This window comes from Crinia signifera, chromosome 11, assembly GCF_055691185.1.
Source record: "Crinia signifera chromosome 11, ASM5569118v1, whole genome shotgun sequence".
Lineage (NCBI taxonomy): Eukaryota > Metazoa > Chordata > Amphibia > Anura > Myobatrachidae > Crinia > Crinia signifera.
Window position 1 is genome coordinate 98,430,501 of NC_139227.1, and position 60,948 is coordinate 98,491,448.

The 60,948-nt window shown below is 48.4% G+C and overlaps 1 protein-coding gene across 2 annotated transcripts; it reads right to left on the reverse strand.

Annotated features, from left to right (window-relative positions):
• Positions 1–13,455: 13,455 nt before the first annotated feature.
• On the reverse strand, positions 13,456–60,077 carry PRR5L (proline rich 5 like). 2 transcript variants are annotated; one of them, XM_083163859.1, is made up of 9 exons: positions 59,930–60,077; positions 38,393–38,652; positions 36,873–36,953; positions 35,061–35,109; positions 32,090–32,147; positions 30,433–30,524; positions 27,355–27,495; positions 26,610–26,721; positions 13,456–14,982 (listed from the first exon to the last, which is right to left on the reverse strand). In XM_083163859.1, exons 2-9 carry the CDS (start codon positions 38,614–38,616, stop codon positions 14,609–14,611), a joined length of 1,131 nt encoding a protein of 376 aa, XP_083019985.1. In that variant the 5' UTR covers positions 38,617–38,652; positions 59,930–60,077; the 3' UTR covers positions 13,456–14,608. The 2 variants fall into 2 exon arrangements, with proteins under 2 accessions (XP_083019985.1, XP_083019984.1); XM_083163858.1 differs by having other exon boundaries at positions 26,589–26,721.
• Between the last annotated feature and the right edge of the window lie 871 nt (positions 60,078–60,948).

Below are 60,948 nucleotides of genomic sequence, written 5' to 3' on the forward strand. Positions count from 1 at the left end.
GGATCACATTCAGGACACCTGTAACATAATACTATCCCGCCATCACTGCTGTAGTACAATCCTCCTGCGTGAGGATACAATAGAATCACCCAGGGAGAGATTATCAGATAACTACACTACTGGGGAACTCTCAGAACAGTAAATAATGAAGATCATTAGTTGTGCTCATTACAGAGCGAGATCTATTGTGTCTGCTGCACGTTCCCCACAGCTTCATTCTGCAAGGGTTAGCGCTTCAAAGACGCCTCTTATGTTGCCCTATGCTGGGGCACCCCGGTGTGCAATACGGTGCAAAATGCTAATGGGACTCTATAGCAAGCCAACCATGGCCGGTGCTTTGTCGCTGCAAATAATGGAACGAAAAAAGAGCCTATATGGAGACGGCACTTATCTCAGCGACATGAAGGCTACAGATGCACTGACAAGTATCTGGGATGTAAATGTCCACACCTGAGCATGTGGAATCCCAGTTAGTGTACCGCGTTCCCTCGCCATGCTTCGGGCCAGAATAAAATTCATGTACACCTTTTGTCTGTCGACCATTTGGGGGGACAACTCTTTATACCTCAGACTCCTCACAGTGCAGGTTTTGCAGGTCTCCCGACAGAATCACGGGTGGAATAATTGGCTCCACCTGTGGATCTTTTAAAATGTGTAGATAAATAATGAATACACCTGTGCACCTGGAAAACATGAACTGTGTGGGGGTCATGGGGACCCTGGTTTATACAGTACCATAACCTTCAGCACACCGCATTCCATGGTACGGGTATTGATATGCCTGCAGGAAATACCGACAGCTGATATCCGTAATACACACTTGGAGATTTTGAGCTGAAAGCCGCTCCCTTTAACCCAGTGTGTGCAGCCCAGCGGTGGGCGGTCTGCTGGTATTAACAGCAGATGAGTGACGGGGTGGATGTCTTACCATAGCGTCCTACTATGGAAAGCCTTCCACCCTGGGGTACATTGCTTGGCTTGTCGAAAATCGCCATTGTGTATGAACCTTTACCCTAGAACTTTTGAGGTCATTTTCTGTGTGTCTGCATTCTCAGCACCTGGATGCCAACCCCCCAGTAACGCAGATAATAAATCCAGTGACCACATTGGTTGCAGGACGTGCACCACCGAACCCCAATGTACTAAACTCTGAAATCTTATATTGTGGAACCCAAGCGGCGCATTGTATCACGCAGTGTATTGTTATTGGGACTTTGCTTACAATTGTTGTTGAAGAATATATAAATGTTTTTGCTTTTGAACTGTACAAACCTGTAGTCACAGGTGTAGACGCAGACGTGTATTACCAGGATGCGTCATTAGGTCGACAGCATGTTGGTCAACAGTCAATAGGTTGACATACTGAAAGGTCAATATGGGTCTAGGTTGACAGGTTATTAGGTCAACATTGTCTAGGTTGACATGAGGTTTTTCACTGATTTTTTTTTTTTTTTTTTTTTTTAGCCAACAGGCAGCATTTCATGCCCTACATCCACTAGGGCCTTGATGGCTAACCTTGACACTCCAGCTGTTGTTGAACTATACATCCCAGTATGCTCTGCATCAGATTTAGCATGGCCAAATAGCAAAACTGAAGCAGAGCATGCTGGGATGTGTAGTTAAAGTATAGCCATCAAGGCTCTAGGGCGTGGTGGGAGAATAGTGTGCCGAATGTAGCGAGCCACGCGGTGCACTTCATCCTGTGTCCATGTCAACTGTGTCAACATTCGTGTCAAAACACAGTGAAAAACCCCATGTCGAACTTTTGACTGTTGACCTATTGCTTGTGTCGACCTAATGACCTGTCAGCTTTGTCCCATGTTGACCTTTTAGCATGTTGACCGAATAACTGTCGACCAATTTATGGTCAACCATATGACCCAGGGTGTATTGTGATGTGCAATTGTTTATACAATCTAGCCATCTTCATGATGAGTGCTATACATGCAGGTGACCTGCAGGTGGCAGCAGAGCCTAGCGCCTAGCCTGAGCTGAATATTAACAAATACCAATCTGGCTGTAAGCTTTATTACAATATTTATATTGCAGCACTCTATTCTGCAGCGCTGTTTATTTGGCGGATTACTGTAATGAAGCTCGACGTGACACCGATCACTTACTGCTTGTAATTCCAAAGTGCATAAATCCCCCACATCTTTTATATTAATTTATTAATAAGTTTTAAGTAAAATACTTCAAGAACTTTTAATTTCTCACATAGCTCTTACCTCTGCTTTCCCTGTCAATGGGGTTTATATATGAAGTATTAATTTTGCCTCATCGGCTCTCCCCCCTGTGTGATTCCCAATCTCATCCTCACTCCTGTGTGTCTGTCTTATCGTTATATGCTGGGTTGCTGAACTCAGGTTATTTAATTTGGGGGCAGATGTGAAGAGAGAATTAGATTTGGGTGAGTTATTTTGTTTCTGTGCAGGGTAAATACTGGCTGCTTTATTTTTACACTGCAATATAGCTATCAGTTTGAAGTACAAACCCCACCCAAAGCTAACTCTCTCTGCACATTACATCAGCCCCACCTGCAGAGCAGCATGGTGTTGTCCATTAGAGAGTGCTTGTGCCTTTCCGAGTGAACCAGAATAACCCCCTAGGCCTCTACTGACTGACAGGTTACTTTAAACTGAGTTGTGTTGGGTTTACAAAAGGGTCTTCTCCAAATGAATAGGCTCATCCCCCTTCTAGACCTAATCACAGGCAATAAATACATTTTATTTCAATTTTATTTTGCAGGAACTAATCAGCAGATGTCTCCTGCGCCCTTTTCCACAAAGAAACAGGTAAGTTCAGTCAACATATAGTTTCACAACAATCCTGTGTAATAAAAGACTATACTGCTTCTCACCTCTATGGGGGGGGGGGGGGTATTAAAGTGTTTTGTGTTTAGGTAACGCTTGATGCAGAAAGTCAAGTATTGCTCCGGTCAAGTGCACAGCCGTTACAATATACTTTAAGCGTTTGTTTCATAGTTGCCTACTTCTGAAAACTAGTTTCAGGGAGATTATAGTTGGTAGTAGAATTTTGCAAAGAGGGGGCGCGTCATGCTCCACCCAAAGTGCGTGTCTAGTTCCATATATGGAGAGGTTGTGAAAAGAGATTGTGTACGTTGCACCTAGAAGCGTGGGTGTGTACTGCTACATCTGAGAGGAATCTAGTAAAATGACTTATTTCCAAATGTAGATGATCCCCAAAGCAGTAAGTAAAATATACTATACTTTGTAAAGTGCTGGGAAATGCTGATGATGATTCAGTGTAAATGTATCTGTGTCTAATTCCTTTTTTCCCAAAAAAATGTAAGTGTAATGTGGGCTGGGTGACATGAGGGAGATTGCTAGACTAATGAGGGAGAGAGGGAGATTTCTGTTATTTCAGGGAGTCCCCTGCAGAATGCAGGAGGGGAGGTAACTATGATGTAACAGTGTAATGTGGGCTAGGTGACATGAGGGAGATTGCTATACTAATGAGAGAGAGAGGGAGATAGCTGCTATGTCAGGGAGTCCCCTGCAGAATGCAGGAGGGGAGGTAACTATGGTTTGTTTGCGTCGCTCTGGGAGAGTACCAACACTCATTAAGATGCTGTCCTGCCCCTGGAGACTTCAAAACATGTTACAGGGAAGCTGGGGGGGTGCCGGACGGGTTCCCGACAGTCGGGATCCCGACAGTCGTTTACCCGACGTCGGGATCCCGACTGTCAAAACGCCGACAGCCGGGTGCCCGATGGCCACCCGCTATTTTCCCTCGTGGGGGTCCACGACCCCCATAGAGGGAGAATAGAATAGGTGGCTCGCGTAGCGAGCCACCGTGCCCGCAGCGTGGCGAGCGCAGCGAGCCCACAAGGGGCTTTTTTGCACTCGCCATGCTGTCTGACTCCGGGCAGTCGGGATTCCGATGTCGGGATAATGACTGTCGGAGTCCCGCACCACACCCAGCTGGGGGGCATACTGGTCTTCCAATGTATTGTCTCCTTACCATTGCCAGTTTAAATCCCTGAACCAATGGTCCTGTAGTCTAGATCTAGGGATGATCACAAGATCCTCATCAAATAGTGGCAGCGATCCGATGGGGCCTTTGATCACTATCCCCTGCAGTTTATATTCTCAATCCTCAGTATGGCAGCTTTAGTACACATCACTGTGCTACCGTGCTGTCTTTGCACAAGCCGATATCTACACAAAGGATTGAATATAATATCGAGTGCGCTATCTGGCACTCTCCTGGAAGACTCTGTGCTGTGGCCTCCTATGGACACTTACCTGACCCCTGTCGGCATTCCCTGATGCAGGTGATGTTCTGACTGCTGGTCATCCGTATGTATCCTTTGGATAAAGCAGCCTATGGTATTATTATGTGAATGGAGACGTTCTGCCATAGGGATCTGACTGAGCCATATGTCAGGCGTTCGCTGCGCACGGAACGCTCTCACGCGCTATGCCGATGAACATTTTATTTTCGATAGCTTAAAAAAATGAATTGAGCAAACGTGACTTGCGTTCTACTCCTGTAATTAGTAACACTGTGCAGAGGCATCAGTCGGTGTATATGCGGAACGCCAAAGCCAAGGTACTTACAGCAAGGATTATGTTATTGCACCTGTAAATCTATTTAGGTTGTGCCAGATCCTCATGTTTCAGTGCACAATTACCATGAATCGGTGAGATGACGACAATCACAACGCGATATATCCCCCCCCAAGTACATTCAGATATTCCAGGACATGTGTAATTATTTGGCCAATCGCAGGGCTGCAAAATTGCAGTGGGCAGAGGTGGGTGCGAGCCTACCCCTGCTGCCCAGTATTTGTGCGCTATATAAAAAGCAGCATTTTCCTGACTTGCAAACATTAGGTCCTGACCGCACGGCTGCACATTCGCAGGCCGGGCGATTACCATACGCTGCGCATTGCGCGGGGCTTGTAGTGCGCATGTGCGAGGCTGTTGTGTGATCAAGTCCAGCTTCTTTTTATATCGCTGACCATACGAACACCTGGCTCTGCTAATTAGCAGCCCTGCTATCTTGTCTGAATAATCCCCATTGTTTGTCCCGGTGCAAATCTGCAAACGTAATAACTATGAACCCCTAACTCTAAGACGGGGTATTCGAATGTGGAATACCGAGTGTCGGCGTCCCGGGCCGTTTTTGGTCAGCTCGCCTGCAACTCGACAGGCGGAATTTAATGTTCTGCCTGTCGAGTGGCGAAAAGTGGACTTGGCGGGAAAATCGCCACGGATTATTTATTTATTTACAGTGTTTTATATAGCGCAGCATATTCCGTTGCGCTTTACAATTGGAAACAACAGTGATAAACAAACTGGGTAAATACAAACCGACATGGAGGAAGGAGGGCCCTGCTCGCAGGTTTACAATCTATAGGGATAATAGGAGGGATACATAAGGATATAATTCCATAGCATTGCAGTCCCACCAGATTTAGTAAATGATAATTGCACAGATGAAGAACGTTTTATGTTAGGTGATGCCACCAGGGGGAGCTATTGCTCTCTTCTGCTTCCTACCTGCTACAGTCATTTTGATATGTATAAGAGAAGGAAGCATTGGCAGATACTGTAAGTCCAGAAAGTGATTACGTTTCCCTTTTGTGCCCATATTCTTGTACCCGAGTCAGTGGGTGCAAAATTTAGTTATCCTGGTAGCTACTGCTCTGGAAAGGTAATTGCGATTAACGATTATTCAAGTAAATTGAATCTCTTATGCTTATGTCAGGATGGGTACAAAATGTCAATAATCAGTATGGTGATTTGGTGGACGAGTGGTGGCTTACATTCCCCGGATGGCTGTACTGGCTCCAGCGGCATCTTCCAGGTCCTGGTGGGCCTGTAACCGTCACTACCAAGACCTCCAACCCTATGGCTTTCCAGTAAGTATTTTTCCACTATGCCTAATTCCTATGCACATTAACCTGCCCCCCCCCCACACACACACACACCGACTAGCCCTAACCTGCTACACTGCACAGCCTAACGCTAACCTGCCCCCACCACATTCACACACACACACCAACTAGCCCTAACCTGCTACACTGCACATCCTAACACTAACCTGCCCCCACCACATGCACACACTGACTAGTCCTAACCTGCTACACTGCGCAGCCTAACGCTGACCTGCCCCCCCACACCGACTAGCCCTAACCTGCTACACTGCACAGCCTAACGCTAACCTGCCCCCAACACACACACACCGATGAGCAATAACCTGCTACAATGCACAGCCTAATGCTAACCTGCCCCCACTACATGCACACACACCGACTAGCCCTAACCTGCTACACTGCGCAGCCTAACGCTAACCTTCCCCCACCACATGCGCACACACACCGACTAGCCCTAACCTGCTACACTGCACAGCCTAACGCTAACCTGTCACCACCACACGCGCGCGCACACACACACGACTAGCCCTAACCTCCTACACTGCGCAGCCTAACGCTAACCTGCCACCGCCACACACGCGCACACACACACACCGACTAGTCCTAACCTGCTACACTGTGCAGCCTAACGCTAACCTGTCCCCACCACACGCGCACACACACACACCGACTATCCCTAACCTGCTACACTGCGCAGCCTAACACTAACCGGCCACCACCACACGCGCACACACACACACACAGACTAGCCCTAACCTGCTACACTGCACAGCCTAACGCTAACCTGCCCCCACCACATTCACACACACCAAATAGTCCTAACCTGCTACACTGCACAGCCTAACACTAACCTGCCCCCACCACACGCACACACTGACTAGTCCTAACCTGCTACACTGCACAGCCTAACCCTAACCTGCCCCTACCACACGCACACACTGACTAGTCCTAACCTGCTACACTGCACAGCCTAACGCTGACCTGCCCCCCCCCCCACACCGACTAGCCCTAACCTGCTACACTGCACAGCCTAACGCTAACCTGCCCCCAACACACACACACCGATGAGCCCTAACCTGCTACAACGCACAGCCTAATGCTAACCTGCCCCCACCACATGCACACACACCGACTAGCCCTAACCTGCTACACTGCGCAGCCTAATGCTAACCTGCCCCCACCACATGCGCACACACACCGACTAGCCCTAACCTGCTACACTGCGCAGCCTAACGCTAACCTGCCACCACCACACGCGCGCACACACACACAGACTAGCCCTAACCTGCTACACTGCGCAGCCTAACGCTAACCTGCCACCACCACACGCGCGCACACACACCGACTAGTCCTAACCTGCTACACTGCACAGCCTAACGCTAACCTGTCCCCACCACACGCGCACACACCCACACGACTAGTCCTAACCTGCTACACTGTGCAGCCTAACGCTAACCTGTCCCCACCACACGCGCGCACACACACACCGACTATCCCTAACCTGCTACACTGCGCAGCCTATCACTAACCTGCCACCACCACACGCGCGCACACACACACCGACTAGCCCTAACCTGCTACACTGCACAGCCTAATGCTAACCTGCCCCCACCACATGCACACACACCGACTAGCCCTAACCTGCTACACTGCGCAGCCTGACGCTAACCTGCCCCCACCACATGCACACACACACGACTATCCCTAACCTGCTACACTGCGCAGCCTAACGCTAACCTGCCACCACCACACGCACACACTGACTAGTCCTAACTTGCTACACTGCACAGCCTAACACTAACCTGCCCCCACCACACTCACACACTCACTGTGTAGTGGTCTAGTATTGCCGTTGCAACCTCAGTAGTGGTCCAGTATTGCCGGTGCAGCCTCTGTAGTGGTCCAGTGTTGCCAGCGGGCCCCTGTAGTGGTTCAGTATTGTCGGTGCAGACTGTGTAGTGGTCCAGTGTTGCCAGCGCGGCCTCTGTAGTGGTCCAGTATTGCCGGTGCAGACTGTGTAGTGGTCCAGTGTTGCCAGCGGCGGGGCCTCTGTAGTGGGGCACTGTTGTCGGTGCAGACTGTGTAGTGGTCCAGTATTGCCGGTGCGGCCTCTGTAGTGGTCCAGTATTGCCGGTGCAGACTGTGTAGTGGTCCAGTGTTGCCAGCGGGCCCCTGTAGTGGTTCAGTATTGCCGGTGTGGACTGTGTAGTGGTCCAGTGTTGCCTGTGCAGCTTCTGTTGTGGGTCAATGTTGGCAGTATAACTTGTGCCACATTTGTAATTTTGTACTGTTTGTGCCATCACTTTTTGCGCTTATATAACCCGTAACAAATCGCTATGGACATAATGGGTTAAGCTCTCTGCATTTCTCAAGCCACGATTTATGTTTTTTTACAGCCTTTTAAAAGCACTTTAGGGTTTTGCATCTCTAATCTCTTGCTGTGCAGATTATAGCTATCCTGTGCACGCGCCAGATTTCCCAGCCGCGCCAGGTTACAGCCAAACCGCTTTATTCTAGACACAAAGGTGCTGCACAGTACACCTGCCTGCAAGGTCTATAGATGTCAGTGCTTGTAAAGGCAGCGGTGTCCTCTACCATTCACGAGCGGAGGCTAATTATTATAAAACAGGACTCTATTCATATTATAATAAGCTGAAGAGCGCAAAAAGTATGAAATGATGACATCACTTTGGCATTTAATGACCGTTGGTCTGAGAGTTCCTCTGAGCTTAAACTTCTCCCGCCTGCAGCGTTTCGACCTCTACACTCTCCCAGCGCTTCTGTTATTTTTCATACTTACTACCAGTTAGACCAGGGGTCAGGGAACTTTTTTACCTTTTACCCCAAAATATATTCTGATGTTACCCAATTGATTTGAAAAGAAGGAAATCATATAATTGTAATAGTACCCCCAGAAATTGATGATCTATCCTGCTAGTACAGTGCACAGCCTGGCATCCATTGATGATGATGAGGATTATCATTTATGGCTGTACCACACACAGCCGTACATGGTAATCCTCATCATCAATGGCTGCCAGGCTGTGTGTGGTATAGCCATTGATAATGTGGCATCCAGGTAACTATTAGTGTCAGTATTACAAGATGATATAGTGACAGTCTGTGCAATGTTTGTCCCTAGACTAGAGATGGCCATACTGGCTAATAACTAGTCCACGCCCATTGGCCGTTCCGTTCACACCCCTCTCTGGGAGCATGTTTAAATGGTAAACTCTCAGCGCTGAGCGTGACCGCAGCAGCAGCTTTCAACATATTTTTTAAAACATAGAGCTCTATGTACTAAGCCTTGCAGAGAGATACGTGGAGAGAGGTAAAGTAGCAACCATTAAGCTCCTGTCATCAGCCAGGAGCTGATTTGGCTGGTATTTAGGGGACTAGAAAGAAAGAAACTACCAACCAACTGACATTTTCGAACATAGGCTTTAGCATGCCAGGAGCTGATTGGTCAGAAATGTATCTCTCTCCAAGGCTAATGGTGTGTCCACACGGTCAGATATGCCATGCTATGCAAGTCCCAATGCAATCCTATCGGGACTCGCATCTCACGGCATGCATGGAGTGGCACAATTTAGACTATATAGTGCAGATCTGCACTTTATAGTCTTGGCTGCCCTCTCTATTTGGCTGTCGATTTTCGCGCGCATCGGCAGCGCATCGGGCTCGCAAGCCCTAAAACAGTATACAATCGCAATGCGATATGGCTTCCGATGTTCACTATATCGGCAACATTAGAAGCCATATCGCCCCGTGTGTACACACTATTAGTAATTACATCTGCGCTGCTTCGTCTCTCCGTGGGCATAAGGCATATGTTATTTTCCAATTCGATGTTATCTTACTATAAATCCCAATCTTTGAAGTGCGTTGGATCAGTCGGCATTTGCTGTAAGATCAAACAGGTTTTATGGTAAATGAGCCCAGATCATCGGGTTCACAAATATCCACCTACACTTCACGTTTCCTTTATCTCTGTGTCCATTCTCTTCTACGCTCGCAGCCTCCGTGCTGTGTGATATAATCCCTGTCTTTAATTGTTGGTTCTCTTATTTTTTTTCCTCTTGTGGATGAAAAGAACGCCCAGCCTACAAGCCTGGATGGTATTGTGCTGGGGCCGATCTCCGCAGACTGAGGCACTTACAGAAAGGCCTCGTCCCTCATCGGTAGGGTAACAATAACATGTCAATCACCTAAATCCTTCCATTAGGAGCGAAGAAATCCATTTACATGGCAGAATGCAGGCCGTGTAACAGGTTTGTCCTGTTTGAGCGCACTCGCTGCTTCCTATGTAGATGTGTAACAGCTTGTCCCAGATACGTCTGAGTGCGTCACCACAGACTATAAACAGAGAGGGAATCCTGGGATCGCAGCTCGCCGGAACGTGCAATCACGGTGTAACCTACAATACAGGTGCGGCAGAGCCCAGGGCCAGATTAAGACTTCGGGGGGCCCAGGTCACTTTAGACAGGGGGGCCCCCTCCCACTTGTCATTACTGCCCGCAAAACTGCACGGGAGAATATTACACTGTCAAAACACAAGTAAAGGCAGTATAAACCTGGTCAATGGGTAACTGCAGAGGGGGATTAATAAATATAAATAAATAAATATGTATATATATTACCACATGGAAAGCCTGTGTTTTTCCCTCTGTACCTTACACTGTAGGAGCCCTGACAGGCTCAGATCTGCCTCTGATTAAAAACCCTCCCATGACGAGGCCACTGCTGCGGCTGTCCTCCATGGTCCTAAGAAGCATATGATGAGCTCCACCAAGCAGAGCTCAGCACAAACCTCTCAGCTTCTGACCTCTTGTGCAAAGTCACATGGGACTTAGTCAACTCTCATACACAAAACCTTTAGCTGAAAAAAAAATATATATTTTTCAAAATACATGGCAACCACAGGGGGCCCCTAGATAGAGGGGGCGCAGGGGTATTGACCCCCTGAGCCCCCTTAATCCGGCCCTGGCAGAGCTGGTGAGAGGATTCTCAGCACCCTAGGCAAAATATATATTTTTCAAAATACATGGCAACCACAGGGGGCCCCTAGATAGAGGGGGCGCAGGGGTATTGACCCCCTGAGCCCCCTTAATCCGGCCCTGGCAGAGCTGGTGAGAGGATTCTCAGCACCCTAGGCAAAATGTCAATCTACTGCCCCAAACCCCCCCCCCCCCCCCCACTGCTGCCACCAATAACCAGTCTTCAGCCCCTCAAGTGACACGGATGTCTTCCTTATCCTTCATTTTGTGCCCCCCCCCCCCCCCCCCCCCCAGATTCTGACACCCTAGGCAGCTGCCTATTTGCCATGGACTGCCTTTGAATATACATTAAGGAGGGGCAATAGCCCTTATTGTCAATAGCGTGGGATCATTGGATAGACATACGTTAGGTCTCCAAGTATAAGATCGACCACTGAAGGTCGACATGACTGATGGTTGACATGGGTTAGGTCGACAGGTCATTAGGTTGACACAAGCATTAGATGGACATGGGGAAGGTCAATAGTCCAAAAGGTCAACATGTTTTGCAGTTTTTTGTCCCAAATGTCGACACAGTCGACAAATACAAAACAAAAGTATACCACATCCCCTGCTTCGGGCACAGTGCCTCGCTATGCTTGGCACACTATTTTATTCTCCCATCAAGCCCTTGTAGATGGTAGGGCATGAAATACCGCCTGTTGGCATCACGTCGGCTCCAAAAAAGTGAAAAACCCCATGTTGACCATTTGACTGTCGACCTTCCCCATGTCAACCTAATGTGTGTATCGACCTAATGACCTGTCAACTTAACCCATGTCGACCTTCATGCATGTAGACCTTCAGTCATGTCAACCTTCAGTGCATGACCTAATGCTTGGTGACCTAGTGACTGTATCCCTTGTCATTGGAAATGATGAAACCGATGATCCAGTAATCGACAAAGATGGAATAACTTCTGGATTTGCATAATTCCATTCAAACTTGGAAACAATGTATAGGTGGCAGAAAATGTATCTTACCTCGGATGCAGCGATGCACCAGCCACTGTGATTGGATGAGGAGGTTTTGGGGGAGGGGCTCTAACATCTGGAGCAGTGTGAAAAAAATGTTCCCTTTCGCTAACAGAAAATAACAATTTCACCCCAAATGTAATTTTCAGTTTTGGGGCGAAAATTTGGCAATCATTTGGATTTGTCTAGACTAGGGCTGGGCAACATACGGCCCATGGGCTGGATGCGGCCTGCAAACCGATTCTGTCTTGCCCGCTGCCCCCCACCAGTGCGCAATGACAAGTGGCCCGGCTGCCTGAGCTGCGTGTCATTGTCCTGTGTGATGTCAGACACTTGATGGCGTGTGGGTGGAGCCACATCGCAAACCAGTAACGTTCTGTCCCCAAAATGTGCAGTATGAAAGCGGTAGTTCAAGACATGTCCTCACTCCTGAGCACTTAATTATACCTCTTTCACACCAGAAAATGCAGGGACTTACCCGGGTTGGCCCCTTTCACACCGGCCTAGTCCCTGCATTTTCTGGTGTGAGGGGGTGGTGGGGTCCTGGCAGCGGGTGGCAGGCTCCAGACTGCGGATGATCCGGGCAGCGGCGGCTGGGTGCTTGTAGCGTTATTTGACGGGCAGCGGGTTGGGAGAATTTGAAAACATTTTGAAAAGACTGGCCGGACGCCGATTGGCTGAGAGTGTCCGGCCAGTCTTTTCAAATCCAGCAGCGCTTCCTTTTATATCTCAAAGTTACCATTCTGTGCCAGCTGGAGGCAAGCAGGGTGTGCTGAGACTTGTAGTGTTACAGCAGAGAAGACGCACTCACCACTGGTGAGCCAGGCGAGCAGGTTTGATTAGATACCAGTTTACATGCAGTCCTCCTATGCATCCATGCTGTGATCACTATATGCCAGGGGAAAGAGGACTGAGGGGAACTGGCATCTGTGCTCAGGGAGAGGAGCTGCCAAAATGATTGATAACCGCATGATACTGGATTGTTTGTTTTCAGCATAGTTTTATGTTACTTGATTATACAACGTGAATTTTGGCTCCTACTGTGTGGCGTAATGTGAATCTTGGCTCATACTGTGTGGCATAATGTGAATATTGGCTCATTCTGTGTGGCATAATGTGAATTTTGGCTCAATCTGGGTGGCAAATTGTGAATTTTGGCTCAATCTGGGTGGCATAACATGAATTTTGACTCATTACTTGTGGCATGATGTGAATTTTGGCTCAATCCGTGTGGCATAATGAGTATATGGTGTGGAACACTACACTCAAGGCCCCCCCCCCCCCCCCTCCTTTTGAGTGGCAACACCCCCTTTCCCTGAGTACGACCCTCAAATTGTACTGGAAGTGTCCCCACAGCTGAAATAATTGCCCACCCTGCCTTTGTGATCTCTGTAACAGGAACTCTATTCTAGATGTAACGCCATAGAGATAAAGTACCAGCCAGTCAGCTCCTAACTGCCATCTCGCAGGCTTGGTTTGAAAAAAATGACAGGAACTGATATAAGAAACTGTAAATAATTGTCTGGTAATTTATCTCCATTCAATTATCTCTCTCCAAAGCTTAGTAAATAGACCCATATTATCCTAATAATTTCATTCAGGTTACACAATTGTCTTGTACATTCCTTGATAAATACGGGATCTGGATGATAGGTGGACACCATATTGTCGACATAGATATAAGGTTTATACAAGCAAAAGGCAATATTACAATGGTCGACGCATTAAAACGTTGACATTCATTTTTCATGTTTTTTTTTTTACTTTTTCATATTCTACCATTCACGTGGCCCGAAGAATGGGAGTAACATGGTACACTAACTGAAGCCACGTGCGCAGGTATTGACATTCCCACCCCAAAAAAAAACGTGTTGACCTTATCGGTTCACCCTTTGACAGCATCATCCTTGTGCATGTCGATATTTTGGATTAATTTATTGACTTTAGACCTTATGATCCATTCCCGATAAATGCATTCTATATCTCACGCATTTCTACATTTAGAGAATTCTGTGTGTTCCATTCCCCCTCAATCAGGCCCAACATGTATTAGTGTGAGAAGGCTGACCGCAAGGATCGTAAGTGATCCTTAGGCAAACAGTGCAACTGTATCACCATTACCTCCGCTATCTACTGGGGGAGTTTTGCCTGGGCGCCTCACAGCAGCCATATTGAAATACGGAATTCAAAGTGCACAAAAAATAATCTATGTTTATATTTTAAAATAAATATCATTAATAATAAAGTCTGTCATCTTCACGTTCTCCGCTGCGCCGTCCCGGGCACACAACACGATATTAACCATAAAAAAGATATTTTCAAGTTTTGCATAGGAAGCAGCAGTAATTTCTGTATGAAAGGGGTACATGTGTAATGTGCCAGCCCATACCCTAGTGTTGTGACTGTGTGCCAGCTATGTCCAGTCACATGTCTACTGGAACCAGGCGTGGAGTGAGAAGGAGGGAGGGGTACCGGTTGAGTAATGTCTTTTAAAAAAATAAACCTCATTTGAACCCAGCAAAGTTCAGTACCGCTTCTGTAAGATCCTTATGTTCAATGGTTACATTTTGTCCATTGAGACAAGCTGCTGCTAAGTATCCACCGACGGCCTCTCCTGTCCTGTGCGTGGGATCTACAGTACATCTATGTTATTGCTCAGATAGTTATGTCAGTTCTCCCAGTGGGGCTGTCGGTCAGCTTGGTGATGGGCAGTTGTGTTCCAAGCTCTCAGCGGGAGAACCAGTGAGCAGTTCCGTAGGGCTATCTGCAATGTTCGGCTCACTGCTGAACTGTCGCTGGGTGAAGCTGGGCTGCAGTAGTAGGCACTGGTCCGAAAGCTCGGCCTCCTCGGATCTGGGGTGCATGATGGAGGTCATGGCCAGATACTGGATGTCCGTCTGTACGTTGGCCACCGTGTGTCTCCTGATGCTGCCACACCTTTCCAGGTAAGCCTCCCCTTCTTGTTCCGTCAGTGGTGACAAGGAGCGCTCAATGGCAAGCGAGCCTCCTCCGTGTGACGTGTAGGGGAGCGAGTCCGATCTTAAATGGCATTTCGGGAACCGATGTTCTAGAGAGACACAGGAGAGTAAGGAAAAATAAAGCAGACAGTATTTACCCTGCACTGAAACAAAATAACTCACCCAAATCTAAATATATCTGCACATTTTACATCTGCCCCCCCCCCCCCTGCAGTGCACATGGTTTTGTCCATCTAAGACAGATTTTGTCAGAGTGAACTAGAATAAGGCCCCATGTCACCAGTGTCTATCTGGCGATCATCATACGGTCATGATGATGGGCCTATTTATATGTTGAGGCCTGGAGCTGCAGCTCCCTCCACCCCATTGTTAATCTGGCCCTGCTGACACCCGTTGGAAATGCATCTTTTAAAAACTGTAAGGAAAGGGACTGTAGTACCTCTGACGGCCTATAGGTGACACTGTTGGGAAGGTTTTTTTTTTTCATTTAAAGCAGGGGTGGGGAACCTTTTTTCTACCGAGGGCCATTAGGAAAATTTGAAAACCCGTCGGGGGCCACATAAAAATTATCAACTTAAAAATACATGTGGGCATTATACACAGGGCAGCGGCATATACACGTGGGCATTACACAGGGCAGCGGCATATACATGTGGGCATTATACACATGGGCAGCAGCATATACATGTGGGCATTATACACACGGGAAGCAGTATATAAATGTGGGCATTATACACACGGGCAGCGACATATACATGTGGGCATTATACACACGGGCAGCAGTATATGAATGTGGGCATTATACACATGGGCAGCGACATATACATGTGGGCATTATACACACGGGCAGCGACATATACATGTGGGCATTATACACACGGGCAGCAGTATATAAATGTGGGCATTATACACACGGGCAGCGACATATACATGTGGGCATTATACACACGGGCAGCGACATATACATGTGGGCATTATACACACGGGCAGCGGTATATAAATGTGGGCATTATACACACGGGCAGCGACATATAAATGTGGGCATTATACACACGGGCAGCGACATATACCTGTGGGCATTATACATACGGGCAGCGACATATACATGTGGGCATTATACACACGGGCAGCGGTATATAAATGTGGGCATTATACACACGGGCAGCGACATATAAATGTGGGCATTATACACACGGGCAGCGACATATACCTGTGGGCATTATACACACGGGCAGCGACATATACATGTGGGCATTATACACACGGGCAGCGGTATATACATGTGGGCATTATACACACGGGCAGCGGTATATAAATGTGGGCATTATACACACGGGCAGCGACATATACATGTGGGCATTATACACACGGGCAGCGGTATATAAATGTGGGCATTATACACACGGGCAGCGACATATACATGTGGGCAGAGACACCAGGGCTGGCTAATTAATGTCCAGCATTGTGAGGGTGAAATGGATGACTTACAGATCCAGGGGTTGTCATTTATTCATATAAAGTGACAGTGTGGAGGAAGGGGGGAGGGGGGTCACCCCCAAACAGGTTAATGTGATTATGTCTGATTATGATAATCAGACATAATCACATAAACCTGTTTGGGGGTGAATCCAGGGGTAAATGACAACCCCTGGATCTGTCAGTCACTGGGTAAGGGAGGGTGAGAGGAGCGGTATTTACCTTTTCAAGTTTATACTGATTTAGCTGTGGCAGCACAGCGTGATGGCTGCTGCTGCGGCCGCTGTACAGTCTCTGACAGACTTTGAACTCCGATGCTCCCGCCCATGCAGTGCATGGCGGGCGCATCCCAAACCTCATGAGTCCCCCTCCCTACAGCCCGCATCACGCCTCCCCGGCGGCAGCAGCAGCAGCCGTCCAGATTATCCGTGCGGGCGGCTGGTATGTGATTATAGGCGGGCGGGCGGCTGATAAATTAGTGCGGGTGGCTGTACTTTACAGTAATATAGATGGGCGGGCGGGCCCGACATACTGGGTGCGGGGGCCGTATCCGGCCCGCGGTCCGGAGGTTCCCCACCCCTGATTTAAAGCTACATGTTACTTTTAATGGGACATCCCCAAGGGGAACAAAATGATGATATTTGTTCATCATTGTTCATCGTTGTCTATTTGATAATAAATGGTTAGAGTCTTAGTAAACCTAAGGTAAATGGATTTAATTTTTAGCCTTACTGAACCTCAATTGTGCAATGATGAATGAATGAGAGGCCGGTCTGGCCGCTGGCTAGGCTGTATTACTGCTCCCCGGGTCTCTGTCTCCCATATTAGTGCTAATACATCTCCACTCCTAAGTCATGTGGATCTTTTCCTCCAAGATCGCTTTATATAAATTATTGGTACTTGTTTCCTAGAATGGCCACAATCGTTAGTAATCGTGTACCTTAAGTTAAGGTACACGACTAACGCGATGGACCCGATCTCCTTTGAAATCAGGTCCATTTTGCCGGCAAAGGCAAAATCGCGTCGGTCGCGTGCACTAACATGGCACGCGACGCGACCGACGCGATTTTGTAATAGGGTTCAATGTTAAAATATTTTTTACATTGTAATCGCGTTGATCGCGTCGGTCTTCTGCCATTATAATGGTACAAGATGCGATGGACGCGATTAACCACATTTTACATAGCAAACAATGGGAAATGGCCCAATATGGGCCATTTCTCATTGTATATGCCCCCATCATGGCTATTAATTAATGCCCCCTCATTGTGAACGGCACCCTACGATTAACGCCAACCCAAAGCGTAGCGAGGCCGCGAGGGGCGGCGGTACGCGTCCTCTGACCTTTTCATACCCCTACTATCCACATCGGCGTGGAGTTGAGAATATAAAAGGTCGGAGGACGTGTACCGCCGCCCCTCGCGGGCTCGGCACGCTTCGGATTGGCATCAGTCGTGGGGTGCCGTTCACAATGGGGCATTTGAGCCATCAGGGGGGTTAAAATTGGGGTCTGGGGACAATTTTACATTGAATCAATGTAAAAATCGGGTCCATCGCATCGGTCGCATCGCATGCGATTTGGTTGCATGCGATGCGATCGACGCGATTTTTCCGACCCGATCAAAATTGGTGTGGCCGTTCTAGGAAACAAGTACCAAATTATTTTCTATCCCAATGGACATCGAGTCCCTCGTGCATTGACAGCTGAAGTAGGAAAACCAAAAGTGAACATGAATAAAAGATTGTAACAAACTAATGCCTTTCCAATACCTGTCACAGGTGCCCGATGGTGGAGGTGTGCCACCTGTAGGGTTGTGGTGGGAGATGTACAGTATTAAGCTGGACATGAAGAATTTGCCTATAGCAACCAATCCACGTCTACTGTGACTGTCCTTTATCTAGCACAGACTATGACATGGCAGAAGCTGATTGGTACTGGTGTTGATGAAAGGTCACCCATGATCCTCGTTGGTGACTGCCGGTCATGCAATGTGCATAGCATAACCATTGATGGTTAATTACCAGCAGCTGGTGCATCGCTAACCACATAGTGCAGGTGGGAATTCCCTCTGTTAGTTACCGATGGTGGAAACCTATTGATCCTCAATGGTAGAGAACAGACTCACTGGTGTAGTGTATGGACAGCTATCACAGAGCTATGACATTGGAGATGAGATGAGCTTAGACTCACTGGTGTAGTGTATGGACAGCTATCACAGAGCTACGTGAGACATGACATTGAGGATGAGATAAGCACAGACTCACTGGTGTAGTGTATGGACGGCTATCACAGAGCTATGCTAGACATGACATTGGGGATGAGATGAGCACAGACTCACTGGTGTAGTGTATGGACGGTATCACAGAGCTACGCCACACATGACATTGAGGATGAGATGAGCACAGACTCACTGGTGTAGTGTATGGACGGCTATCGCAGAGCTATGCTAGAAATGACATTGGGGATGAGATGAGCACAGACTCACTGGTGCAGTGTATGGATGGCTATCACAGAGCTATGACATTGGAGATGAGATGAGCACAGACTCACTGGTGTAGTGTATGGACAGCTATCACAGAGCTATGACATTGGAGATGAGATGATCTCAGACTCACTGGTGTAGTGTATGGATGGCTATTACAGAGCTACGTGAGACATGACATTGAGGATGAGATGAGCACAGACTCACTGGTGTAGTGTATGGACGGCTATCACAGAGCTATGCTAGACATGACATTGGGGATGAGATGAGCACAGACTCACTGGTGTAGTGTATGGACGGTATCACAGAGCTACACCAGACATGACATTGGGGATAGGATGAGCACAGACTCACTGGTGTAGTGTATGGACTGCTATCACAGAGCTATGCTAGACATGACATTGGGGATGAGATGAGCACAGACTCACTGGTGTAGTGTATGGAGGACGATATCACAGAGCTATGCAAGACATGACATTGGGGATGAGATGAGCACAGACTCACTGGTGTAGTGTATGGACGGTATCACAGAGCTACGCCAGACATGACATTGGGGATGAGATGAGCACAGACTCACTGGTGTAGTGTATGGATGGTATCACAGAGCTATGCAAGACATGACATTGGGAATGAGATGAGCACAGACTCACTGGTGTAGTGTATGGAGGACGAAATCACAGAGCTATGCAAGACATGACATTGGGGATGAGATGAGCACAGACTCACTGGTGTAGTGTATGGATGGTATCACAGAGCTATGCAAGACATGACATTGGGGATGAGATGAGCACAGACTCACTGGTGTAGTGTATGGAGGACGATATCACAGAGCTATGCAAGACATGACATTGGGGATGAGATGAGCACAGACTCACTGGTGTAGTGTATGGATGGTATCACAGAGCTATGCAAGACATGACATTGGGGATGAGATGAGCACAGACTCACTGGTGTAGTGTATGGAGGACGATATCACAGAGCTATGCAAGACATGACATTGGGGATGAGATGAGCACAGACTCACTGGTGTAGTGTATGGAGGACGATAGAACAGAGCTATGCAAGACATGACATTGGGGATGAGATGAGCACAGACTCCCTGGTGTAGTGTATGGACGGTATCACAGAGCTACGCCAGACATGACATTGGGGATGAGATGAGCACAGACTCACTGGTGTAGTGTATGGAGGACGATATCACAGAGCTATGCAAGACATGACATTGGGGATGAGATGAGTACAGACTCACTGGTGTAGTGTATGGATGGTATCACAGAGCTATGCAAGACATGACATTGGGGATGAGATGAGCACAGACTCACTGGTGTAGTGTATGGAGGACGATATCACAGAGCTATGCAAGACATGACATTGGGGATGAGATGGGCACAGACTTGCTGTGACACCAAACACTAACTCTGAAATGTTGAACTTTTCAACCCAGCATTTAGCCTGTGGGATATATGTCAAGGTGCTGAAACATCAGATGACATTCCTGGGTAATGCCTCCTGACGCTAAGAGTTTTCATACACTCTTCAATCTTGCACAGGAGTGAACGAGGGGAGAGGGTGACTTCGGAGGAGCGACAGACTCATAGACCTGTCTCTCTGGATTTCTGTAGCCATCCTGGTTCTCTGAAGATCTTCACATCACATCTTCTTCTGCAGACAGCCAGGAGATGATCTGCGTCTCTTACTTCACATCGGAATGTCAGGATTCCTCTGCATTCTTAGTAGCGAGGCTGTCGCCTCATTCTCTGAGACTATTAGGGGTATCTCGTAGGACTTGGGCACTCACATTGCTTATCATGGCTGCTGCTTTCTCTACCTTTGCTTACTCCACTCTCTGCTTATTGTATAGACTTTAATAAGCACTTCTTTCGTTCCTAAAGCACCTTATTTTAAAAACTTCTGTAGAGTAGGCCAATCACTTCTATTCATAGATGGTGAATAAAAATTGCTGATCAATGGCTTTGCTTGCAATGATAAAGGTCCGATGGCGATGCTGCAGTCTGCTCTGTCCTGCTTCTCTGATTGTCCCACAGCTATAATGTGTCCCCATTGGTGGTGCCCGTGGACAGCTCAAGCCATCAATGGGTTCATGTCATCGATGAAAAGTAACACTGGTGCCATCCATGGAGACAAATGATAGTGAATTGAATTGCCATCCGTAATCAATCCCTATTTTGGGCTAAATATGTCGGGACTTGGTTCAGAACCCCCTAATGACAGCAGTCAACAGAGGTTTTGGTTTTATGTGGGTGATAGCATGCCCTCCAACATGACCCATTGCATTCGGTACACAATGCTCTGCTCCTGGACGTCCCTGGTAATGTATGATTGTCATCACCTGTGTTGAAACACGCTTCTCGTCAATTACCTAGTTCCACACAGGTGCTGGCAATCCTACATTACCAGGGAAGTCCAGGAGCAGAGCATTGTGTACCGAATGCAATGGGTCATGTTGGAGGGTATGTGATAGTGCTCATACAGGGGGCATCTAATTATCATATGCCACGGGTGGCCAAACCGGTCCTCGAGATCTACCAACAGTTCAAGTTGTTCAGACCCCCAAGCTGGTGCACAGGTGTAGTCATTACTAACTCACATTTCCCAGACCAGCTAGCTGGTGCACAGGTGTAGTCATTACTGACGGTCACATTCCCCAGACCCCCTAGCTGGTGCACAGGTGTAGTCATTACTGACGGTCACATTTCCCAGATTACCTAGCTGGTGCACAGGTGTAGTCATTACTTACTGTCACATTTCCCCTAGCTGGTGCACAGGTGTAATCATTACTAACTGTCACATTTCCCAGACCCCTTAGCTGGTGCACCGGTGTAGTCATTACTAACTGTCACATTACCAAACATGTGCTGCATTCATTCCTAACCGGCTCGTTCTACAGATCCAAAACGAGAAAACTGTGAGTAGATCTCGATGACCGTTTTGGCCACCCCCTTAATGACTAAATACTGTAGGCCCTTTTTTGAAGTTTTTAACTATTTTTGATTAGCCAAAAATGAGATGTCCGTATTGGGGTGACAGTGATGGAAATGGGAGTGCAAGATATGCTTTATCAGTGGGAAACATATTTTTAGGATTGCAGGTGGGCATATGTTGTTTTTGAAAGTGCCTTTATTTGACCCAAATATGTACTTACACCCATGTTCATGTACCCCAAATTTTATGAGAGCATTCATTTTTCAGAGAAAAGCTTTTATCTTTTTTTCAGTGTTAAAAAAAGCATAATATACTTCTATACTGTTATCTTATGTTACTAGGCTATTTTGTGGGGTACAGCTGATCTTCTTTTAAATTCTCGCTGGTCCATACAACGCAGGTCACCTGATTTCAAATAGGAACGCCGGGAAACAGGAGCACGCATATCTGCGACAAGCGGCTTTTTTGTCTGATAAGTGCAATAACTTTACCCATGATCTAGGGATGGACATCGCAATGCGATGTTTCCAAACCATCGATGCTTTTTAACCGATGGTAGTGTTTTTTTACCCTTTGATAGCGACATTCTGATGTTTACCACCATCCAATGGTGACTATGCTCCGGGGTTTTGCGCATGTTGAAAATGTTTTTTTGTTTTTTTTTGTACAAATCAAGTAAATGTTTTCTTTTATCAAATTATTTTGATGCGATGGTCACTTTCCATCGAATCGAAAGCTTTGATGGCAAAAGCCCAGCCATCATTTGATCATTGGTCGAGTTCTTGCTCCTAATTGGGTATTCACCATGGAGTGCACCATGTTTTGCATCTGTATAGGATTCCGGCAATGGTCTTAGCGATGGAATTCACAGCCAACATTCTAATTTCATTAGCCTCATTTAATCTTCAGGCCACAAAGTGGCAGCTGCACAGTACGCGCCTCATCCTCTTCCAAATGACAGAGGAATGAGTTTACAAAGAGAAAAAGAAATCCAATAAAACAACCCAGAATCAGTGACTGTTCTCTTTCCCCTGTATGGTGATGATGGCATCGGATTGGCATGAGGCTGGTGCCCTGCGTATCCACAACTGGGGGGGTTTGAGGTTTCAATGTTCACTCTGAGGATTCTGGGAATACTGCAGAATCTGGGCCGAGTCCCCAAACAGCTGAGGGCACACAATAGCTCTCTGGCACCCCCCTTCCCCCGCCACTCATCCCCTCCTTCCCAACAGGAACACTAGAGTGCTGTGACCAGAGTCACTCATTAATGGTACAGCTGCTTGGAACTGAATGTGCTTAGTTACTGTGGCTGTCAGTGCCGCACACACTTCCCGGGGCAGAGTGGGCAGTCAGCCCAGGGGGACGTTCTATTATTCTAAGTGTTTGTTAGGCTGAAATATATGCCGAGCAACATGCAAACTCCGGGGTCTCCAAAACAAGACGGAGACACTAGTATGAGTCTTACAGTGTGCACCTGGCACCTGCATACACGCCATGAGGCTCCACCTGCATGCACGCCATGAGGCACCGGTGAGGCTCCACCTGCATGCACGCCATGAGGCACCGGTGAGGCTCCACCTGCATGCACGTCATGAGGCATCGACGAGGCACCACCCGCATGCACGTCACGAGGCACCAACGAGGCACCACCTGCATGCGCGTCATGAGGCATCGACGAGGCACCACATGCATGCATGCAATGAGGCACCACCCGCATGCACGCAATGAGGCACCACCCGCATGCACGCAATGAGGCACCACCCACATGCACGTCACGAGGCACCACCTGCATGCGCGTCATGAGGTACCACCTGCATGCACGCCATGAGGCACCACCACGCCGTGACGCACCACCTGCATGCACGTCATGAGGCACCGACGAGGCACCACCTGCATGCATGCCATGAGGCACCATCTGCAGTTACTGCCAGGTTCCCAGCCATGTGCATGGTTATCATGCCAGACACGAGCCCTCCTGGGTAGACATGGCACACTTGGCAGAATCCTGACCTGCCGCAGCAATCTTCATTATCCGGGCAGACATGGGGTCCCTCTGTAACCCAGAAAAGGTGTATCCTGCATTATTGGCTAACATAGGAGACTGCAGCTGATATAACATATTCAGGTTTGGGTGCAAATAGCCTATAGCACCTGACGGGAAGCGGTCATCTATTAGAATGAACTTATGTCTACAGTCATTAGGTCGACCCCACTAGGTCGACTGGCAGGAAGGTCGGCCTGACTTAAGGTCGACATGGGCCAAGGTTGACATGACTTAAGGTCGAATTTGCATAAAGGTCGACATGAGGAAGGTCGACTGGTCATAAGGTCGACATGGGGTTTTTCACAGTTTTTTGAGCCGACATGTGCCCTACCATCCACTAGGGCGTGGAGGAGGTTATTAAAGCTGTGGCGAGCGAAGCGAGCCACCGTGCCCGATGCATTGCGAGCGAAGCGAGGGTCCGATTCTCATTGCCAACTGTGTCCATGTCGACTGTGTCGACATTCAGATAAAAAAACCAGTGAAAAACCCATGTCGACCTTATGACTAGTCGACCTTCCTCATGTCGACCTTTATGCAAATTCGACCTTGTCATGTCGACCTTGGCCCATGTCGACCTTAAATCAGGTCGACCTTCCAGCCAGTCGACCTAATGGGGTCGACCTAATGACTGTAGACCTAAGTTCATTCTGACAGATGTACCGATTCCCACCTGACACACCAGCAATATCCAGCTGACAGAGCAACGAGTCGGAGAATTAATATTTGACTAAGATTCCAGTCTTTAAGGGGTTGGATTAGCAATTATAGCCCAATATAAACAGAGCAAACGGGGTTAATTACCTGCACAGAAATAACAGCGGCTGCAGAATTCCCACACGGCGGAGTGTGGGAACCACCAGGTGTCATGCCGTTATACTGCCCCAACCATAAAGGCTGACATATTAATGGTCACGCAGAGCCCGCCGTGTGCTGGGTAGCGCACAATACGTGGTGTATGTAATACAGAAGCTCTGCACTTGCATTCCATTGTACAAGGCCTATGTCCCAATTACGCCTGTCCTTCTATTCTCACCCAGGTAAAGGCTGGGTAAAAACTTAGGGCCTTATTCTGCTTAGGTCGGTGAAACGTACGTACGGTCCGTCTCACCGTACATTTTCCGTACGCTCGCGGTGAGCCAAAGTCCGCCCACAGAACAGCCGCACACGGATGGTCACAAACACCGACAATGGGGAGTGGCATACACTTGAGCGTACGCCACCGCGTATGGACGGATCTCCCTCTTAGCCACCGATACCTGGCGTACATCAGAGCAGACGCCAAAGTGCACGGACGGATCTCGTCCGTTTTCCCACCAACACCTTCCGTATATCTGAGCATACGCCACAGTGCAAGTAGAAATTGAGTCCCAAAACATCATTGATGCTCTTAGATGTGGTTTATGTGTCTTTTTCCATATAAAAAACTGTTATGTTTGTGTTACAGTGAAAAAGTTGACACATGTCGACTTCTGTGAATTGAGTGTCCTGCTTTTTAAAGTAGAAAAAAAACACTTTCTGAATGGGTATAGATGGTTATAAAATAACTACCTGGACATATATAAGCAGGTCTTAGAATGATTCTTACCTAAAATGAAACCAACCTTTACATGTTGAGAAGTGTAGAAAGATAAGCTTCCAATGTGTTTGAGGGCTGTGTGTGGCTTGCAGGTAGTGAAATAATGGTTTTCACTTAATAGCCAGCAGCATTGCTTATTACATTCAGGTGTATGTGTTTGAGCAGTAATCAGCGTTAATTTGCAGACCCAGGCGTCCGCTCTCATGCGGTATCTCTAGGGGTGGTCTGGAGCTATCTGTTTTGGTCCAAAATGCACGGTGGGTTCGCCGATCGAGGCGGTTGTGGCACCGTGCATTTTATGTGCACACCCCCGTGTACGCCCATGATTACGCCCAGTTTTCCTCATTATTCCGGCCACTCCCATAAAACGCCCACATGCCGCCCACAATTACCGTGCTCTAGCGGAAAGGTTTTTTCGCACGGAGAGAGCCGTCCGTGAGCGGTGTGAGGTCGCCGCACCTGCGCATTGCGAAGGCTACGCATGCGCAGATGAAAAAAAAAACCTGATCCGCCCATTTACGCTCCCACCGTACCAAACAGAATAAACAGTGTAGGTCTTGTTCAGTGAGCAGATGAATTGGGGTTTAGTGCATTGATTAAAAGAGAAGACTTTGTACACCAGGCGTATTCAACAAGCAGCCTTTCACCCTGCTGTGGAACTACACATCCCAGCATGCCCTGCCACAGTTTTGCTAATAGGGCCTGCTAAATCTGTGTCAGGACATGCTGGGAAGTGTAGTTCCACAGCAGCATGTTGAATATCCTTGTGTTACACCTAAGGAATGCTGAAAAACCTCCTTTGTGTGCTAAAAAGATGTTATAACAGAAAATTAAAGCAATTTTTGCAGGGACACTGATCTGTTTCAAATTTTGCTGGATATGGACGGAGGGAGCTGTGAAGAAAGAGATTGGAGATAGGGACTGGGGGTGGGGTGGAGAGTTTGGGGGCTAAAAACTGTCACAGCTGAAAATGAAAATAAAAACCATCACAGCTCAAAGTGTAAGTACATTGCAGAAGCCAGCATTGTGACAGGCTTTTAACTAGTATAATATAATTGCTCCTTATAAGTCTCCCTCCCGAAGATGAGGCAGTTTTGAATAGCGCTGCTTAATAAATGTACCCCTATGCATTGAACTGCTGCCAATCTCACTGATTGAATACAGATATCTTACCAAATAGACAGGATGCCATACCGTAGCTGTAGGTTCTGTCTCCGTATGTGGCCAGGTACGGTGTCACCACCATTTTCACCAACACCTCCAGCTTCAGATAACCTTCGCTGGGGCCCGAAGGCTCATGAATACCCTGCAAATAAATCAATGCATCACCATTATGTCTACATGATAACACCTCTCTCCCATACTCCCAGGTCTTCTCTCGTGCTGCACCTATTCTCTGGAACTCTCCTCATTGATAACAAATTTCCAAACCTTAAACTTGTCCCAAGGATGATTTACCTTTGTCAAACCTACAAGCCCACTGCATAGCTTAATTCACCAACCTTACACAGAACCCGTCCTCTTTCCTGCTTCACATAGGGCCCCACAGTGCTGCAGGACACATTGGTTCTAAATAAATCATATTTCAATACAATGCCATACCCAGGATTATAACCCATAACCTATTGCATTCAAGTCAAGCACCCTACTGATTGAGATACTCAGGAGATACCAGGCCTCAAAAAGGAGGGATGCTTGCAAGTGAAAGTAATTAAAACTATTAATTGATGTTTCGCCAACAGCGCCCCCCCCCCCCCCCCCCCTAGAGCTGTGTGCAGTGGCACCTTCTGCACCACCCCAGTTACGGCTCTGTGGGGGAAACATCCGCTCTTCAGGCTGCTGAGACGTGAATGGTTATCATACATTTACTACATTATCCAAAATAAACAGTTCCAGTGAAGCAACTGGCCCAAACAATGTTCCATCTGGGGAACCCTACCTGAAGGACCAGCAGCATCTGCAGTATAGGTGGTGGGATCTGTGACTGCAACAAGGGGAGAGTCTTCTCCAGGTGAACCTTCAACAGCACCAAGTCCCTGAAGCCCAGCAGAGCGATCTGACGAATCGTAAGCTCCTGGCCCTGAAACATGGCGAACATCGACATGGTCTTGTAAGAGACTGCATGATAACCCAACGCACCCTTCTACACAGATAGTCACTGCAGATGTGTCCAGGGCCGGCGCCACCACAAGGCAGCTTTAGGCATTTGCCTAGGGCGCCGGCCACTGGAGGGCGGAAGTTCGGAGCAGCCAGTTCCACCCCCCCCCCCCCCCCCCCCGATGGAGGTGAGCGGAGTTGAACTCCCCCCCCCCCCCCCCCCCCGCTACTGTATATGCAGCAGGGGGTCTGTCAGTGGGGTCCCAGTGGCGCTATCCGGTGGGGTGGGTTATATGCAGCAGGGGGGGTCCGCACGATCTGAGGGGTACCTGCGGTGCCCCCAGCAACTTACAGAGCCCCGTCGGGTGCCATCGTCCAGGACCAGGACAGAGAGAGCCAGGAGAGAGGGAGCCGCCCATTGTACTGCCCAGCCGGAGTGAAGTGCTGCCCGCTGCTGTCCATCATCATCCGCCGGGCGGCGACGCGGGACTTCTGGGTTTGAAAACACTGGCCGCATGCTGATTGGCTGAGATTCAGCCAATCAGCGTGTGGCCAGTGTTTTCAAAATCAGAAGCGCTTCCCATGCTGTCACCCGGCAGATGATGATGGACGGAAGCAGGCAGTACTTCACTCCGGCTGGGTGGTACAACGGGCGGATCCCTCTCTCCTGGCTGGACAACGGCACCCGACGGGGCTCTGTAAGTTGCTGGCGAGGTACCCCTCAGACCGTGTGGACCCCCCCGTGTAGCGGGTGGGCGCCGGGGCGCCCCCATCCCCCCTCGCCTGGGGCGCTTCGGTGCCTTGCACCGGCCCTGGATGTGTCCTCATACACCTAGCAATGTGGTTTTGTCACTCCCATTATTTATTCATGTAAATAAGATACACATTTTGAGTGAGGAAGACGCTCGGTGCAGCAGAGTAACCCCAAGGGCAAATCTGTATGTCAAATCAAACATTGTCTGCAATTTTTCAGCAAAATGAAAGGGGTGATATTACTGTATAAAGGTGATATTACTAAGGGCAAAACCAGCCTGATTTCTCCTTTATAACAGTCGCCCCTTTAAATCCCACTGACCAATCCAAGCTCATCACATTTCCTCCTATAATTGTGTTGTCTCTGGAATGCTCCCAGTCTCAGTAAATGCAGTATTAATAAATGATCAGGGTGCCACCAACACTGGCATCTTCTTTATTGCATATAAATAAAATATTACTGCAATATCAGAACCCTGTGTAACCTCTATCAGAATATTTCTGCTACACGGACTTGTGCCGCAGGGAACAAGGAGCCGTCACCGGTGGATAAAGCTTGTATCTAACTTAGTTACTACAGTAATATTGTAACTATTTACTAAATGTCATATTTACATTTTGTGACATTTTACCCACCAGTATGGTGCACATAATAAGGAGCGAAGGGTACAGCAACAGTAGAGTAGGGTGACCAACTCATCCCTTTAATCCGGACACAGATTAATTACACAGGTTCTGTGGCTGGCTTTCACCTGGTTTTAAACTGCCACACCTTGAGACTCCATTTCACCTGGTTTTAAACTGCCACAGAACCTGTGTAATTAATATGTGTCCCGGATTAAAGGGATGAGTTGGTCACCCTACAGTAGATTTAGGGTCCCGGGTGGGGGGTTTACAGCGTTCACAATAGCAACGCCATTAATATGTGTCAATAGGATATGATCATAATTGAGGCAACCAGGCAATGGGGGGGGGGGGGGAGGCATATGAAAAGGTTGACAGGAGTTTTTCACATTTTTTTCTGAACGTTTTCATAAGTTTTTCATCCCTTCGGACTGCAACTGGGAACAGTAAAGCGGTATGCGATACACTAATTGGGGGTCCATGTGCTGAACTGACAAAAAAGTGAAAAACACGTTGACCATCTCCATGACGCAACCTAGAACGCGTTGATTTAATATCTGTCGACCGTATGATCCTCACCCGTGTAAAGGTTAGACCCAATATTAAGAGTTATTCTAAAAAGTTGTGGCAGCCTCTTGTGGAGATCTCCTGTCCCGGGGTCTTACCATCCCTAGCGGGACCTGTGCTGTGTCCAGCTGTATATACCGTGTTTTATTCATGCGGCCCATTACCGGTAAAACATTTCCTACGTACATCGGCTTCCCCTCCCCTATAAGGACACCTGGAAGCTGTACTGCTCTGTAGATGCTAATCATTAACTCATTAGGAATAAAAGCAGCTATTAAACACCAGCTGCAATGATAAAATATAATTTAGCGTTAATTAACAACTAGGACCTCCATGCGTGTGCGGTGTAATGAGGGCGAGTTCTATCTGGCTGTGGTTAATCTTTGAGCTGAATTCTTCTGGTCCCGTTAACTACAGTACAGCATGGAAACCGGTTCTGCAAACCAGCTAGCTCAGGAGAGACCCAACTAATACACAGTGGGGCAATGAACGCCATATGACTGAATGCGACCTATGGATGAAGCTTGTGACAAGTCATTGTCTGACACTATCGCGCAGCTCATGTACATAGAGAGCGGCAGATTTGAATGTGGGCATTTGTTGTGTTGACTCTGGGCCCAACTGAGTCCCATTAAAATTTAAAGCTGTAACAAGGACGCTGATGAGATAGTATGGACTCGGGGTCAAGTGACCGCCATTTACTGCAATGTGTATATTCTCACAGCTCCTAACATTATAAAAGGCAACAGATGTACACCCCAAGGTCAGATCACATTCTTCAGAAAGACACGCCCTGTTCCAGTCACATCTTACTTAGATATGATAAGCCACACCCACATTTCTACAAAGACACACCCATTTTCCTTCTATTCCATACACCTTCTGGGGTCCGCAATGATTGACTTGTGAGTGTTACTTGAAGAGACACCATTTGTGGTTTAGGTGTACACACATCACATAGCTGTCGGGACAATACCTGGACAGGGTAAAATATAGCCTGGAGTGTTGGCAGGATTTCGGTGAAGAAATGGTCCCACAATTCAGAAAGAATCATGACGCGGTTCTCACCTGGGTAGGGATACACAAAGAAGACGGCTTTTACTGATGGTGGCCCAGAGGTGTGGGCAGCCAGGAGGTGTGTGTGGCCCACAGGTGGGGGCAGCCAGGAGGTGTGTGAGGCCCACAGGTGTGTGTGGCTGGGAGGTGTGGGTGGACCAGTGGTTTGTGAGGCCCGGAGGTATGGGCAGCCTGGAGGTGTGTGAGGCCTGGAGGTGTGTGGTTGGCCCAGAGGTGTGGGCAGCCAGAAGGTATGTGAGGCCAGGAGGTATGTGTGGCCAGTAGGTGTGTGTGGTCCGAAGATGTGGTTGGCCCGGAGGTGTGTGTGGTCCGTAGGTGTGTTTAGTTCGGAGGTGTGGTTGGCCCGGAGCTGTGTGTGGTCCGAAGATGTGGTTGGCCCGGAGGTGTGTGTGGCCAAGAGGTGTCTGTGGTCCGGAGGTGTGTTTGGTTCGGAGGTGTGGTTGGCCCAGAGGTGTATGTGGCCAGGAGATGTCTGTGGTCCGGAGCTGTATTTGGTTCGGAGTTGTGGTTGGCCAGAAGGTGTGGGCAGCCAGAAGGTATGTGAGGCCTGCCTGGAGGTGTGTGTGGCCAGGAGGTGTGGGCAGCCAGAAAGTATGTGAGGACTGCCTGGAGGTGTGTGTGGCCAGGAGGTGTGGTTGGCCTGGAGGTGTGGGCAGCCAGAAGGTATGTGAGGCCTGGAGGTGTGTGTAGCCCGGAGCTGTGTGTGGTCCAAAGATGTGGTTGGTCCGGAGGTGTGTGTGGCCAGGAGGTATGCTTTCTGGAGGTGTGTGTTGCCCGGAGGTGTGTGTGTGGTCTGGAGGTGTGGTTGGCTCGGAGGTGTGTGCGTGGTCTGGAGGTGTGGTTGGCCCGGAGAGTTTTGCTTTGGATTTGGATTTCGGTTTGGTCAGAAACAGATAACAAATCATTAATTCTTGCTTTAAATAGATACAAATAGCTAAAATAATGTAATGTTTGCAATCCAAAACCATGATAAGATTCAAACATGGATTTGGTTCGGATCAGATCTAGAGGGATCCAAAGCGGATTATGGTTTGGTTCAGATGCACATAATTTAGATGGATTCGGATTTCTGGAGAAGTGATCCTGCATATCTATAGACACCACAGAGTCCGTCCTGGGGATCTGTGGCTCTATACTGGAGTATCACCATAACCGTCTGAGCTGTCACCATTGCAGGAGCTGTGTTGGGTATGGGGGCCCAAAGGTGAGTGGGGCCTGGCAGTGTTGGCACATCTGCTGATGAAGCCAATGCTAAATACAATGTATGGCTGGTACAAGACAAGTGTATATATATAAACATACGGGAGAGATGGATTAAGGGGCGGACACTTCCCCAGGGCGCCATTATCTTGCGCAGTGGGCGGAGAGTGACGTCCCTTGCCATAGTAAGTATTTCCCACCTCTCAGCAAGTATGACCAGAGTGTAGATATAAATGTAGCAGCAGAAGAAGTCAGCACTGGGGGTGTCACTGCCGCTACACCCTGCACAGATGCTGTGGGGGAGTGACCATCTCCGTAACATGTGTTTCCCCCCAGACACTGCTGGGGAATCTCACCTTCGTACAACTTGACTTTCTCTTCCATGAAGGCCAAACCCTTTGATAGCAGCTGGTTCTGCAAACAGAAGAAAGAGTTCAGACTGCGGCTTTGCTGTAGGGAGTAGTGGTCATTAATAAACCTCTAGGACTATGCCCATGTACATACACATATACACCTGCATTCTGATGTTCTGTTACTGCTCCTGCATGAGCAATAGTACATAGGTCGTACATACCGGAATCCATGCCAAATAAATGCTACGACTCTCTCTCTTTATACTATGACACCTATGGGGCATAGCCCCCAGGATGCCCAATCCATTTGGGAGTCTGGACTACTCTATCCCAAACACAATCCTTACATAATAAAGGATCGAGAGGTCTATGTACTAACCCTTGGTGAGAGATAAAGTGGATGGTAATAAATTACCATCCTTTCAGCTGTCATGTTAAAGGCTGTGTTTGAAATCTGGCAGTAAAGAACTGGTTGGCTGGTCAGAGCTTAATAAATAGACCCCAATGTACCAACCAACCAACCAGCATGCAGCTGTCATTTTTCAAACAGAGTCTGTAACGTGGCAGCTGATTGGCTGCTTCTGTATCGAGCAGCAGTGATCATAGATCTAGGTAGAGTAGAACAGTCTGTGAAAGCCCTGGGAGGGGATTAATTGCAGACAAACCCAATCACCCAGCAGAGTCATGGGTTCGATCCCCACTATGGCCCTAACTGTGCAGAGTTTGTATATTTTCACTGCGCTTGCGTGGGTTTCCTCCGGGTACTCCGGTTTCCTCCCACAATCCAAATATATACTGGTAGGTTACTTGGCTCTCAACAAAAATAACCCTAGAATGTCTGTGTGCGTGTACATGTGGTAGGGAATATAGATTGTAAGCTCCACTGGGGCAGGGACTGATGTGAGTGTTCTAATATTCTCTGTACAGCGCTGCAGAATATGTGTGCGCTATATAATATTCTCTGTACAGCGCTGCAGAATATGTGTGCACTATATAAATAACTGGTAATAATATTCTCTGTACTGCGCTGCGGAATATGTGTTCGTTATATAAATAACTGGTAATTATAGTCTCTGTACAGCGCTGCGGAATATGTGTGCGCTATATAATAACTGGTAATAATAGTCTCTGTACAGCGCTGCGGAATATGTGTGCGCTATATAATATCTGGTAATAATAGTCTCTGTACAGCGCTGCGGAATATGTGTGCGCTATATAAATAACTGGTAATTATAGTCTCTGTAGAGCGCTGCGGAATATGTGTGCGCTATATAAATAACTGGTAATAATATTCTCTGTACAGCGCTGCAGAATATGTGTGCGCTATATAATAACTGGTAATAATAGTCTCTGTACAGCGCTGCGGAATATGTGTGCGCTATATAATATCTGGTAATAATAGTCTCTGTACAGCGCTGCGGAATATGTGTGCGCTATATAAATAACTGGTAATTATAGTCTCTGTAGAGCGCTGCGGAATATGTGTGCGCTATATAAATAACTGGTAATAATATTCTCTGTACAGCGCTGCAGAATATGTGTGCGCTATATAATAACTGGTAATAATAGTCTCTGTACATCGCTGTGGAATATGTGTGCACTATATAAATAACTGGTAATTATAGTCTCTGTACAGTGCTGTGGCATATGTGTGCGCTATATAATACCTGGTAATATTCTCTGTACAGCGCTGCAGAATATGTGTGCGCTATATAAATAACTGGTAATAATATTCTCTGTACAGCGCTGCGTAATATGTGTGCGCTATATAAATAACTGGTAATTATAGTCTCTGTACAGCGCTGCGGAATATGTGTGCGCTATATAAATAACTGGTAATAATATTCTCTGTACAGCGCTGCGGAATATGTGTGCGCTATATAAATAACTGGTAATAATATTCTCTGTACAGCGCTGCGGAATGTGTGCGCTATATAAATAACTGGTAATAATATTCTCTGTACAGCGCTGCGGAATATGTGTGCACTATATAAATAACTGGTAATAATATTCAATGTACAGCACTGCGGAATATGTGTGCACTATATAAATAACTGGTAATTATATTCTCTGTACAGCGCTGTAGAATATGTGTACGCTATATAAATAACTGGTAATATTCTCTGTACAGCGCTGTAGAATATGTGTACGCTATATAAATAACTGGTAATATTCTCTGTACAGCGCTGCGAAATATGTGTGCGCTATATAAATACCTGGTAATAATATTCTCTGTACAGCGCTGCGGAATATGTGTGCGCTATATAAATAACTGGTAATAATATTCTCTGTACAGTGCTGCGGAATATGTGTGCGCTATATAAATAACTGGTAATAATATTCTCTGTACAGCGCTGCGGAATATGTGTGCGCTATATAAATAACTGGTAATAATATTCTCTGTACAGCGCTGCGGAATATGTGTGCGCTATATAAATAACTGGTAATAATACTCTCTGTACAGTGCTGCGGAATATGTGTGCGCTATATAAATAACTGGTAATAATATTCTCTGTACAGCGCTGCGGAATATGTGTGCGCTATATAAATAACTGGTAATAATATTCTCTGTACAGCGCTGCGGAATATGTGTGCGCTATATAAATAACTGGTAATAATATTCTCTGTACAGCGCTGCGAAATATGTGTGCGCTATATAAATAACTGGTAATTATAGTCCCTGTACAGCGCTGCGGCATATGTGTGTGCTATATAATATCTGGTAATAAATAAAAGGAAGATAAGAATCTGCTGAGTTCCGTACCCCATGTGGCGGGCTGCGCGTTACTACACAGGTTATGACAGCGGTCGGGGGAGCAGGAAGTCAGCATCTCGCACTAACAGGAAAAGCAGAAGCCGCAAGCCTCAGACATGTCGCAGTGACACTGTCTGGTTCCTGTAGCTGTACGCCAGGCTGTGCTGGGGACACAATGACAGGGTAGTCGCCTGCAGGTCTGCACTTGCCATTACTTACCTGGAAATAATCTGTGATAAAGGATCCAAGTTCACTTTTCAGCAAATGTCTGGGGTGGAAACAAAAAAGAACAACATGAGAAATGCAGAAAATAAATGGTTCCCCCCCCCCCCCATTATACAATGCACAAGCCACACTGCTGCGTTCAGATATGTTTTTTGCATTATATTCGTAAACCATTTTTGGTGGGATGTACTAAAGGGAAAATGTGACCAAAAGCCAATAAGTGCGATATCATTGTGAAGTGTGGCGATGTGTTCCGCAGAGGCTGGCTACATTACGCCCTTGGCGAGCTATTTATTAAAGCTTGGAAAGAGATAAAATTGTGAGAGATAAAGATGGGTATTTGTATGTATTGTTAAGTACCCCCATGGTTGTATTTCCCCTACCCCAGGTATTCTTATGTATTGCTAAGTACCCCCTTGGTTACCCCCCGGGTATAAGGTGCGTACCCCCCAGAGCAGGCTCCGTGTTGCTATAACCAGAGCAGCGTGAGGTAATGTCCCATCTGCGCTCTGTCTGTACGGAATCGCGGATCTCAGTGTCCTCAGTAACACAAGACAAAGCCGCCTCTGTTTCTCTAAATCTTCCTCCCTCGTTATCTCCCCATTTTTCTTGGAAACAAAACACCAACGATGAACGAAGGAAAATAAATATCTGAGCTGCTTCCAATGTTCCCCTCCGTGGACCTTCCACTCCCTACATACACCTTACAAAGGCCACGCAGATGAGGTGGATGCTTGTAGGGAGGATTGTGGGGCAGGAGTGAATCGCAGCTTCATGCTCCGGCAGAACAGTGGTCGGGCAATACTTTATAGAATAGTTACTGTTGGCCAATCATATGTAATGCTGCTTATGGCCTATGCAGCAATAAGTCAAAGTTCTGTTTGAAGAAAAATGGCAGTTGGGAGCTGATAGGTTGATACTTTATCTCTCACAAATGTATCTCTCTCCAAGTTTTGATACATATATTACCATCATAATGGTTAGCATTACTGCCTCACAGCACTCATGCACCACCATGGCCCTAACTGTGTGGAGTTTGTATATTCTCCCCGTGCTTGCATGGGTTTCCTACGGGTACTCCAGTTTCCTCCCACACTCTAAAAATATACTGTGTGAGCAGTTGAGTGCGATCAGACGGAGTCGCTGTCAGCAACATACCTGCGTTTTACTAGCCATGTTAGCAATGTAACTTGTTCTGTGCCTACCATGTGTCCACAATCGGTGCCTGCGCAGTACGTAATACATCAGGCGATTGCACGTGTACCGTAGGGTGACCAACTCATCCCTTTAATCCGGGACACATTTTAATTACACAGGTTCTGTGGCAGTTTAAAACCAGGTGAAATGGAGTCTTGAGGTGTGGCAGTTTAAAACCAGGTGAAAGCCAGCCACAGAACCTGTGTTATTAATATGTGTCCCGGATTAAAGGGATGAGTTGGTCACCCTAGTGTACCGGCATTAGGTGTGACTCCAAATCAGCCCTTATTGCGTGACAGTGCCACCTTAATGGTATATCGGAACATCTGCGCTAATTCTGTCACCCTCTACAAATGACTTTTGTAGCCTTATTCCCCCTTTGTTCATGTCACTGCTTTCGTTCTTACTTTCACATGCTCCCTCCCATACTAAGCACCCTACCTTCCTCCCTCCACAACCCCGTTCAGTTAACTGCTTCTACCCACTCCGGACAGTCGTGTGATCTGATGACTAGCAGTAACCGCACCTTGGCACACAGCTGTGAGTGTAACGCGTGTGTGTGAGAACACACTGATATATGTGGTCACATCCCCTGGACTCGTACAGTACCTTACGCTCTCATTCAGGGTGTACAGCTCGTTGGCTTGCAGGCCTCCTCCTTTGAACACGTTGATGACTGCGCTCTGCACACTGAGAAAGGAAACCGCTAGATAGTCAGTATGTCACATCTGCCCCGCTGGAGTACAGCAATATGTACTCGTAATGCAATGTGCAACGGTGGCCATACATAAGACGTGGGCAAAACAGTCATCCGACAGACGGGCTATAGGTCAACAGTAAAACAGTCAATATGTCACATGTTACATCTGCCCCACCTGCAGTGCAGCATGGTGTTACCTGGGTCTCTCTGCACATGTTACATATGCCCCACCTGCAGTGCAGCATGGTGTTACCTGGGTCTTTCTGCACATGTTACAACTGCCCCATCTGCAGTGCAGTATGGTGTTACCTGGATCTCTCTGCACATGTTAAATCTGCCCCACCTGCAGTGCAGCATGGTGTTACCTGGATCTCTCTGTACGTGTTAAATCTGCCCCACCTGCAGTGCAGCATGGTGTTACCTGGGTCTCTCTCCACATGTTACATCTGCCCCACCTGCAGTGCAGCATGGTGTTACCTGGGTCTCTCTCCACATGTTACATCTGCCCCACCTGCAGTGCAGCATGGCATTACCTGGGTCTCTCTGCACATGTTACATCTGCCCCACCTGCAGTGCAGCATGGCATTACCTGGGTCTTTCTGCACATGTTACATCTGCCCCACCTGCAGCACAGCTTGGTGTTACCTGGGTCTCTCTCCACATGTTACATCTGCCCCACCTGCAGTGCAGCACGGCATTACCTGGGTCTCTCTGCACATGTTACATCTGCCCCACCTGCAGTGCAGCATGGTTTTGCCCGGTTGTGTGCTTCTTTTTGCTTTGGTCAGAACACATGTATCTTATTCACATCACATCGCTTTGTCTGCCCATTCGCCCGTCCCGATACCTGCCAGATCCATGCGCAGGTGCCAAGACATGGGTCAGATGGCTGTCTCCCCCCTACTAAATGTAATTGGGAGCCACCGCTACGTACAACTATGAATGAGGCCCGATATTCACAGAGAACGTTGGCTTGGCCCTGAGGAAGCCTATTATTTTATTGTAAAATAAAGAACCTTTGAGGTCAGTTTAGGGATTAGTTTCAGGATTAAAGATTACACTTTATGACCCATATTTAGGAAGGAAGATAATATAATCACACAACTAAGGATGTCGCTGCCGGGATGGCGCCATTGTGGTTATTTAGATACTGTATATTTCAATAAAATACAGGATCCTAACAAGGATTTATACACTGTGCTTTTTCCGTATACAGTAGGTGATGTCACTTATCAACTGTGATGTCAGTTATCTGTGACTTGATATATGTGTGCAACCCCAATTCCTGTGCGGTTACAACCGTAGCCGGGCATCCCTAGAAAATATGGAACACTACTTATGCCAATGCGTCTCCGTCACGCCAGTCGTCTCCCCTGCATGACGTAAAGACGTTCTGTATTAGGACACATCTGTAGTGTATGCACATTACCTGTTCCACATTGCGCTGGAGTTCAGCTGTATCGCTTGTCTACTGGCGTAGAAGCGCGGCAAGTCGCTCAGCGCTGGAGAACTCATGAACCGAGGTCGCGGACGTCGGAAGGAACCCATCTTGCTGAACTGGACCGTAAAGTACGGCAAAAGAGTCAGACTGCCAGTCATGCGGGCAGCAGGGGGGCGAAAACCGGGATTGGCCTGTCCGACTGCGGAGGTCATGAAGTAGGTGCGGGGAAAAAGGGAGCTTCAGGCAAACTGTGAAAACAAACATGTATTATTTAGTATACAGTATGATGACATACAGTATAATAACAGCATGAAGGTTGGAGCGGGTGCCACACGCTAATATGATTATCATCGCCTCAATTAGTGATTATCTCTGGCTGAGAACTGGAAGCCCTGATCACATTACTCTACAGACAAAGTCCGCTCGAAGCAAATACTTCCAAAGCGAGTCTGCTACCTTGTGATTGCCTCTGCGTTTGTGCATGTGTGTGCGAGAAAGAGATGTCGTTTTACAAGCTGCCAACAGATGGCAGTGTTTCTGAGACAAACGGACACTAGACATATATCACATTGTGGGACTGATTCTGGTTAATTCGGAATGGAGTGAATTCGGGCCTGTTCCCATGTTTGGGGGTATTTGCACAAGTGCAGACCCCAGTGTCAAACGACCTCGGGATGTTCGTTGCAGGGGGCAAGGGAGGGCCGGGGCGGATGGCAGTGGGAATGGGGCTTTCCCGCTGGCCGTTCCAATGGGTCGCAGGACATCAGCCCCCCCTGTCTTTGTCCAACTGCACGCAAATAAAAGTCAAGTTTCACAGTCTGACCTGTCTAAAAAATCTCACATTCAAAATCGCACCCAGATGTTTTTCCAGACAAGACATCAAAATTGCAAATGTATTTGCACCCTTAAATGACCAAAAATCCCAAAAACAAATAGGCAGATGGATGGATGGATGGTGCACAGATGTTATGTTGCCAGCTAATTGTTACTATAGGGACAGGCAATAATTAAACAATGAAATTCTCCAATAGATGATAGTTCCCTGTAACCAACACAATGTTATCAGAAGGTGCACAAAGCAGCTCTGTCATCTACTCATTGTGTGTCACAGTCATTGTGACCACAAACACCACAAATATTACACGGAACAAACTTTCAACAAAGACGTTTAAGAAAACAGGAACCACAATGAGACGGAGCCGTACGCTACCGCCTCGCGTTGGAGATTCTCCCACTTGTGGTCAGCGGATGCAGGCAAAATCCCGACATTTAAAATCCTGACAAGGTCAAAATACCGACATATAGAATGTACAGGAGAAACAGTCAACATGACTTTGTGACATGGTTTTTTTCACTGTTTTTTGACCCGACATGTGCCAACAGGCGGTATTTCATGCCCTACCATCCACTAGGGCGTGGTGGGAAAATAAAATAGTGTGCCGAGCGCAGCGAGGCACCGTGCCTGAAGCATTGCAAGCGAAGCGAGGGGCTGCGGTTCACTTCCAACTGTGTCCATGTCGACCGTGTCGACATTTGGGTAAAAACACAGTGAAAAAACCCATGTCGACCTTGCGACCTGTCGACACAAAGTCATGTTGACTGTTGGTAATTATGTATTATCTGGGCTCCCATGTTAAATGCACCCCTACTATCCAACTACGCATGGAGTTGATTTTATCTAGTGTGGCGAGCGCAGCGAGCCACCATGCCCGAAGCGTGGCGAGCGGACGTGGTCTCATAAGAAAAACGGGAGCCCAGATATTACATAAGTACCAGAAGTGTAAATCGTGCAATAAGGATATCATAGTGTTGCAGTTAAAACAATCATGACAGTCTGCAATATAAACATGACAAAATAATAAATACATATATCATCTGGGAGATGCAATATATAGGAATCAAAAATATATACAATACACAATAATGAATAATTATTTAAACACTGATAGCAAAATATTTTCATTAAGCCCCCTAGGCAAGATAACATCCAGTCTATGTACCATCGCGTTTCGCACTGGATACGTTTTCTGGAGCAGTCGCCTCCTCTAATACTCGGTAACACACAATCAATGATACGGTACCGGAGGCTGGTAAGGGGGTGTTTAAGTTGTAAAAAATGATGTGCGACCGGTTGGCCGCTATGGCCAGTATTTAATGCTTGTTTAATAGCGCTGCGATGCGCTGCCATTCTCTCTTTCATTTTACGTTCAGTTTTACCAATGTAGGTTAAACTGCACGGACAAATTATTGGGTGCACAATGAAGGACGATTCACAGGTGAAATGATGCCTAATAAAAAAAAATGTTCCCGTATGTGGGTGGTTAAAGCTGTCACCCGTCAGTAAAAACTGGCAAGTGACGCATGCACATTTGAAGCAACCCGGCTTAGGCACTTTCAAGAAATTAAAGGAACTGACATTCTTAGGTATCGTAATTTCTGTTTTTACTATAAGGTCGCATAGATTGCGTCCTCTGGAGAAGCAAGGCATAATATTTTTATTGGTCATCGGGAGAGTGTTATCTGTTTTGACTATTGGCCAGTGTTTTATTATAGTAGATGTAATAATGGGAGATAGAGTATTATATCTACTGGCAAATGGTATGTAGGTCAGGGTTGCCGACCCTCCCGGGACCCCCACTGAGCCCCCCGATCGCAGCATTTAAATGTCGCAATCCGCGGGTCTCAGAGGAGGGGGCGGAGCTAAAATGACACACTTGTGTCATGTTAGCCCCGCCCCCTCCATGGAGATCAGTGATTTAGACTATTTTCCATAATGGGGGCGGGGCTTAATGACGTCACAGTCAAGCCCTGCCCCCCGAACGGGTAATGAAAGTCTCCTCTCCGGGTTTCTCCCAGAGAGGAGAATTTGAAAGTCGGCAACCCTGATGTAGGTCTCAGATCTATTTGGTACGGATCTGTCCAATTTGGCATCGTTCAACATTTTGTTACGGTCCAACTTGAGAACTTTTGCTTTACATTCCTGTAAAAGTTTTTTTGAATAACCTCTAAGTTCTAGTTTTTTAATAAGTTTGTTAATCTGCTGGATACTGGCCAGGTGTTTGGAGGGTGTGTGGCGTCAGCTCTGTCCCCGATCAGCCTGTTTCTATCGCAGCTGCTGAGTAAGTCCTGGGCTACGCACACACTGCGCACACTGGTGATTGAGTTGCAAATGGATGCAGCTAATCACAGGCCTGCACAGGGCGGGATTTCCCTCTGGCTAGTGTACTGTATATGTTATTCACAGGTTTAACACAAGAGCTGACACTCCATGGCTCCGTCACTGTCACTTTTCTCCCCTACTCCTCTGAGAGTCCCAGACAAGGATTCCGATCAGACATGATACACAAGCCAGCACTATACAGTTAATGACATAGATGACTGACCACGGATTCGGTATGAAATCCCGACGGTAAAAAAAAAAAGGTCATAATATTGACATTTAGAATGTACAGGTGACTGTGGCGTCCCAGCGTTGCCAAGCAACAAGCGCATTGCAGTGACGTCCTTACTCCAGTGAGAGAGAGAGAGAGAGAGATGATCGGCGGCACACCCACAAAGAATGAAGAAACACACTACATGGCGGAAGATACCTATCCTACGCCATGTCGCGTGTTTCTTCATTCTTTGTGGGAGTGCCGCCGATCATCTCTCTTTATGGGCTGGATGTATTAACATACATCGCCACCCATCGCCATGCCCCCGCCGTGATGCTAGGGCATATGTACTAACATATGCCCTAGCATCTCAGTGCGTCACCTCCTGGGCTCTGCGGCGGTACCCGGCATCTCCTCCTCCCCCTGCAGCCGGAAGGACATCCCCGGCCGTGACATGCTGCTGGGTGAGGAGGTGCAACACGGAGGACGGGGAGGTGGGGTAGGAGTCTGCAGCATATGACGGGCACCCAAAGGTGGCGATACCCTGCCCTGGGATGACGCGGTTGGGTATTAGTACATTTGAAAATGCGGTAAAACAGGGTTTTTACCACATTTTCGTCTTAGTAAATCCCACCCTATATCCGGGTTCAGCTTTCCCCAGGAGGGCACCCAGGTCTATTGTGTTTAGTGCCGGCCATCACGAGGCGTTCGCTAGGCTGCATGTAATCACATAATGGGCGTTCCCCTGCTACCACCCCCTTCCCTTACTGAGCGAACGCCTCCACGATTGTTATACCCGCCAAAGGAGCTCACAAAGGGGGTTTGCACATGAGCATATTCACACATGCGCAGAACCCCACCATCGAAAATGAGTCATGAATGAATGGGTCTGAAATGGCCCTTGTGTCCGAAATGTATTAGAAATGCGTCCCTGGGCGGGGACACAGAGGTGGCCAATCAGACGACTGGAGATGCTGCGTCTTATGTGGCGTGTTATGGGAGTGTCGCGGCCACGCTTCTGCAATCACATACAGTAGGAAGCTATAGCCAGACGGAGAGTCTGCGCCTAACAGAACGCTGCAACAAGGTTCAGTGGTGCGGCCGAAGATGCCGCATCTGTGTCTATGCACACGCCGGCACGGGGCTGTACACCGGGAAACAGACTCAGGGGGAGATTCTCTAAGAATCTCCGCCCCCCTTCGCCGCCCATCGCATATTTAATTATCGCATATGCTGTAACATATGCGATAATTAAGGCAAAGGACAGCTCTTGCGTTAAGAGCTGTCCTTTGTGGTGAGAGTCGCCGGGTCCCAGCAGGTCCCGACGGCTCTCCCCTCCCTCCCACACCCGGCGCTGCTGCTGCTGCGCCGGGCTCTCCTCCTCCCTGCACCCGGAAGAGGATCAGTGCAGGGAGGAGGTCACAGGTCTGGGCAGCACTGCGCTGTGCTGCCCGGACACAGGTGAGGGGGGAGGGGGCGATGCGGGGCGGCGGGGGGTCGGTGCGGGGCGGCGGAGGGTTGCGATAGAAGCCCATTGGCTTCTATGGGGCATCGCCAGATTTTTTTGGCGATGCCCCCCGCCGCGGTATGCTTACAGCATCCCAAAATGCGGTAAAAACCCTGATAACGGGGTTTTTACCGCATTTTTAGCTTAGAGAATCTCCCCCTCTGACATGGATGCGGCTGCATCAGTCCCCACAATATTGCTCACGTCGGAAGGAAACTGCTGCGCACTCACCGTCACCAGGAAAATGAGCGTTGTGAACCGCTTTAGAGATCTATGTACAAAGCCTAAAGTATCAGTCAACCAGCCCCTAACTGTAGTTTTTACAAACTCAGCCTGTAACATGGCAGCTAAGAGCTGATAGGCTGGTACTTTATCTCTCTCTCTGAGGCTTAATATATATACCCCTTAATTGGACTGCGACCTGTGACTTACCTGTAAGGAGAGATATATATGCGACAAGCTTATTTTATAGAGGCTGTGAGGAGTTTATCTAGATGAAAGTGAGCCTAGAACTGGAGATATGTATCTTACACTGACGTGACTACTTTCCCTCCGCACGCTGTGACATAAGATGTGCATACAAGCAGTCACGAGGAGGCAGAACACTTTACAGATAGTCATTGTTATACAGTTTTTACAGAATTTTGAGTTGCTGATTAGCTTTTATACGGTTAAAAATTAACTGCGGCCGAAAGCTGTAATCTATAGATCTGCTTTGGTTTATTACAATAGGAGACGATTTGTAAGGTGAGGGGTGAGATATGGAGCGATCGCATGGAAGAGGATGATAGACGAGAGGGAGACACAGAGGGCCAGATGTATCAAGCTTCAAAAAGTGATAAAATGGAGAGTGATAAACAACCAGCCAATCAGCCCCTAACTGCCGTGTTACAGGCAGTGTTTGAAAAGAGACAGGATCTGTTTGGCTGGCACTTTGGGCCTCATTCAGAGTTGATCGCACAGTTAAATTGCAAGTATAGTCAGAAAACTGAGGGAGAAACAAGTACATTTACAGAGGAGAAGTCCTCACAGAACTCTCAAAACTGAAAGTGGATAAATCAATGGAGCCAGATGGAATACATCCAAGGATACTAAAAGAGCTTAAAGGGGAGCTGGTAAAACCAATAACAGAATTATTCAACCAGTCACTAGCTACTGGTGTAATCCCAGAGGACTGGTAAACAGTGAATGTAGTCCCACTGCACAAAAGTGGAAGAAAGGAAGAGGTAAGCAACTATCGACCAGTGAGCCTTACATCAGTAGTAGGGAAATTGATGGAAACACTCTTAAAACAAAGAGTTGTAGAATATCTCAAAACCAGCAATTTACAGGATCTGAAACAGCATGGGTTTACTGGGGGAAGATCATGTCAAACAAATCTTATTGACTTTTTTGACTGGGTGAATAAAGTAATAGATCAAGGTGGAGCTGTAGATGTAGCTTATCTAGACTTTAGTAAGGCTTTTGACACTGTCCCACATCGCAGACTGTTAAATAAACCTGAAAGCTTGGAATTGGATTTTAAGATAGTTGAATGGAAAGAGCGTGGTTGTAGGACAGAAAACAGAGAGTTGTAGTAAAAGTAGTACAGTGAAAGGAGGGAAAGTTTACAAGTGGGGTACCCCAGGGATCTGTACTTGGACCAGTACTTTTTAATATCTTTATTGGTGATATTGCAAATGGAATTGAGGGTAAAATGTGCCTTTTTGCAAATGACACAAAGGTATGCAACAGGGTAGACACACCAGGAGGGGTAAAACAAATGATTGATGATATAGGTAGATTAGAGGAATGGTCAAGAGCATGGCAACTACAGTTTAATGCCAAAAAATGCAAAATCATGCACTTGGGTTTCAAAAATCCAAAGACTAAATATAGTATAAATGGCACTATAATGGAAACTACGGTACTTGTGTATTTTGGCGGCGCCCGTCGCGGGCATCGTGTGCCTTAACTTTAAGGCACACGACGCGACGCGATGGACGCGATTTCTCCATAGGCTTCAATGTTAAAATATTTTTAACATTGAACCCGATGGAGAAATCGGGTCCATCGCGTCGCGTCGTGTGCCTTAAAGTTAAGGCACACGACGCGACCGACGCGACCGACGCGATTTCTCCATAGGCTTCAATGTTAAAATATTTTTAACATTGAAATACTGTCGGTCGCGTCGGACTTGTGCCATTATAATGGCACAAGATCAAATGTAGTTGATAAAGTCCATCTAACATAGAAAACAATGGGAAATGGGCCAATATGGCCCATTTCTCATTGTATATGGCCCCGTCATGTCCAAATATAAATGCCCCCCATTGTCAGCGGCACCCCAGTATTGACGCCAACCCGAAGCGTGGCGAGCGTAGCGAGCCCGCGAGGGGCGTCGGTACGCGTCCTACGACCTTTTCATACCCCTACTATCCACGTCGGCGTGGAGTTGAGAATAGAATAGTGTGGCGAGCGCAGCGAGCCACCGAGCCCGAAGCGTGGCGAGCGGACGCGGATACCTTCACAGGTATCCGCGTCCCCACGCGGGCTTCACAGGTGTCCGCGTCCCCTCGCGGGGCTCGCTGCGCTCGCCACGCTTCGGGCACGGTGGCTCGCTGTGCTCGCCACACTATTCTATTCTCAACTCCACACCGACGTGGATAGTAGGGGTATGAAAAGGTCGGAGGACGCGCACCGCCGCCCCGCGCGGGCTCGCTGCGCTCGCCACGCTTCGGGTTGACGTCAATACTGGGGTGCCGCTCACAATGGGGGGGCAGTTATATTTGGACATGACGGGGACATATACAATGAGAAATGGGCCATATTGGCCCATTTCCCATTTTATTCCATGTAAAATGGACTTTATCAAGTCCATCTTATCTTGTGCCATTATAATGGCACAAGACCGACGCGACCGACACGATTTCAATGTTTAAATATTTTAACATTGAAGCCTATGGAGAAATCGCGTCCATCGCGTCGGTCGCGTCGTGTGCCATGTTAATGCACACGACGCGACGCGATGGACCCGATTTTTCACACACGATGGACGCGATCCTCATCGTGGGCGCCGCCAAAATACACAAGTACCGAAACTACTGAGGAAGAGAGGGATCTAGGTGTCACTATTTCAGGAGACTTAAAGGCAGGTAGGCAATGTAACAAAGCAATAAAGAAGGCAAGTGAGATGCTTGGTTGCATAGGGAGAGGTATCAGCAGTAGAAAGAAAGTAATAATGGCACTGTATAGGTCATTGGTACGACCTCATCTAGAGTACTGTGTTCAGTTCTGGAGGCCATATCTCCAGAAGGATATAAATACATTAGAGACTGTACAAAGAAGGGAAACTAAAATGGAGCATGTCCTACATCACAAAACGTACCAGGAAAGACTAATACCCCTTTTACACCGCCTCAAAACCCTGGGACTTTGGCGGGTCAGACCCGGGTCAGAGGCGCTGTAAATGTGCCACGCCGTGTCCCTTTACACAGGACTTCTACCGGGTGCCAGATGGGTCCCCGACAGTCGTTTACCCGACATCGGGATCCCGACTGTCAAAACGCCGACAGCCGGCTGCCCGACGGCCACCTGCTATTTTCCCTCGTGGGGGTCCACGACCCCCATGGAGGGAGAATAGAATAGGTGGTTCACGTAGCGAGCCACCGTGCCCACAGCGTGGCGAGCGCAGCAAGCCCGCAAGGGGCTTTTTTGCGCTCACCATGCTGTCTGACTCCGGGCAGTCGGGATCCCGACGTCGGGATAATGACTGTGGGGATCCAGACTGTCAGAGTCCCGTACCACACCCCTTCTACCCAGGTCCTAACCTGGGTAGAACACGGCTAGGACCTGGGTAGAGGGCGGTGTAAATGGGTACACCGGGTCGGATGACACGGCTTCCATTTACATCAATGGGGGACGTCCAACCTGCGGACCGCAGCATCCGCAGGTTGGACGGGGGGGGGGGGACACGGACAGCCTGCGCTGCTGTCTGCTATACTCTGCAGACAGCAGCGGCAGCAGTGGAGGAGGTGAATGGATTCATTCACCTCCCGGACGACGGCTGGGGGGGTGCACGGGGGCTGGGGGTAGCCCAGCAGCTTACCTTGGTGCTGGGCTGCCCCCAGCATGGCGATCGGTGTATCCAGTGGGGATCACCGCGGTCCTGGCGCTTGGAGATGTTGTCAACTCCGAGCGCCGCCACCGTCTACACTGCGGGTGGGCACCGCAGTGTAAATGGAGTAAATCCCGGATCCGACCCGGCTTGGATCCTTCTTCCAAATGCTGGGACGGATCCGGGATTTTTGGTGTAAAAGTGGAATAAAAGATCTTAATATATATACTTTGGAGCAGAGAAGGGAAAGGGGGGACATGATAGAAACTTTCAAATATATCAATGGCTTTAACAAGGTACAGGTGGGAGACATTCTTCACAGGAAGAGGAGCAGCAGAACACGAGTACCTGCACTGACACTAGAGGGAGGAAGATTCAGGGGAAATTTGAGGAAGAATTACTTCACAGTAAGAGTAGTAGATAAGTGGTATAGCCTCCCATCAGAGGTGGTAGAGGCACATACAGTAGTACAATTTAAACATTCTTGGGATAGGCATATTGATATCCTTACAAAGAAATAAGGATCAAATATGGTTTGAGGTAACATGTTTAAAAAAGGGGCAGACTAGATGGGCCAAGTGGTTCTTATCTGCCGTCAAATTCTATGTTTCTATCTCCTTCTGAGGACTAAGGGGCCCATTTTTCCCTGTCACAGTCTGCCTCCCCATCTCTCTCTGTCACCTTTTGCCTCTCCCTGTCATTTTCTGCCTCTCCCTGTCACCCTCTGCCTCTCCCCGTCACCCTCTGCCTCCCCCTCTCATTTTTTGCCTCTCCTAGTCCTCCTCTGCCTCTCTCTGTCACCCTATGTCTCTCCCTGTCAACCTCTGCCTCTCCCTGTCACTTTCTGCCTCCCCTGTCACCCTCTGCCTCTCCCTGTCACCCTCTGACTCTCCCTGTCATCCTGACTCTCCCTGTCATCCTGACTCTCCCTGTCATCCTGACTCTCCCTGTCACACTCTGCCTCCCCCTGTCACACTCTGCCTCCCCCTGTCTCTCCCTGTCACCCTCTGCCTCCCCCTGTCACCCTCTGCCTCTCCCTGTCACTTTCTGCCTCTCCCTGTCACTTTATGCCTCCCCCTGTCACAGTCTGCCTCCTCTGTCTCTCCCTGTCACCCTCTTCCTCCTCCTGTCACCTTCTGCCTCTCCCTGTCACCCACTGCCATTTTGCATATTTTGAACTTGGGTTGAGGTGGAAGAGGGAGGTCCAAATTATATTTTTGCACCTGGGCCCAAAACCCACAAGGTTTGCCACTGATAAGGGGTGAGGCAAATTTGAAATGCTTTTTCCCTGTCGCACAGGATCACAGTAATGCTTGCCTGACTCACATCTTTTTGTCTATACATACCGGGTATAGGAAAGAGGTGGGTGTGTGGATTATGGCCGGGATGTATTAATATAAACCACCACCCTTTGCCACCTGGCCGCCGCGATGCCATCGCATATGTACTAACATATGAGTCTGGCATCGCGGTGCGGTGACGGAGGACCCCCGCGATACCTGTACTGTGGTATGCGGGGGTCTCCATCACCTCCCAGCCGCCTACTGCTCCCCTCACGCCAGGACAGCTCAGTGTGGCTGTCCCCAGCACCTCCTCCTCCCCCTGCAGCCGGAAGGACGTCTGGATGCCTTGCTAGGGGGAGGAGGGGTTTACCTTCCGGGGTCCAGGAGGACCTGCAGCAGGAAGGTAAGCCAGGGGGACGGAGAGAGTGGGGTCAGCGAGGCGGCGGGTTTGCGGCGGAGGCGGGGGGGGCGGCGAAAAGAAGCCCCATGGCTTCTATAGGGTATCGCCACCTAAAGGTGGCAATACCCTGCCCAGCGGTAACGGTGCGGCCAGCTTTTAGTACATAAGAAAATACGGTAAAACAAGGGTTTTACCGCATTTTCAGCTTAATACATCCCGCCCTAAGTATGGTTGCTGCCAAAACAGCGGGAAACAGCAGAGGCCACGCCCCCTTATTAGGAGCTCGCGTGGCGGAGAGACGTGCAAGATTCTCGATTTTCCCAACTAAAGTTTTGGAAGGATTGTACGGTATACGTATTTTAAGCACATAAACCACAGCTCTGTCCTTGGCACCATAGAAGGCAGAACATCGCTATCCGACCACTGCCATAATAGTTATAACAATATAAAGCAGACAAACAATAGATATCAAAGTCCAGAGATAGAGAAACACGATAATTATATTACCTGTTATCGACTTCACAAACTTGGAAAGCAAACACTGGCTCCATGTCACTGCTCTGTCTGGGCTCTCTGACTGGTACATGAATATGGAAACTGTGCAGGTGACAATGGCAGCTGGCGCGGCCCAGTCTGTACATATATGGGGAACTGGCATAGCAAGACTTACATACAATCAGATACTGCTTGTATGCAGCTGGGTATAGTACGGTAACAATGATACGGTCACCGGAAGGCTGCTTTGCCGTCCTGTTCTCCATGGCTGTGAGACTTGGGAACACTTGGGAAGTCACGGTATCCGGTTGAAAGAATGACAATTTCTAGGTCGACAATGAAAAAGATTGACACTGCATGGTTGATATGCAGTGCCAAAGGTTGACATATAATGGTTAATAGTCCTGAAGGTCAGTAGGTACAAAATGTCGACACATACAAAAAGGTCAACACAAAAGGCTTATATTAGGGTTAGGCTCTAGGGGAGGGTTAGGCTTTAGGTGGAGTGTTAGGATCTAGGGCAGTGGTTCCCAACCCTGGTCCTCAAGTACCCCCAACAGTGCATGTTTTCCAGGTCACCCGGCAGGCGCACTCATTATTCAGGCACATTTGAAAAGATCCACAGGTGGAGCTAATTATAGCACTTGTGATTCTGTGTGGAGACCTGCAAAACATGCACTGTTGGGGGTACTTGAGGACCAGGGTTGGGAACCACTGCGAGGGTTAGGCACTAGGGGAAGGGTTAGGGTTAGGCACTAAGGGGAGGGTTAGGCACTAGGTGGATGGTTAGGCACTAGGGCAGGGGTTCCCAAACTTTTTTTGAATCACGGCGCTCTAGAGCAGTGGTAGCCAACCCTAGCCCTCGAGAGCTACCAACAGTTCACATTTTCCAGACAACCTAGCTGCTGCACTCATTAATCACTGACACATTTTAAAAGATACACAGATGGAGCTAATTAGCTGACTTGTGATTCTGTGAGGAGACCTGCAAAACATGCACTGTTGGTAGCTCTCGAGGACTAGGGTTGGCTACCCCAGCCCTAGAGCATCAAAATATTTTCAAGGCACCCCTAGGCCAAATGCTTCTTATCGAGAAATTCAGAAAAAATATTAAATGAAGTGCATTGTGTTTATGTGTCACAGTTATCTGGTGAGTGACAGGATTTGCTTCTGTTGGTACACGTATGTAATGATTGGCAGCCCCCAGCACTGGTATTGCCTGGTACATTGACCATAAATAATATGAATTGATCCTGGTCCACCAACCCAAGGCACCCCTGCAAGTGTCCTGAGGCACCCAGTTTGGGAACCACTGCACTAGGGAAGGGTTAGGCCTGGGGTAGCCAACTCCAGTCCTCGAGAGCTACCAACAGTTAATGTTTTCCAGATCTCCTTACAGAATCACGAGTGAAATAATTAGCTCCACCTGTGGATCATTTAAAATGTGTCAGTGAGTAATGAGTGCACCTGTGCAGCAGCTAGGTTGTCTGGAAAATGTGACCTGTTGGTAGCTCTCGTGGACTGGAGTTGGCTACCCCTGGGTTAGGCACTAGCTGGAGAGTTAGGCACTAGGGGGAGGGTTAGGGCTAGGCACTAGGGGGAGGGTTAGGCTGGTTTCACACACTCCGGCTCCTGCCGGACGGCGAAATCACGCACGGCCAGGGAGCCGTGCTACACCTTAGTAGTTGTGAATGGACACTATTGTGTCCATTCACACGGGACAGCCACGGCCCGGCCGCACGGTTGCAGCCGGATCCCGCCACTGGAAGGGACGGCTGCCGGGCTGTAGCCATCCCCTCCGTGATAAACTAGTGTGTGCTGCACGGCTTCCTGGCCGGAGTGTGTGAAACCAGCCTTAGGCTCTAGAGGGGGGGGGGGGGTTAGGGTTAGGCACCAGGGGGAGAGTTAAGCACTGTACCAAGTAAACGATGATAGACGAATTGACCTGCATGCAAGGACGATGACAGACATGATGAACGACCTGCGGGGACGCGCATCGTCGTTTATCGTCCATCGTTTAATGCTAAAAATGTGTACGATACCAAACAATGTTAAACGATTAACGACCATGGATAATCGTTCAAAATCGTTGCAAGGAGGTTAAATGAATGGAATCTTTCATAGTCGTGGGCATAGGATCTTTGTGTCTGTATGGGCCTTTAGGGTTAGGCACTAGGGGGAGAGTTAGGCTCTAGGGTTAGGGTTAGGCTCTAGGGTGAGGGTTAGGCACCAGGGGGCGGGTTAGGCTCTATGGAGATGACTTTGGGATATGCTCTAGGAGAGGGTTAGGGCTAGACAGCTGTCAATTCTGGAATCACGCAGTTTACTACTGGATGAACGTGGATGGCGTCTCCTCTATTGTATAGTTTAGTGACCTAGGGCGAGATGTATTAAGCTGAAAATGCGGTAAAACCCCCGTCTTAAAGCCTTTTCCTATGTATTAAAACCCGGCCGCACAGATACCACATAGTAGGGTTTTGCCACCTTTGGGTGGCGATACACTATAGAAGCCTATGGGCTCATTTTTGCCGCCTCCGCCGCACCCCGCCGTCTCGCCTACCCCCCTCTCCCCCTCCCTCCAGCTTACCTTCTTGCAGGTCCTCCTGGACCCCGAAAGGTAAACCACTCCTCCCCCTAGCAAGGCAGCCGGACGTCCTTCTGGCTTCAGGGGGGAGGAGGAGGCGCCGGGTACTGCCACGCTGAGCTGTTCCGGCTGCAGGGGAGCAGTAGGTGGCTGGGAGGTGACGGAGACCCCCACACACCACAGTACAGGTATCGCGGGGGCCTCCGTCTCCGCACCGTGATGCCAGCCGCATATGTTAGTCACGGTGGGGGCGTTGCGAAGGGCGGTGATGTATATTAATACATTCTGCCCCTAGAAAGAAACATAAATGGCTATATATATATTTTTGGTGAGAAATATACTTCTACAGTGCTCGAAGCATTGCGAGCGAAGCGAGCCATGCGAGGTGTCCATGTTGACTGTGTCGACATTCGGGGGGGGGGGGGGGGGGAATACATGTCGACCTTTTGACTGTCGACCTAGCCCATGTCGACCTAATGCTTGTGTCGACCTAATGATTGTGTCGACCTAGATCCATGTTGACATTGACCCATGTCAACCTTGACCCATGTCAACCTAGTGGTGTCGACCCAATGCTTGTCGACCTAGTTGTTGTAGACCCAACGATCCCAACCCCACTGAGCACGTGCGCACCTCCTCACTGCCAGGGACGACACTGTGGGCCAGATTCAGAGGTGGACATGATGGTGACGTCTGCGCAACCGAGCTTTTATTTACCCCTACCCATGTGCCACAAGGCCTGGCACACCTACGACGCATGCACTACCCCCCACCGCGTGCACACACCGCAGCCGCATACAGGGTTCCATTGATAGTTACCCTTGATGGATCGTAGGGATAGAAATATACTGCCGCCCTCCATGCCACTGATGGCAGAGAACCATCAGATCTCCGCCTTTGAGGGGGGGGGGGGGGGGAATGAGCCTCGGTGGCAAACTACCAATGCTTGTTTGCCATCGATGGTTGAAGACCATCCCTAGTCTATCTGCCAAAGACGCTGACCACAGGCGTCACAGTCCTCATACGCAAGGATGAGGTACCCAGGGTTGGTGTTACGGATGAGGTACCCAGGGTTGGTGTTACGGATGAGGTACCCAGGGTTGGTGTTACGGATGATGTACCCAGGGTTGGTGTTACGGATGATGTACCCAGGGTTGGTGTTACGGATGATGTACCCAGAGTTGGTGTTACGGATGAGGTACCCAGGGTTGGTGTTACGGATGATGTACCCAGGGTTGGCGTCACAGATGAGGTACCCAGGGTTGGTGTTACGGATGATGTACCCAGGGTTGGTGTTACGGATGAGGTACCCAGGGTTGGTGTTACGGATGAGGTACCCAGGGTTGGTGTTACGGATGATGTACCCAGGGTTGGTGTTACGGATGAGGTACCCAGGGTTGGTGTTACGGATGAGGTACCCAGGGTTGGTGTTACGGATGAGGTACCCAGGGTTGGTGTTACGGATGATGTACCCAGGGTTGGTGTTACGGATGAGGTACCCAGGGTTGGTGTTACGGATGAGGTACCCAGGGTTGGCGTCACAGATGAGGTACCCAGGGTTGGTGTTACGGATGAGGTACCCAGGGTTGGTGTTACGGATGAGGTACCCAGGGTTGGTGTTACGGATGAGGTACCCAGGGTTGGTGTTACGGATGATGTACCCAGGGTTGGTGTTACGGATGATGTACCCAGGGTTGGTGTTACGGATGATGTACCCAGAGTTGGTGTTACGGATGAGGTACCCAGGGTTGGTGTTACGGATGATGTACCCAGGGTTGGCGTCACAGATGAGGTACCCAGGGTTGGTGTTACGGATGAGGTACCCAGGGTTGGTGTTACGGATGAGGTACCCAGGGTTGGTGTTACGGATGAGGTACCCAGGGTTGGTGTTACGGATGATGTACCCAGGGTTGGTGTTACGGATGAGGTACCCAGGGTTGGTGTTACGGATGAGGTACCCAGGGTTGGCGTCACAGATGAGGTACCCAGGGTTGGTGTTACGGATGAGGTACCCAGGGTTGGTGTTACGGATGATGTACCCAGGGTTGGTGTTACGGATGAGGTACCCAGGGTTGGTGTTACGGATGATGTACCCAGGGTTGGTGTTACGGATGATGTACCCAGGGTTGGTGTTACGGATGAGGTACCCAGGGTTGGTGTTACGGATGATGTACCCAGGGTTGGTATTACGGATGAGGTACCCAGGGTTGGTGTTACGGATGAGGTACCCAGGGTTGGTGTTACGGATGATGTACCCAGGGTTGGTGTTACGGATGAGGTACCCAGGGTTGGTGTTACGGATGATGTACCCAGGGTTGGTGTTACGGATGAGGTACCCAGGGTTGGTGTTACGGATGAGGTACCCAGGGTTGGTGTTACGGATGATGTACCCAGGGTTGGTGTTACGGATGAGGTACCCAGGGTTGGTGTTACGGATGAGGTACCCAGGGTTGGTGTTACGGATGAGGTACCCAGGGTTGGTGTTACGGATGATGTACCCAGGGTTGGTGTTACGGATGATGTACCCAGGGTTGGTGTTGGTAGCAGAATTCTAGATGCAGATGGACCGGATGGTAAAAAAAACATAGTATAGACAATTTAATATACATAAAACTTTTATCTATATCAAACTTTGTGCTAATATGGGAGCCGGGAACTGAAACACGTGCTCCGAGCCCTTGTGCATTCCCAGCAGGGCAAAGAGCAATTAAATAATAAGTCTGCTCCCTATGGGGGGGTCCTGTAATTGTGCCTATGCCAAATGCATCCCTCATGACAATCCCACATTGTCCCATTTAAAGCAGTAAGATAATCTGGCGCAGACCGTCGCAGCGCTGTGTCACTGATGCAATCATGTGCAGGGTGCACACAATTAGCTGGCCCCATGTAATACAGCCAGGCAGCTCTGTCTATGAACTTTACACTGATATTAACAAATAGGTCTCCCGATGCTATGTGCCAGGTCACCAGAGGATCCGGTGGAGCTGGGGGAGGAATGGAGGAAACATAGGAATTAGGGTCAGAGGTGGCTTCCCGCCCTCCCCCTCTTCCTAAACTGCCAAAGCCAATTGTGCACAAGAGTCACCAATGTGAGTGCTGTAACACTGACCTATTTATTATCACACACGCACCTAAATCCTGCGCCTGCACCAAGCCCTGACATCAATGGCGAGGAGCAGTGGGAGGTCTATCAGCTGCTGTGGTACTACAGGTCCCGGCTAACCACAGGATGCCAAATAACCATTCACATACAGTAGGCAGAAGAACAATGACATTGCTCAGCAACAGAGATAAGACAGAGCTTCCACATATTGGGCTAGAAGCTTAAACAGTGATAAAATGGAGAGTGATAAACAGGCAGCCAATCAGCTCCTGCCTGCCCTGTCACAGACTGTGTTTAAACAATGTCAGACAGGAGCTGATTGGCTGGTTGTTTATCACTCTCTATTTTATCACTTTTCAAGCTTAGTGCATCTCGCCCATTGTCACACCAGGCTGTAGAATGTGGCACCTTTAGTGGATGGAATTTGGCTTTAGGAGGCCCCAGTCCTGCCCCAGTGACACTATGCAGAATAAGATTACCACACCGGTGTTATCACATCATCTAACTACACTACAGGAGGGACCAGCGCAAAGGGTTGTGGTCTTACTACAGGTACACACACACACAGTCACATACATGTACACATGCCATAACATACATGTACACACACACAGTTACATATATGTACACACACCATAACATACATGTACATCAACACACACAGTCAAATACAGGTACACACACCATCACATACAGGTACACACACACTGTCACAGGTACGCACGCCATGACATACATGTACACACACACACACTGTCACATACAGGTAAACACACACACACACCATCACATACTGGTACACACATTGTCACATACAGGTACACACACCGTCACGTACAGGTACACAAACACACACTGTCACATACTGGTACACACATTGGGCCAGATGTATCAAGCTTCAAAAGTGATAAAATGGAGAGTGATAAACAATAGTAACAGGTGGCTAGTACTTCTGCATAGTCACAGGTGGCTAGTACTGCCGCACCGCATAGTCACAGGTGGCTAGTACTGCCGCATAGTCACAGGTGGCTAATACTCCCGCAAATGTCACAGGTGGCTGGTACTGCCGCATAGGCACAGGTGGCTGGTACTGCCGCATAGTCACAGGTGACTGGTACTGCCGCATAGTCACAGGTGGCTGGTACTGCCGCATAGTCACAGGTGGCTGGTACTGCCGCATAGCCACAGGTGACTGGTACTGCCGCATAGTCACAGGTGGCTGGTACTGCCGCATAGTCACAGGTGGCTGGTACTGCCGCATAGTCACAGGTGGCTGGTACTGCCGCATAGTCACAGGTGACTGGTACTGCCGCATAGTCACAGGTGACTGGTACTGCCGCATAGTCACAGGTGACTGGTACTGCCGCATAACCACAGGTGACTGGTACTGGCGCACAGTCACAGGTGACTGGTACTGCCGGATAGTTACAGATGGCTACTACTGCCGCATAGTCACAGGTAACTGGTACTGACTCATAGTCACAGGTGACTGGTACTGCCGCATAGTCACAGGTAACTGGTACTGACTCATAGTCACAGGTGACTGGTACTGCCGCATAGTCACAGGTAACTGGTACTGACGCATAGTCACAGGTGGTCCGAAGACAGTTAGAGTACCAGCCAATCAGTTTCCGATTGTTTGTGCATGCACATGGGAGAAATGTGCAGATCCCCTGTGCGAACGTCTTCGGCGAGTATCACACACGCACAGGAAGGCGGCAGACAGGGGCTGGTGCAGGGGAACCCTGGTGTGTCCCCACGAGAACACTGGCAGGTGGATGCATGCTCGTATTGGGAGGTTTACGTCACATGACATCAGTGCCCACCCCTTTTGGTCATCTCTGTCATTAATATAAAAGTCACTTCAGACTGACTTTTATTTCAGAAGGGGAGAAAAATCATTTGCTAGGCTGCGGATGTACGCCCACAGTCTGTAACGTGACAGTTAGGAGTTGAATGGCTGGTAGTATGTGGTCTATTTACTAAGCCTTGAATATAGATAAAGTGGATGGAAATAAAGTACCAGCCAAACAGCCTATCATGAAAAAATGACAGTTGGGTGCTGATTGGATGGTAATTCATCTCCATCCACTTTACCTCTATTCAAGGCTTCTCCTGTGCGGGAAGTGGGCCAGCAGCTTACATCCGCTGACATCAGAATAACCCCCTTTACTTCTCTCCAAGGGTTAGTACATTGTATTTTATTTTAGTGAATACCACAGTAATGCCCACTGTGAGAGAAATGAACATGACATCACCCATTCAGCAAAGGCAGACACAGTAAATAATAATTAGTATACGATGATGTATAACCATGGTATAATGAGTTTGGGTTCTGCTGTAAGGAGTAAGTAACAGCAGTATCTCACATTAATGTATCAGGCGTTGTGTATGCTGAGGTATATGTGTCCGTATAGCCCGATCCGTGTGATCTACACTGGGCCTGACATTCGCGATTCAGGCGTTGTACACTGGGCTGGACAAACGCGATCCAGGCGTCCTACAATGGGCTGGAAAACGCGATCCAGGCGTCCTACACTGGGCTGGAAAACGCGATCCAGGTATCCTACGCTGGGCTGGAAAACGCGATCCAGGCATCCTACGCTGGGCTGCACATTCGAGATCCGAGCAATCTACGCTGGGCCGGGCATTCGCGTTCCGGGCGTTGTACGCTGGACCGGACATTCGCGTTCTGGGCGTTCTACGCTGGGCCAGACCTCTGCGTTATCCAGACACCATCACAACAAACAGGCAATGACCATATGCACTATCGGACGCAGTTATTACACAGATGACACAGTAAATAATAATTAGTATACGATGATGTATAACCATGTTATAATGAGTTTGGGTTCTGCTGTAAGGAGTAAGTAACAGCAGTATCTCACATTAATGTATCAGGCGTTGTGTATGCTGAGGTATATGTGTCCGTATAGCCCGATCCGTGTGATCTACACTAGGCCTGACATTCGCGATCCAGGCGTTGTACACTGGGCTGGACAAACGCGATCCAGGAGTCCTACACTGGGCTGGAAAACGCGATCCAGGCGTCCTACACTGGGCTGGAAAACGCGATCCAGGCGTCCTACACTGGGCTGGAAAACGCGATCCAGGCGTCCTACACAGTGGGCTGGAAAACGCGATCCAGGCGTCCTACACTGGGCTGGAAAACGCGATCCAGGCGTCCTACACTGGGCTGGAAAACGCGATCCAGGCGTCCTACACAGTGGGCTGGAAAACGCGATCCAGGCATAACACTGGGCTAAAAAACGCAATCCAGGTATCCTACGCTGGGCTGGAAAACGCGATCCAGGCGTCCTACGCTGGGCTGGAAAACGCAATCCAGGTATCCTACGCTGGGCTGGAAAACGCGATCCAGGCATCCTACGCTGCACATTCAAGATCCAAGCAATCTACGCTGGGCCGGGCATTCGCGTTCCGGGCGTTGTACGCTGGACCGGACATTTGCGTTCTGGGCGTTCTACGCTGGGCCAGACCTCTGCGTTATCCAGACACCATCACAACAAACAGGCAATGACCATATGCACTATCGGACGCAGTTATTACACAGATGAATCTATTGTAGCATGAAACATAACAATCTATGTAAATAAATGTTAAAAAGGACAATCATTCCTTATGGAGAGATAAAGTGGACGGAGATAAAGTACCAGCCAGTCAGCTCCTAACTGCCATGATACAGACTGTGTTTTAAAAATGACAGTTGTTGGGAACCTTCTATCTCTCCACTTTACCTCTCTCCATGCCTTAATAAATAGACCCCATAGAGCCTGATTCAGAGGCAGATGGATGTACACCTGGCAGGGGCATCACTTTTGCTAATGACACCCGTTGCGGCAGGGCACATAAAGAAGGAGTGGCCTCACATGAGGGGTGTAGTTTCACAGGAGGGGCATGACCTTCCAGCCTGAACCCACATTTTCAGCACCACAGTGCTCCGGGAGATGCTGGCTGCTTTACAGTGACAGAAGCCTGGTGCTGTAGTGTTACACTACAGCACCAGGCTTCTGTCAGTGAGCAGGAGCCGGCATATCGATGTAACCCCTGGGGTACCGCCCGAACACCCCTAGCGATGCCACTGGCACCAGGAAAGGACTTTGTAGCGTCACTTGCATAAAGTCACAGACAGGCGACTGCATCTAATAATAGACATAAGACATAAATCCAGCATGAACAGTGTGTACAGTATACACAGCTTCCCTGCAATAATTACCTTCACCTAGTTCTTCTTTCTAGGTTCCCGTGTGAAGTCACTCATCCATAATGTGGCCTCTACACACTGTAGTAGCACACTGGTAACACCTAGGACAGTCCATAGAGCACATACCAGAGATGGTAACCTTGTGTCACATCCCCAATAAAGCATCCCTGTCCTATTGAGCATCCCAGTCAGTGACTCAGGTGGGATGTCAGCTCACAGCATACGCTCCAATACATAAATAAAAGTAACACATGCAACACACAACACACACACAACACAATGCCATGTACACAGGTGTAAATAACTTTATGCCCACACAACGCAGCTAAGGAGAACCCTGCAATGTGTAGAACAGGGTCCCAAATCCCGATACATTATAATGAGTGTTTCCTGAGTTAACCCTTTAGTTGCCTTGGAAGCAGAGAAAGTGGCCCATTCTGTACAGGACAGGCTGTACTTACCCAGAGGTGCTGCCCCTTGCCCCGGGAGACCCCTGGCACTGATCAGCCAGGGGGTCTGTACATCAGCAGCAGCCTCATGCAGGGCAGGAGTTCCCCAGCTCTGCAGCAGCAGCCTGTGTGATCTCTCACTCTCCACCCATAGTGTCGCCTCTCCACCCCCTGTCTTCTGCATTAACTCCCTCACTGCTCACTCACTGCTCAGTCCCCAGCTAGCTCACTGCTCAGTACCCGACTGGCTCAGGAAGTTTACACACTGTGACCTTTGCTGGTTACATCAAGAGGATGTGCTGCCCCTGTCTGGCTTCAATTGTGTCATGGCAATGATGCCAGCCGATCAGGGGCTGCTACACCCGTGACCCACTCGGCAGCATAGGGCCATGGAGGGTGGGCTGGTCAGCACCCTTACATGGGAGATGCAACAATGTATCTCATCTAGCAATTATAATGTATTCATTGCAGACAGGGTCTGGTTCACAGCAGTATCCAAAAAAGTGCGTTGAAACATCGAGGGTAAAATTAATTATGGTGCGATTTTTTATATACTTGAAAAAAACGCTCCAAGTCGCACATCTCATGGTAAATGTGATTTTGGCTGTTTTTTACCAAAAAATTGCACATTACTAAAAATTGCACCCTATTACATCTAGCCCCAACAGTGGAAAAATAGATTTCACAATTTCCCCGATGTTTCACCACAATATTTCTACGGTTTATCCAATTAGGCCTCCCGCAAAGAAAATCGATTAGATAATGGTAATAATAACAGTAATAATAATTATGTTATTTACTAGTTAAAATCCCTTATTTACTCCCACCTCCAATCTCTGTCCTCACAGCGCCCTCTCACCATATCCAGCAAGTTTGAAACAGATCATTTTGTTTTCACTTTCTGTTAAGAAGTAATTTGGTCTATCGAGTGGCCTCTAGTGGTCACTGGTGGTACTTCACTTCAGAGGTGAGGAGTATTTAGCCTTTTATATATAGAGATAGGGATGTGTCCTCGTACACCCAGCATCCGA

Excerpts from the sequence above, each read along its gene's own strand:
- PRR5L (XM_083163858.1), bottom strand. The coding sequence starts at position 38,616 with ATGACCTCCGCAGTCGGACAGGCCAATCCCGGTTTTCGCCCCCCTGCT. Across the intron at positions 32,148-35,060 it reads TTATCACAGATTATTTCCAG|AACCAGCTGCTATCAAAGGG; the intron begins GTAAGTAATGGC and ends TTCTGTTTGCAG. Across the intron at positions 14,983-26,588 it reads TATGGCATCCTGTCTATTTG|AACATCGGTTCCCGAAATGC; the intron begins GTAAGATATCTG and ends GTGTCTCTCTAG.